Consider the following 72089-nt stretch of genomic DNA (forward strand, 5'->3'; position numbering starts at 1 on the left):
TTTTTTTGCAAAGTGTTGTTATTATTACTTTGGGGTGATTTCGAAATAGCAAGTAGTGATGGTGTTGCCTTGATTATGTAAATTTATTATATGTACTATTATCTTAAGGTAAGTGTGGATTTATTATCAGAGGTATATTTTACCTATATATGACTTTTTATATCTTACGTGGAGTAAAAAAAACTCGAACCCCGCTATGGAACCAGCTGTAATTGGCAAATTTGGGTATTGATGAATTCACTTTGAGGTGGTTTGAGAATATAAGGAGCTGATGTTACTAGTACTCGAAAAAAAAAATTGTATGTGTAGCAAATGACAACAACAATGTGAACATGGAAGAAAGGGCCGAGAATTAAAAGGATGTTAAACCTATTATTGTTGTTATGTCGTTTGAAGTGGTACATCTAATAAAACCCATGACCTTTACTAGACAGCGTACCCAAGCGAGTTTTCATAACTGGGTTAAGAAAAACATTGATATTTTTTTTTTGCTTTTCTTTTCTCGCAAGGTGTTTGAAAAGTTGAATAAAGAATAACGGTCTTCTACTTAACGAAAGAGGTTAGTATTAGTGTGAGATGGTTATGAAAAGAATTACTACTTAGGATTTTATATTTTCAGATTTAGATTTAGTAATGAGACTGGACGATAAGTTATTATCTTAAGTTGTATGGATGAATATATGGGATATTTTAGAGAAAGATGTCAACATGAGATGAAAAGAAGATAGTTATTTGAGGATTATATATGTGAGTAGTTACGGCTTGATCTTAGTGTATTAAGGTTATACTTGTCAACAACTTGTAGGTCGTTTTTTATTAGTAGAGGAAATTCTGTGTAAAAAAAAAGAGGAAAAAAATTTTACTCACTAGTTATACTACAATACTAAGGGATGGCAATTTGGTGTACGGTATTTTGAATGACTGGTTTCTCCAAGGCTATGGTAATTCTATTGATGGGAATGATGTATGATGTATGTGCTGACTCTAAGTGATTGATGGCCTCACCTTGGCTATTCTTGACTTCATTACTACTTGTGATTATTATTAATGGCATAAGTGTTAATTTCAAATGTTATGGTGCTTAGTTTGTAAGATGGATCAAGTTATAAGTAAATCAACGTTATTTGTGAAAATTTGAAGGCAAAGCATTAAACGGGGTTGAATGGATATACAGATATACATGGATTATTTGAGAATATATCTTGTGCTTGGGATGTATACAGTTAGCACGTTAATTGATGGTTGATTGATATAATATACTGAGTTGCAGAATGTGTAATGTGAAGAGAAGTGTTTTGTGTAAATTGTAATGAAAGGTATTGAAATGTTGTGGGGGTATATAGTTTAATCTCAACAAGTTTAAGTGTATAAAAACAACAATAAGGTGAACCATTAAAAACATTATTGACCTAATGGAATTATTTTTTTTTTTTTATGGGAAACAAGAGAAACTAAGATAGAGTGAACTATTGGAAGTGATCATAATATATAATTTGTGGTGCATTATAGTTATCTCGATAGAATGAGCTTGAAGTAAATATACATTATTTTAGGTCAGTTGCCACTAAAAATGGTTGGTGAAGAGCTTATATTGCTAGGTACGTCATGATATTGAGATAATGAGAAATTAATAAAAGGCACGGTAAGCTTATATTGATTAATAATAATTTTAGGTAAACTTTTTGAGGTTTTTTTTAGCCTAATAGAGTAAGAATATTAATTCCGAAGGTAAACGAAGGATTGACTTCGCTTGATGAGAATAAACTTCACGAGGGATATCGGACTAGCTAGTTTACTTGAGGTTAACAGGTATTTGAGCGTATATAGTGTTCAATTGATCATTTAGGTGGCGCTTAATTCTATATTTGTGGTGACATATGGAAGCATTACGGTGAAAACTAGTTTTTGAACCCGTGCACTGCACGGGTGGCGATGTATGGTGTTAATCGAAGTAGATCTTATGTATACATCTTTTGGAGTGAAGGCGTAAGATTAATTCATTAGTAGATTTAAGATGAAACTTTTGAAAAGTTATTTTGTTAATGCATACTCATATTAGTATAGTTAAATCTCACAATATATTTATAGTATTGCTCGAGTCCCACCACCAGATGCACCACCGCACCCAACCAACCAATTCGTATCTCATTAGTCACCTCCTCGAAAATCTCACAATATATTTATAGTATTGCTCGGAGGATGTAAAACCTTCCCCACTATCATGTTTCCCACCATTTACTTGATCTTTTCATTTTCATGCCAAACTAAGTCTAACTACAGAGTATACACAAGTATTCCCACCATTTTTGAAATACCTTTTGTATTCAATACTCGTACCATATCAGATTTTAAAAGCCTTATTCAATATTTTGATACTCGTATATTTGTAGATGTAAACAGCCTTAATGGTCTTGTCCTAGAAACATTTCAAATAACCTAATCTATAAAACCCTTAAAATAGCAACCCAAAATTTACATGAATAGAGCCACTCTAAAACAATTCATCAACAATGTAAAATACAATTAACACGAGTAGATATCATCCCACCCTCACTTGACCAAGTCTCGTAGGAGACAATCTCATAATAAGTTTATTATGAAACCATCAATTGTGGTAAAAATGGTACAGGAGTTAAAAAACCAAGTACGAATCGTGAACAAAGGTAAAATAGGTATGCTTTTTATGAAAATAGCAAGTAGGTATGTAAAAAAGTGTCATTTTTGCTTACGATCAACAATAAAAAGGTCACAAAAAGTAAACAAAATGGTAGGAAAAAGTTGTCTCTCATTAATAACTTAGTAAGAGATCGTTCTTTCTAAGTTTTTGTGCACTGGTATTTTGACCTTGAAAATATTCTCTTACTACTCGGTGTCACACTATTATTTATTTTTATAATTTGAAACTTAAGAATTTATGAAAGTACCGAACTATTATGAACTAAATATTTGGTACTATATATCACTACTACAGATACAGGCTATAACAACGGTTAAAAACCGTTGTTATATAAAAAAGCGGACGTTGTTAAAGCGTCCGTTGTAGTAGGTTTTAACAACGATTGGTTTTCTAAGAAACCCGTTGTGAAAACTATTAACAACGGTTTAAAGAAGAAAAAACCGTTGTGAAAAGGGTGACTAAATTTTGGTGGGAAAGTTATAACAATGGTTACAGTATAAAAAACGTTGTTATAACTATAGACAACGGGTTTTTTTTTTTAAATAACCGTTGTTGTTTATTTTAAAAAAAAAATAATTAAATTAAATATTACCATGCATTATTACGGCCGCATGCATTATTACTGCCAATCCCTGCATATGAATGGACAATATATGGAATGAGAAGGGTTATAAGATTTGAAGGAGAGATATGATGGCACAACTTCCTAAACATATACTCCCTCCTATTCACTATTTTCTTCCCTATTTCCTTCAACGGACTATTCAGGTTTTCTTCCCCTTTCCTTTTTTGGAAACTTTTACTCTTATTTTATTCATCCCTCTCTCCTATTACCAAACCCCACTCAACTTTTACTCTTATTTTATTCATCCCTCTCTCCTATCACCACACCCCACCTAACTCACAATTTCTTATTTAATTCCTAATTATTCATTCATCTCTCCAATTCACAAATCCCACCATCTTCTTTTATTCATTCTTTAATCATCTCCTAAAATCTTGTGCCCACATCAAAGGGGAAGAAAATAACGAATAGGAGAGAGTATTAATTAAAAAACAACTCAAACGACACATTACTTAGTATAAATACATGCATTATCTCAACCACCATTCCATTATCTCACTATCTCCAAACCCTAACTGCTAAAACAAACTCCAAACCCTAAATCTTTCAAACAAACTTCAAACTTCCTTCAACAATGAATGATACCATCCGTAATACATGCATTATGACCGAGTACAACAAAAGTTTCATCCGCCAGTTGATGGACATCGAGGGCAGGTACAGGAGCTACCTTGAGGACGCTCGGACCGCACTCAAGGACGCAAAAAAAAAGGCTTGACAGAGCAGCAGTTGTTGCAGGTATATGACGATATAGCAACTACTGAACGAAACCTCCAAATACCTAAGGAGGAGAGGATGGATATCATAGAAGAGAATAAGACTCTCTATGCATATCTAAGAATTGCATTTTTATCAATGTAATTCGTTTTTTAATTTATGTATTTATTTATATATATATATATATATATATATATATATATATTAATTAATTAATTAATTAAGTTTATCATGCATTCCTCTCTATCATCTTGCTTCTTCTTTGTTTTATTTTATTTAATTTATTTTACAAGCTAATAAACGCAGAAAAATAACAGTGACAAAACTAATTAAGCGAATAATACTTAGAGAAAGAACATAATGATTGATAAAAACACATGCAAATGAAATAATTAGAGAAAGAAAATAATGACTGAGATGACAAAATCTAAATTAAATCATGCATATTTACCTGATAATTAGAGAAAGTAAGAGACGATGAAACCAACAGTGACGGCGAGATGATAAAGCGACGATGAGAAAGAGAGAAAGAGACGATGAGAAATTGTGTGTTTGTATTTGTGTTTGTGTTTGTGTTTGTGTATGTTTGTGTTTGTGTTAGGTTTGTGTCTTGTGGATGTAGCTGATCTGTGTTTGTGTGGTTTATAGTATGGAAAGTATTGACAACGGTTGTTAAACAAAAACCCATTGTCATTACAGAATATATTAACAACGGGTCCATAGTAAACCGTTGTTAAAAAGTATTAACAACGGGTTTATAAATAACCATTGTAATTACTTTTCACTAACTTTGCGCCAATTTTACGCCAAATTATTAACAACGGTTGTGCATGTTTGACCCGTTGTTAAAACCTATAACAACGGTTATGGAACCATAACCATTGTAATTAATTTTAGTAAAATTCGCGCCATCCGTTCAGCAACGTCTTATGGTGATTTTCGTGAATAAGCGTTGTTAAAGGGGCGTTGTAGTTTCCTGGATTTGTAGTAGTGTATGGGGTTCATCTCATCATGATTTTATTATGAGATGATTTCATTCGATATATTGTGACCTTCGTGTTGCTGTTTATTAATCCGTAGTATGTATATATATATATATATATATATATATATATATATATATATATATATGCGGGATCTCGTGAGTTTGGTTCTTACGGTGAGTTGTGAGTTTGGAAAATCTCAGCCATTAAATGAGGACAAAATGGATAGTTGAGATTCTATTTAGCATATTTGACACCGAGCTTTTTTATTATTTTTACGTCACTTCACTCTCTACGCTCAAAAATTTCGCCAAAAATTTCCCATAAACCCAAAAATTTCCCCCAAAAATTTCCCAATTTTTTCAATCGATTTCCCTAATTTCACTCTGTTTCCCAAATTAATCACTCACATTTCACTTTCCTCTTCATCTATGCCTCCTCCCACCAGAACATCGATTCTTTCTCCGCCATTATTATGGAGCTCTGAGTTCTACCTGGAAAAAAATCAAAACATCGATTATTTCTCTCGAATTCTTTATGAATGAATTTTGTGCTTTACGGTAAGGAAGTTGGATGACGGTGCGCGACAGGGATGAACTGGCGAACAGGTGCACGACCCTTGACGACTCAACTCGCCTGCAAAGGATTGCTTGTTGTTGGTCTGAACCACTAAGTACGGTGGTGTGTGCATGGTTGACGCTGATGATGGCGTGGTGAACTTCGTCGATGGTGAGGTGAAATGGTGAATTGTCATGCTGGTGGCGGGGTATATGGTGGTTTTAATGATGGTGTTTATGGTAGACATGGCCCGGTTTCGGTACTGCAGGTGAATGAAAGATGGAGCCGTGGTGCTGTGGCAGCTGACGTGGTCTGCTCCGGTGCTGATCAGGTTTCGCACTGGGTTTCGGTGCCGAATCTGGGTTTGAATTGAGCTGCTTGTATGTGGAGGTAACTGAGGGATGTTGGTGCCACGGTTGCTGGTGGATGCAGTCTGTTTCGCACTCGGTTTTGGATACGAGCTAAGTGCTCTAGCGAAAAATGCTGGGATGGGTATGCTCATCTTTGCACCGGTGGCAATCTTGTCATGGTTCCCATTTGTGTCAACGTTCCAATCACGGCTACTCTTTAACCAAGCATTCAGTCGTGGACTTGAAATTTCAAAGATCTTGGCTGGGAACAAAGCAAATGTGCAAGTATGAGGATCGACAGTAGAATGTGGTTCGGCTGTCGGATCATTATCAAGTAATTGTGTGTTTGCTACTCTTCCGAGGAGGTGAATCTGATGTCAGATTCTGTAAATGCATGAGTGATGTGTCGATTTTGAAGCCCTGGCTTTTAACTTAGAATCTTAGATTAGTCACTTGTAAAATGTCTGAAATATTCTTTAGATGTATAAAAATCGCGGACATTTTTGGTGTTCTGACCTCTCTGTCTTGCATGAAAATAAGAGGTTCTTTATGATGATAGACAAGTTCAATTAGTTGAATTTTAACTCGTTTCTGATGAAATTGTTCCTAGTTTTGTGAAAAATTACCTTGCGTTGAGTATGTTAAATTTTGGTCCTTATCACATTTGTGATTAGTTTATTCATATCATATATGTTCATTGTTTGCTTGCATTAAGATTCAGTTAATTTGCTGTTTAATTTGGTGTGCTCGAATGCACAAATTGACGACTTTTACCTTTGCATCCGAAGAGTACACTAGTCAGATAAATTGAAGGCTATTAGTTCAGTGGTAGAACAATGTGTAATTTTGCACATTAGACGTGGGTTCGACTCCCACATAGCCTCATCTTTTATAACACCAAAATAACACCACAATAACATCGGAGTAAAAATCAAAGTAGTAAAAAATATCAAAGTGACACGGTAATAACATCACAATAATACCAGAATAACAGTACAATAACACGTGGTAAAAGAGAGTAAAAAAAATCAAAGTGGCACCGGAATAACATCATAATAACACCAGAATAACAGCACAATAACATGCGGTAAAAAAAGAGTAAAAAAATCAAAGTAGTAAAAAAATCAAAGTGACACCGGAATAACAACAGAATAACCGTAGAATAACAACACAATAACACGTGGTAAAAAAAAAAGAAAAAAAATCAAAGTCGTAAAAAAAATCAAAGTGACACCGGAATAACATCACAATAACAACAGAATAACAGTAGAATAACAGCACAATAACACGTGGTAAAAAAAAAAGAAAAAAAATCAAAGTCATAAAAAAAATCAAAGTGTCACCGGAATAACATCACAATAACAGCACAATAACACGTGGTAAAAAAAAACACGATCGTAGGAAAAATCAAAGTGGCACCGGAATAACATCACAATAACACTAGAATAACAGCACAATAATATGTGGTAAAAAAAGAGTAAAAAAATCAAAGTAGTAAAAAAAATCAAAGTAGTAACAAAATCAAAGTGACACCGGAATAACCTCACAATAACAACAGAATAACAGTAGAATAACAGCACAATAACACGTGGTAAAAAATAAGAAAAAAAAAATCAAAGTCGTAAAAAAAATCAAAGTAACAGGAGAATAACATCACAATAACAGCGGAATAACAATAACAGCAAAATAACAGCACAATAACATGTGGTAAAAAAGAGAAAAAAAATCAAAGTCTAAAAAAAATCAAAGTAAAAAAAAGCACAATAACAACATAATAACACAAGGTAAAAAAAATAAGAGTAAAAAAAATTCAAGTAAAAAAAACCTGGTACAAAATGAAAAAGAAAAAAAGGTAACATAATGAGAAAATTAGACAAAAACATAAGAGGAAAAAAAATCAAAGTTGTAAAAAAAAGCGTATTACACGAGGTAAAAAAGGAGATAAAAAAAATTAAAGTAAAAAAAAAAAAGAGTAGCACAATAACACGAGTTAAAAAAAAAAGAGATTAAAAAAAATTAAAGTAAAAAAAAAAAGAGTAACACTAGGAAAAGAGAAAATAAATAAATGACAGTGGTTATATATGACAGGTAAGATTAGATCTTGGCCATTTATCTCTAATATAATCTAGTTGCTGAGATTTCAAAGCCCAAACTCACAACTCACCATAAGAAACCAAACTCACAAGATCATATATATATATATATATATATATATATATATATATATATATATATATATATATATATATAAATGTAGAGAGAGAGAGAGAGAGAGAGAGAGAGAGAGAGAGAGAAGGGTTCTTATAAGTCCATTATATCATATAAGGCCCTAAGTCTTTATAAGAACCCTTGGATGAAGGGATTCAATGGATGAGATAAGAAGAGAGGGCGCCTTTTTTAGAGCAAAAAAAAAAAGGAAATGCTGGTTGTATGAGAGAGGGTACACATTTCACTGTTTGTGTACTTCTTGCAGTACAATCCCGCGGACAAAAGGAATAAACAAACACTAATAATTCATTTTGCATGCTTTCCCTCTTCATTCACCATTAAAAATCTCTCAACAAGCAAAACCCATAAAAATCACCATTCAAACCATCCTAAATCCTGTAAAATGCATTATAAATCATCAAAAAAATAAGAGGAATTTCATTCCAATTGTATAACTACTTCATGTTGCCGTTAAATTTCATTCGCTTTGTTGAAGATAAATAAATTGTCATTGATCATCAGAGAAAGACGCTCAAAATGACAGTCAGTGTTTGTGAAATGGATCATATGCAGATTGAAGTTGGCGTCGATGGTGAGTTATTTGCTTTCTTATTTGTGTCTTGCTTATTGTTGTAGCTTGATGTTCAAGAATAAAGTGCTATATGTAATTTTAGCTTGATGTTCATTATTCTAGCTTGTTGTAGCTTGTTGTTATTTCATTTGTGTTCATTATTCTTAATGGTGTTGTTCTTTCATGGTGTTCATTAAAGTTGGGATAATTGTTCTTTCATGGTGTTCATCAGATTTGTTCTTTCATTTTGGTAGGTTGTTGTTCATGGCAAAAAATGATGGAAATTTAAAAGCTTGATAAAGAACGAGTTATAACTTCAGTGGGTTTAAGTAAAACTCTTACCCGTATATGTATAACTTCAATAATACAGTTTGTGTACTCATGCAGTTCTTATATTCATCGTGTTATAACTCCAGTGGTTTTTTGTATAACCCTTTGACAATTTCCTGCAGCTTCAGGTAACGGAGTACATAACTCCTGTAATTCTAACCCTAAATTTTGCATTAAAAATATTACTAAACAACCAATTTTGATATAGTATTCATGTTATAGCTTAAGTTATACATTCATTAAGTGAAGTTATAGGATGTGGAGGGTTATACATTCTCTGCTTAGAGTTGTACATTATATGATTAGAGTTATACAGTCTGTGTCTAGAGTTGTACATTATATGTTGTAGAGTTCTTCATTATATGCTAAGAGTTATACATTGTATGACTAGAGTTATACATTGTGAAAACTAAAGTGATATACAATGTATAACTCTAGGCATAAAATGTATAACTCTTAGCATATAATGAAAATATATAAACATATAATGTATAACTCTAGACACAGAGTTATACATTATATGCCTAGAGTAATACAGTCTGGTCTAGAGTTATAGAGTCTGTGTCTAGAGTTATACATTATATGCCTAGAGTTATACAGTCTGTGTCTAGAGTTATACATTATATTTCTAGAGTTATACAGTATATGCCTAGAGTTATACAGTCTGTGTCTAGAGTTATACAGTATATGCCTAAAGTTATACAGTCTGTGTCTAGAGTTATACAGTATATGCCTAGAGTTACACATTATATGTTTAGAGTTGTATATTATATGTCTAGAGTTATACAGTCTGTGTCTAGAGTTATACATTATATGTATAGAGTTATACTGTATATGCCTAGAGTTATACAGTTTGTGTCTAGAGTTATACAGTATATGCCTAGAGTTATACAGTCTGTGCCTAGAGTTATACATTCTATGCTTGGAGTTACAGAATAAATGCTAAGGGGTTATACATTCTATGCTTGGAGTTATATATTTCTTAATCATTTCATGGATGTTTGATTCTACTCAGATGGTCATAAGGAAGCGGAAACTGAGTATTGTAAGCATTTGGCAGCGGAGTTTACACCTTGTGTAGGATAACAATTTTTTGAAATCGACGAGGCAGTGACATTCTATAAAATTTATGCATTGGCGTCCGGGTTTGATGTTCGGAAGTATACGACGAAAAAATGGCGCGACGGTGAAATCAAGTCAAAGTTGCTGGTTTGCAACAGAGAGGGATTCACATATGTCCCAAAAGGCGAGGCAGTAATTAAAAAAAATGAGACCGGGATTAGGGAAGAAGAAATGCAATGGGGATTAACAAGCTGAAACAGAGGAAATATACAAAGTCAAGAGGGTAGGGTGTAAAGGACATGTCAGGCTATTTATGAAGAATGGAGTATTAGTAATTGACCGATTCCACATGGGGCATAATCACGAGCTTGTATCTAGTGAGGATCGTCAGTTTCAAAAGATGTCACGGAACATAGAAGATTTTCACAAGTACTTGATAATGTACAACTCAAGGGTTAGTTTACTATTAATCAAACCTCCACTAATTGAATGACAAACTTCTAAAGTTATACACCGAGATCTTAGAGTTATGTAAACCTCGAGTAATTGATTGTGAAACTTCTAAATATTTTTTAAAATTCTAGAATAATTTATAACAGCCTTAGAGTTATATAGAAAGTTGTTAGAGTTATACATAATCGCAGTGAAGGTTATACTTTCAGATGTAAGAGTTATAAATAATAAGAAGTTGCACAATCAATAAATGGAGTTATGCATATGTTTCATGAAGTTATATGAAAAGGTGTAAGAGTTATAGTTGAGGAATTCTTGATTATTACTCAGCACTGATCAGGATTTGTTGTCCACTGCAGTTGAGGATAGGAGCAACTAGGACGTACAACATGTGTAAGGAACTCGTAAACGGGTTCGAGAACATTGGTGCATCCTTAACTGATTTAAAGAACTTCCACCGAGATGTGAAATGCTTCATCCATAAACGGGACGATCAATTGTTCATAGACCGGTTCAAGAATATGGCACAAAATAGGCAGGGGTTTTATTTTGATTATGAAGTTGACAAGGATAATAGCCTTCGAAGGGCAACGGGCTGTGTAACCGCTAGAAGGAACTACTCCGTTTTTGGAGATGCAGTGTCGTACGACCCAACATACTCAACAAACAAGTACGATATGATTTTCACGCCATTCACTGGCATAGATCACCATAAGTGATCAGCAACATTCTGTGGGGCATTGATTGCCCATGAAGACCATGAATCCTTCCAGTGGGTTTTCAACAGGTTTTGGAATGCTATGGGTGGAAAGGAGCCCAAGTACATTATCACAGATCAGGATGCGGGCATTATTAAGGTCGTACCCCTTGCCTTCAAGACTGCACGCCACCGATTTTGCATGTGGCATATAATGAACAAGGTGACATCGAAGTTTGGGGTGACAAGGGAGGATTATAAGGAGTTGCTTCAGAAATTGAACAACATTATATGGGACGACAACCTAGAAGCAGACGACTTTGACCTTAGGTGGGCAGAAATAATGGAAGCGCATGGTCTTGTGAACGAAGAGTGGTTTACAGAAGCGTACGATAAAGAGAGCCAATGGGTGATGGCGCATTGCAGGGACTTGAACATGGGTGGTTTAATGAGGACAACCCAGAGATAAGAGAGCATTAATAGTTTTTTTAAGAAGTTTGAGCAGAAGTCAGGTACGTTAGTGGAGTTTTGGATGCGTTTTGAAAGCGCTATGGACCATCAACGGCATACGCAGAAGAGACTTGACCATGAAAACCGACACTCAACACCAGCAAGGGGGACGCATTTACCCATAGAGGAATATGCGTCAAATGTTTATACCCGTGAGGTTTTCAAGGAATTCCAACTAGAGGTCATTTGCTCAATCGATACATGTAAGACCGGGGGCTATGCTGAAGTCGATGGAGTTGAAGTGACTGTCGTTAAGGATTCAATCAGAGAGAAAAGTTTCAACGTAGAGTACAACCCAGGTAACAACATTTTGGCATAATCTTTATCTATGTGGTAGTTCACTGAAGTTGCTAGATATCGTGCCAAAGTTACATTGTCTGAACATAGATGTTATACAATTGTTCACTGAACTGCAGTTATCTGTTGTATAAATCTGACTACATTTTGAATAACTTTAGTTTTCAGAATGTATAACTCTTGTTATTATATGTATAACTCTACTTGCAGAATGTATAACTCTTATTGTCATATGTATAACTCTACTTGCATAATGTATAACTCTTGTTGCCATATGTATAACTCTACTTTCAGAATAACTTTAGAAGTTATACAATTGTTCAACGAATGATTATTTGTAGTATAAATCTGATTACATTTTGAATAACTTTAGCTTTCAGAATGTATAACTCTTGTTATTATATGTACATCTCTACTTGCAGAATGTATAACTCTTGTTGCCATATGTATAACTCTACCTTGATATGGTTTAACTCTTATTATTATATGTATAAGACTACTATATGGATGGAGACGTTATTTAAATGACAGTAACTTCATAATTTAATTTGATTACAGGGACACTGGCTACACGGTGCAGCTGTATGATGTTTGAAAGGATGGGAATTTTGTGCCGACATATAGTATGGATTTTGTCGGCTAACGGCAAGAAGACAATTCCAGATGATTACGTTTCTACAAGATGGAGAAGAGATGCATTGCAATTCAGATTATCAGAATGTGATGGTGAACAAACGGATTCAAATAGTAGCGCTGATGGAAAAGAAGTTGAGATGGTGAAGTTGTGGTCAGAAGTTCATGCGACCATTGGTTTACTTCGTGGCATGAGTGTGACTGAAGTTGTGAACTTAAGCTCCTTAATTAGAGAGTTCAAGGAGAAACTTTTACCGTACAAGAAAGATTTAACTAAGCAGCAGGAATTCGAGCAAATTCTTGGTTGCCCTGCCAGTGACGAGGTAACAATACTTCCACCAAAACAATCCAAAAACAAAGGCAGCGGTAAAAGAATGGTGTCAGCTAAGGCTAAAGCCATTGCCTTGGCTTGTAAGCCAAAGCGCATGTGTAATAACTGCAAACAAATGGCACACCACGATAAACGGAACTGCCCTAACCCATTTTCTGAGCATCCACCGTCTTCACCAGCATCTGAAGGAGAAGAAGAAGAAGAAGAAGAAGAAGAAGAAGAAGAAGAAGAAGAAGAAGAAGAAGAATATAAACTTAACAGGCTGTAGTAGTAGGCAGTAGAAAAATACCTCCGTCTCAACAAATTATTTACAATCTTTTTTTCTTTAAAAGGTAAAAAATATGGTGATACGGAAGGGGTATTCAGTAGCTAACTTTTGTCTATTTTGAATGGAGTTTGCACATAAATGATGTAATTTGGTAACTTCACTTTTCAGATTGTATAACTTCAGTAATGTGAGTGTGAAATTTCAAGCTAATGTTGTATAACTCTTTTACACAATTTGGATGACTTTGTACGAAACCCATTTTGGTAGCTTGATGTTCATGGCAAAAACTTCAATATTTAAAAGTTTGATAAAGAACGAATTATAACTTCAGTGGGTTTAAGTAAAACTCTTACCCATATATGGATAACTGTACTTCACAGAGTGTATAACTCTTATAGTTATCTGTATAATACTTCTAATTATGTGTATCTTTTGCCCTTGTTTCTATAATTGTCGATATATTTGACTAAAGTCATGTGTTGTATAACTCTTGTACACAATTTGTATAACTCTTGTTATTTTTTGAATAACTCATAACTGTCTATTAAATTTTGCTTTTTTCATAACTGCAGTCATGTGTTGTATAACTCTTATAGACAATTTGTGTAACTTTACTTCACAGAGTGTATAACTCTTATACTTATCTGTATAACTTGGATTTTAATTATAACAGACCAAGATAATATAATAACAATCAATTCTAAAAAAGTTGTCGAAGTTGTTAAGGAGTTTCTTGACAACATACTAGAGTTGCAAAAACAGAGACTACAAAATGAATGGAAATACATTCTATTTTTTCCCAGGTTTTTTCTCTGCTTTCCGCGCCATTTTTCGTCTGGCTTCTAGTTGCTTCAGGATCTGGTCTTTCTCGCCAATGAAACCGTTGACCTTGGTCAGAACTCCTTGCCCGATGATGTTCATGTCAGCTAGGACAAGTGTCGCTGCCAGCTGGATTACCAAATATCGACGGTTCACCTTCCTCTCAAGATCAACATGACCAAAACTATCACCCTCGTACATTAACATGTGCATCATTGTGAACATGCCAGACTCGGTGTCGTTGATCGTTTGCTTATGCCAAGCAAACTGGACCTGTCGAAACTGGTACTTCGGTAAGAATTTCCCTCTGTCCTCGTCCCTAGACTCCAGATAGTCGCTCATGAGGCTCACCTGGCACAAATAAGAAACGTCAAAAAGTGAAATTGTAAAGCGGTAACAACACTTTTGAGTTGAACGTAATTACAATTTAATTCCACTTACAATTATGTGACACGCTTTGCATATCTCCGACTGGCCCGGATTTGAGTAGTACTTATTGTCAAGAAGATCAATCGTACGTGAATTAAAGTTGATACACGCACATGCATAATGGGCTTCAATCTTGATGGGTACGAAGATTAAATCAGCCTTCAAGCTGAAATCAGATCCACTGTCGGTTCTGAAGACATCCCACACATTGTACAACCTTTCGGTGTTTTCTGTTTGTTGGACAGGGTTTCGTACAAAGTTCAAGATTATTTCCTGCTCAAGTAGAAGTATATGTATGAGAATACCAGAGGAGTTATAGGGGTTTTGCAATGGAGTTGCACAGTAACTCTTATAGCATATTGAAGTATGACTAAGTTCATACTGGCTGTTAATAACTTCTCAAAACAAAATGTGTAACTCCATAGAGGGTATGTATAACTTTAGTCATATTTTCCACTGTGAAAGTTTTCAATATCATACCCTCAATGTATAACTCTAAAGAGGGTATGTGAAACTCTTATAGCATATTAAAGGATTGATTACAACCATACCATATGACGGATACTGAAGAAAGACGAACGAGAAAACGCGCACTCCTCTGTCTCCAAACGATTAAGCAACAAGGACCAACACTCAATCACTGAATCATCCATTGGCGTCTCAGGGAGCATGAACAACATTTGCAACCTATTAATTGTTGCGTGCCGGGAATAGTTCACAAGTAGTTCACTATGGTTCAGATAGCAGGTGTTAATCAGGCTATAACGTCTACTAAATGGGAAGGTAACTGCTATTAAAATGACTGCATAACTTCAGTGATGAAACATATAACTGCAGATTAGGAATGTGTAACTCCATTAACGATATATATAACTTTAGTTGGTAAAGTTATACATTTCATAGTTGAAGTTATACAAAGCATAAAATAGTACTCAAGTGGTTCTGTTGATTTTAGACAGCTTACCCATTTGGAAATTTGTAGTCATCAAGAAAAACGTAATCAGCTACTTGTTTGTGATACACCGGGATATCCTTAATTAATGCCTTGTTTAACTTGAGCATCTTGGCGACCACTGTAAGGTCGGCGTCTGGTTCCCCGCAATATGTGGTGCAACCAAGACCATCGCCCTTACCCCGGGAGCGGCTATTAACAGCTGAGAGGGCCCGACTAGATGGCGTCCGGCCCAGGGCTACTTGGGAAGGTGGAGTCTGATAGGTTGAATTGACTTTAGAGCAAGAGCGTTTAGCAGAACTGTTCTCTCCGGCGATTCCGACACCTCTCTTCCTTCCACTTGTGTTGCCGGCTAACCTCTGTGCCTCACGCAGCGACTCCATTTCACGGTCTTTAACCTCCTTAAAAGCTGATACCCTAGATAACATAGCTTCCCTATCCACGTTAATGTCACTTAGGACAAGGGTGGCAGCAACTTCCGCTCGCATGAGGTCATTGTTGTCCTTTGTCCCTATGGTACACTAGAATGGCTCTCCACGGTATAGCAACATATGAACCATGAAGTAAAGACCATAATCCTTGTCAGTATACCCTACTCCCTGCCAGTTGAATTTAATGTTTACAAAAGGAAACCCTTCAACTTTTTTCCCTTTGTCGAGCCCTTTGGAGACCATATACTTTCCCATCGCATCAGCCTGGCAGAAGTTAGGCAAGGCGTTTAAAAGGGGAAGACCAATTAACAAAACAATCGAGCTGAAAATTAATCTAGTCACCAGTTTTATAAGTCTTACAGTAATACGCGCAATCCCTCCATATGGTAATTTCAGAAGATCGTCCTCGTAAGAACGATTATCATGGTACTCGATCTACTCAGAGAGGAAATTTATGCAAATGCAAGAGTAGTGATCTTGATCGCCAGTGCTTACCGGGACGAAACCTACAAACATGCACCAAAAGTCTAAGAGTTATAAAACATAATTAGAAGCTTAGAGGTATACATATTGTGCATAATTGGAATTATACATTCTATGGTTAGAGTTATACATTATATGTCTAGAGTCGTACATTCTATTTCTAGAGTTATACATTATATGCCTAGAGTTGTACAGTATATGCTCAGGGTTTTGATGAGTGGCTAACTTCAATCCATAACTCTAGGCATATAATGTATAACTCTAACCATACAATGTATAACTCACTGCACATAATGTACAACTGTAAGCATATACTGTATAACTCTAGGCATATTGATTGCACATTATGTGCAGTGAGTTATACATTCTATGGTTAGAGTTATACATTCTATGCCTAGAGTTATGGAGTAAAGTTAGTCACTCATCAAAACTCTAAGCATATACTGTATAACTCTAGGCAAATAATGTATAACTCCAGTATGGAAATGTCTCTATATTGATATCTGAGCTCACCATATCAGAGTCCAGTTGGAATGGACTAGAACACGACTCTTGCCACATGTCCCACGAGGCACAAAAGCCTTCAGATTGATCAACAACCACGTTTTTTTTTCTGCCTTGCCAAATTGCAATTGCTAGGTCCTATAAAAATGATAGACGGGAGTTATCAGCCTATATCACAAGTTACGTACATTTTGTCAAAAAATAAATTGCGGAGTTCGAGCACACTTACAGCGTGACCTAGGCCAAAGAAACAACGCGAACTTTCAACAGCTGCGGTGTTCGCGTGCGTAAGCTGATTGAGTAGTACAGACCAGCAGTCGATGACATTGGCCATAATCTGAAACCCGGGCATCAACGTCTGGAGATCAATACGCGTTATGCAATTTGGGGTGTTATATGTGACCAATTTTTCCCTACAAAGGATTAGCAAAATGAGACACGCAGAAAGTGTTGTTCATGACCTGTTTCACTGTCGTATTGAAATATAGGTAAAACTTATCTTTTACTTACTTTTTATTATGGTCGTGGAATTGATCAAAGACGTAATCCATTACATCCTTCCTCACCCTAAAAACCGTCCTGAAACGTTTCTTATTAAATCGCAGCAACTGTGAGCATACGTGCTGGTCAGGTTCGGGTGCCCCACAATCCTCAGAAAAACCTAGGTTCTCAGGTACAATGTCCATACACGGAAGGGAGGCAGTTGAATGAAGTAAGAAAGGATGGTGGATCATGTCACATCGCGGCACATAAATAGAAGGGGGGGGGGGGGGTGGTGCAACCGGCTCCACCCTAGCACCAGCGATTTCAACTACCACACCTTCTTTGGCCGCACTAATCGTTCGCTCATCAACCCCGGCAAATGCCTCATTCACATCTGTCGTGCTCATGAAAGTCAGAGGGATGTGATTTCCACTCCATTCCGTTGAAGGATTCCCCGGGGTGACCTCCGCACCATCGACAACAACTACATTTTCACCCCCGTTGTTAGAATGTTGTTCAACATTCTCAATTACATCCTTTAGTACAGTGGCCTGAATGAAAAAATAATAAAATTAAACACCATGCTTTTGTATAAAAAAAGTTACAGGTATAACTCTAAAAGTGATACAAAGAGGTCACAGAGTTATAGAAACAATGAATTACAGTTATACATAGAAGGGCAAGAGTTATACACATGTGTGAAGTATTACAAATATGCTATAAGAGTTATACATATTTGAGGTAGAGTTATACACATATGGTTAAGAGTTGTTCCAAACGACCGTTGCAGTTGTACAGATTGAAAAATAAAGTTATACAAAGAGGCACTATAATTACAAGGCCTCATCATAAGTTTCAACAAAGTTATACATAATACACTTAGAGTTATACACGTAGAGTTAAAAAAAAAGAATGTATAACATGTATTTAGCACAAATTAACAAACTTACCTCGCCACCAGGACCACTCCCGTCCGCTGGAGGTCCACATAAAGCTTCCTTGATTTCAGCAGTAGAAAACACACACTCCATCAATTCTTGTGTATCCATTGGCAATGATGGGACCGTAGATTTTTCCATCTCCTTATCTGACGGTTGATTGTCTGACAATCTTTCAACATTTTCTTTCAATCCCTCCCCATGAACTTGCTCATGCACCTCATCACCTACCCCGGGCCGAGTTTCAGCATCCTCTGACCGTCCGTAAGCTTGGTCAATTTCCTCCACGGTGTACTTCGCCTCCAACAACAGCTCTTTGACAGTTTGGACGGGGGTGCCCACAACTTGGTCCTCTAACCCTGGGCTAGCATCTGACAACGGATTAGAAACTACTGTAACACCTCCCACTTCCTCCATAATCTTTGACCATGAAACTGCAACCGATTTCGTTGGCGCGTCAACTTTGTCCGACTCTCCACGCGGCTCAACACAAGGTTTACCACCCCTGCCACCCCCATCATTGGCGAGACTAGACAGAACTTCACTTATTTGACGCGTAGATGCATCGATTCCGTCATTTTTTTTGGGGACTCACTAACTACCTCTCCAAATGCAGGAGCGTTACCAACAGAAACCTTGCCTTTTCGCAACTGCTCTGCCTTGGCCGACGACGTTTTGAATCTTTTCACCCTCAACAGAATTTTTGAGAGGCCTGACTAGGATTTAGGCCCGTCGGATCACTAGTTACAGCTTTGATTCTTGCGGTTACATCTGCGTACCATGAATAGAACACAATAGCGTTCCTTTGCATCTGTAGATAAAGCTCGTGAGTACGCTACATTGAAGAAATACAATAAGTTAGTTATATTATAATAGATGGGTTCGTTAATTTTGAAAAGAATCAATGCAAAATATATAATAGTTTGAACTTACATCGACAAACCCTAGCTTTCAATTCTTGGTCATCCTTGACACTTTGGTAGTTCGATCTGAATGAACTTCTTCTCGAAGTTGAGCAGAGAGAGGGGGGGGGGGCTGATAGCAACAGTAGTTTCGGTTCACGAGGGTCGCTGAGGCTGATACTGTCCAAACTCTTAATATAAGAGGGATCTTGAAGGCACCTCGGATACCTGGTCTTAGACAAAGTTAAAGTACCCAATCCCCATTGAGACACCTCAAATTTTACCCTATCTACAAGCGAAGTTTCATCCCAATGCTTAATCAAAGGTAGATCGTGGAGGCACGGCCTACCCTTGTAATCATATCGCTGAAAGTAGCTTATCATGAGGAAGGGGATACAGCCACCCAACATCGTTAACCCCTTTTACTGATCTGTCCTCGCTTTCACCATAATTTCCAAAATATAAGAGCACCAGTCAAAATGCGGAATGGCTTTAGGGTCTTCTACAGCCCTTAAAAGCTTCAAATCTATCCCGTTGTTTGGGGTGGGTGCGAGGAATGAAGACATAGAGAACAAAACAAATAGCCGGAAAAAATGATCGTCCGCCTCCTCGTACTCCATAAGTTCCTTGAGAACTTTCCCTAAACTTATTGAACTATTTGCTTTCTCCACCCTGTAAGCTTGCCGCCATTTGTCCTTCAGCTCCTTATTTTCGGGATCGTTGGACCTCTTCTGCGAATCAGTAGGTACCAACGGGAGACGGTTGAGTCCAAAAGGTATCAAAAAACAGTCATGCACGTCATGCTTACTGATCATAAACTCCTTCTTCCGAGAAGCCCTGAACATCTATAACCATCAGAGAAGGACTCCAAGAATAGGCGAACGTGTGTAAGTGGGAAGCTGCTAATCTTAAGCTCCAAAAGGCCACCAAACCCAATTTTCTTAACAGCGGACACCTGATCCTCATTAAGCTTTTCAATGAGAGAGACAAGCCTTTGAGGTCGACACGAAACCATGATTTCATGCACCCTCTTTACCCTTGGCTTGGCCTCAGCCATCTGGGGAAAAACAAGGACAACACACAAAATTAGACATACTGTAGTTGCAATTAGAGATATTTGAAACAAAGAAATAGACATACAGTGAATTAAAGTTATACAATAAATAGTCAGAGTTATACAAAATATATGTAAAGTTATACATTCTGATAGTAGAGTTAGTCACAGAATATCAAGAGTTATACATTCTGACAGCAGAAGTTATTCAAAATGTGATCAGAGTTATACAACAAATGACTGCAATTATAAAAAGTCAAACTTTGAACCTTGGAATCAGGTCCCTTGTCAGTACTTGGTACATCATCCATCTGTAGGTGACAAACAATAGGGATTCAGATTATGTATAACCAAAATTCTGTAAAATCAAATTTCTGTAAAATCCAAAATTCTTTTCACCATTCAAAAGAAGAGATAATCAGGAGAGTTATACGAGAATAAAGTAGAGTTATACATATAATAACAAAAGTTAGACAATCTGAAACTAAAGTTATATAATGTGTAACTCTAGCCATAGAATGTATAACTCTATTAATAAAATGTATAACTGTAAGCATATAATGTATAACTCCAAGTATATACTGTATAACTCTAGGCATATACTGTATAACTCTAGGCATATATTGTATAACTCCAGGTATAAAATGTACAACTCTAGGCATATATTGTATAACTCTAGGCATAGAAACTAAATAGAAGTAAAGTTATACATATAACAACAAGAGTTATACATTATGAAAGTAGAAGTTATTCAAGATGTAATCAGAGTTATACAACAAATGACTGCAGTTATAACAAAAGTCAAACTTTTAACCTTGGAATCAGGTCCCTTGTCAGTACTTGGTACATCATCCATCTGTAGGTGACAAACAATAGGGATTCAGATTATGCATATATTTAGTTGAAGTTATACATAATTCTATAAGAGTTATATAAAAAAGAATTTTGAATGGTTTGTCATCTCTTCTTTTCAACCAAAATTCTGTAAAATCCAAAATTCTTTTCACCATTCAAAAGAAGAAATAATCAGGAAAGTTACTTATACAGAATAACAGTAGAGTTATACATATAATAACAAAAGTTAGACATTCTGAAAACTAAAGTTATATAATGTATAACTCTAGCCATAGAATGTATAATTCTAACAATAAAATGTATAATTGTAAGCATATACAGTATAATGTATAACTCCAGGAATAACTCCAGGTATAACTCTAGGTATAACTCCAGGCATCTAATGTATAACTCTAAAGTATATATTGTATAACTCTAGGCATATACTGTATAACTCTAGGCATATATTGTATAACTCCAGGTATAAAATGTATAACTCTAGGCATATACTGTATAACTCTAGGCATAGAAACTAAATAGAAGTAGAGTTATACATATAACAATTAGAGTTTTACATTATGAAAGAAGAGTTGGTCACAGAATCAGAAGAGTTATATATCTAGTAACCAGAATTATACATCTAGTAACTAGAGTTATACATATTGAGTACTAAAGTTATTCAAAACGTAGTAAGAGTTATACAACGACTGACTGCAGATAAATAAAAGTCAAAACTTTTAACCTGGGTATCAAGTCCCTTGTCAATACTTTCTACAACATCCATCTGTAGATGACAAACAATTGGGATTAAAATTATGCATATATTTAATTGAAGTTATACATCATTCTATAAGAGTTATACCAAAAAGACGAGATTTCTTACCTTTGATTCAGATATCTTGGAAGTTTTCTTGGCAAAAACCATTGTTAATTATCAAATGAACTCGTATTTGATCTGCAAAACCATAATTAACAATTGAACAAATCAACAGCAGCAAACCCATAATTGAAAATTGAAAAATCAAATGAACTCGTTTTATGCTAGTTTAACAAAGGCAATAATTAACAAAAAACAAAGTACAAATCACTAAATAAGGAATTGAAAAAATACCTTATAAAAAATGGAGACAGGCGAGTTTGCAGGCGAGTTGGAATTAATTGGTAATGATGAAAATGGTGTCTGTTGAGTTGGAATTAATTGGTAGTGATGAAAATGGAGTTATCAGCAATGTGAAGAAAGAAAAAGGAAGACGAAATGACAGGAAATAGAGGGAAAAAAAACCGTAAGTTGTTTTGAATTATGTGGAAAATGAGGAGGGAAATGATGACAGACTGATGGACATAACAGTAGCATGCATGAGTTAGTGGGTAAGAGGAGAGAGGTAAATCTGAAATATAAGTTGAGTGGGGTTTTACTGCGGTTTTTCTGTGCAATCGTGGCCATTGGTTTGCTTGATCCAACAGCCCATATTAAGACTTATGGACTTAATATGATATAAGGGACTTAGTTGATCCCTTCTCTCTCTCTCTCTCTATCTATCTATCTATCTATATATATATATATATATATATATATATATATATATATATATATATATATATATATATATATATATATATATATATATATATATATATATATATATATATATTTAGAAATTGAATCATGTGAGGCACCCTTCTTAGAGTGAGGTAGCTGTACCCATTCTAAACCATCGGATCTAATAACTATAGACTCACCAGATGATGCCACGTGTCCCCCTATATTATCCACCACTGCACCGCTAACATCTCATTCAATCGACTCATTTTACTTGTTTCCTTCTCTCTCTTCAACTCAGTTCCACCTTCTCTCTTTTCAACTCAGCTCCAGTGATTCGAACTTTGAAGCAAATGAGAAATCAGGAGGCATTGTCGTTTAGGTTTTGACGCGCATCATCTCCATGGACGACTCAAGCTCAATTCTTATCCAAATTTCGACTCTCAAGGATATGTTTGACAAGGTTTACTCTAACTTTCATCTCATTTGATTCCTATATTGTTAAATGTCACAAATAATCAAAGATTTAATTCGATTTAAGTTAACGATGAAATCGAAACGAAAAATCGAAGTTTCTATTTCATTATTGCTAAATGATGAAATCAAAGCAATTATTCAAAATTTTAACCTTATTTGATTGATACGGACCTACGGTGTTAATGCCGAAGTTAATCATTTCGAAAACATGATCGAAATTCCTCTTTTTTTTTAGGTTAATGATGAAATTGAAGCGAAGTTTCAGATTACAAGGCAAATTGAGTCCGAAATTGTTAAGTGTGAAGAAATTGAGGCCGCGCTTGCTGTTCGAGAGTCGGAGGTAATGAAGCTGATGTATTTCTCAAAGTTTGAACTGCGCGGTTTGATTCCCGTCACTGGTAATTTCTTTTGAATTTATGATATTTGATTTTATTTGTTTTTTCGTTCTATGATTATATGATACGAGTTGATTATTTGATCTCTGACTGTTTGCATTCATGTGAAATTATGTTGTTTGTTACACACATTTTCACTTCTGTCTAGCCTTAGTAATTGATGTCAATTTGTGAAGTAAACGATTATCATGAGGATAGAAAGGTCTAAATTGGCGTCTATTTGCTCTGTTTAAATCATATTGCATCCGCTCAAGCCAATTCCATACGTTTGTTCTATGTGACTGTGGGATGTGTATTTTATCAAACGTATCAAATTTGCTTGAACGGAGAAAGTACTATATTCTCTTGGCTATTTGCTCGTAATATAGCCTACTCTCTTTGTCCTGAACAAGTCATATCAGTTTGCTTTCATAAGAGTAACTCTTTTACTCTCTCTGTCCCGGTGATAGTGCATATTTTTCAACTTCTTTTGACGAAAAACCTGATATTCTGACAGGATTACTAATAATACTTAGCTAAGCAATGTCATAGTGATAGGTCATATGTGGTTAAAATGCTGAAAAACTGTGGTCTTTGACTTAAATTTTCAGTGCAATTCATTGCATTGAAAGATGTTGTTTCTGATTTGTGAAAGTTGTTTCGTGTACAGGTTCAGTGACTTTGGTGTGCTTAGTACTACACTAGAACATAGAATTATTTAGCTTGCTTGGACAGCCTCAATCCTGGGCTTCAGATTCTTGTTGCTTTATTGCTCCTAAACTGGAGCTACAAATTGTACTAAACCGCACTATTAAGGTTAGTATAGTTCGATTTGGGGCATATCCTATTGGGAATCGAGGTTACGTGTTGTCTTCCAGTTGCTATTCACTTTAATAAAGGTGGGTTCACAAGATTAGGTCCACGGTTCACAAAATTAGGCTCAGGATTCACAAGATTAGGTCCAACATTCACAAAATCAGGCCCGAGATTCACAAGATTAGGTCCAAGGTTCACAAAATAAGGTTTAAACATAGACCTGATTTTTGTGAAACCTGGACTTGATTTTGTGAAGCTTGGAGTATATTATGTGAACCCTAGACCTGATTCTGTGAAACCTGATTTTGGCGTCTTAAGAAGAGTGTTACCTAGTTGAGCTAAAAATTATGACTATATAGCTGAGAGGAGATGTTTGATGTTGCACAATTGGCATCTGTCATACTCATCATTGTAGTCTTGTAGTTTTCTTGATGATGAGAGATGAGGGATTATGTTGCGTTGGTAGTGTGTTGAAATGTGGAATGGATGAGCACTTTGGAATGAAGGACGGATATTCCCGTACATTGTCTAGTCATTAGTTTGTTGGTATATTCGGTAGCAATTGGTTATTGGTGATGTTGTCTACCACACGATTGCATAAATTTGTACTTTGTGTATGTTGTGACGCCGACTTACATTGCAACATCGATTCACAGGTGATCATTAGACTTCGTCCTCTAAACAGCTCTGAGATATCACTACAAGGCTATAGTAGATGTGTTAGGCAAGAAAGTTCCCAAACAATTACTTGGACCGGACACCTTGAATCACGCTTCACCTTCGATGTTGTTGCTGATGAAACAAGTTCACAGGTTTGTTAACTTCTTTTTCGTGCAATGTTAATAATTACTTTCCGACCTTATAGGATTTAGCAAGCCAGGCTTTATACTCGTGTTAAACTTCACTCATATACGATGAGCAGGAGAAGCTTTTTAGAGTGGCAGGAGTGCCTATGGTGGAAACCACCGTGGCTGGGTACAATAGCTGCATGTTTGCTTATGGACAAGTAAGTCGTTATGGCTTCAGTTTAATTGTTTTATTTTTACATTTTTTGCCTAACAGACTTATAGTAGTCTGCTTGTAGTCCAGGTCTAACTAAGAATCGTTTTACATGGCCAATAAAAGCCGAGGAAATTGAATTGTAAATGGAGTATTCGAGCAATAATTAACCTATTTCTTTAGATGGAGTATGATACACTGGCATTAAGACTGATATGCACCTATGTATCATGGAAGTTCTTGTTTCGTTGATTACTTAATTTGTGCTTTATGGTTGATGTTATTCTTATTTCATTTTTCTTTTGCAGACTGGAAGTGGAAAAACTCATAGAATTTTTGGAGATATAGAAGGCGGCACTAGACGACACAGTGTCAACATTGGGATGACGCCTAGAGTTTTTGAATATTTGTTTACCAGGATTCAAAAGGTAGGTTTTTTTCTTAAGACACTACATGTAACTGATAGAATCTATCCGCGGCTTGAAGAATATGTGGAGTAAGAATCAAAATATTATCAATACATGCCATTCGACAGTCCTTATATGGTATTTGAGTATAAAATGTTTCTAAGCCCCTTTATCTGACATAGCCCACAACGCCGCGCAGGTTTACTGCTAGTAGAATCAGATAGAATATGTTTACATATCATAGTCAATCTTGCTGGTGCACTCATTTTGTATTTCTCTAGTTTTGTTTGCAAAATCATAAGGGCAATTTTCACGTTCCATTGCAGGAAAAAGAGGCTCGCAGAGAACAAAAGTTTCGGTTTACTTGGAAATGCTCATTTTTGGAAATTTACAACGAGCACATTCTTGATCTTTTGAACCCTTCTTCATCGAACTTACATGTAAGCGGCATGAGCAAACTGGCTAATCGTAAGACTATTATTATAGAAGCTTAGGCCTTTTAGACCTTGCTCTCGATAACAGCAACAAGCTTGCTGTTTTTCTACTGCATACGTTTCAAACCCTTTGAATTTTTTCTCTTATTCTAACTTGTAGACCTTATTAATCTTATTCTGCAGATTAGAGAAGATTTAAAGAAAGGCATTTATGTGGAAAACCTCACAGAGCTAGAGATTTCAAGTGCTCGAGATGTAATGCAACAATTGCTTGAGGTAGTAATCCACTAAATTGAATTAGTTCTTGCAGCACAAGTTATGTTCCATATTTCCTGTTTCTTCTTTCTACAAGTGATTGATGCAGAATTATTGCGCTATGTGAGGGTTCCATGAATAGGAAAGTGGCATCCACAAATATGGATCGTGCAAGCAGTCGTTCCCATAGTGGTTTTACATGTGTGATTGAGAGTACGGTAAGCAGAGTTTCCCTCCATAGGCGTGATGTTTTTGAGGAAGTATAGTATATAAACTTCAATAATGAATGCTATTTTTATTGATAACTTGAAATTGATAGTGGGAATCTCAAGGTGTTACCCATCATCGTTTTGCTCGACTATATCTTGTAGATCTGGCAGTCTCTGAAAGGTGATTTTAGAAGGAAGTTACTCGTATATGTTATATATTGTTCCATGTTGCTAGATTAGTTTTCAGTGTTCATTCTGACGAAAAGATGATCACCACAGACAAAAGAGTTCTGGGGCAGAAGGTGAGCGACTTAAGGAAGCTACGAATATTAACAAGTCACTTTCAACTCTTGGGTATGTCCTTACTTTCAGTTGAGTTCTTCACATTGGTCACAGTAACTATTGCACAACTACACGTCTAATTCAAGTTGTTTCTCTTTTAACTTGTCTTTGGTTCATGCAGATTGGTGATTATGAACCTTGTGAGCATGTCCAACGGAAAATCTCTTCATGTGCCTTATCGATATTCAAAATTAACCTTCTTGTTTCAGGTATAAGTCAACATCATTTTACTTGAATGCATTTTTCTAAGGACGCTATTAAAGCCATAACATAGTTACCCTAACTTTCAAATTTCGTCAGGATTCACTGGGAGGAAATTCGAAAACAACTATCATTGCTAGTATTAGTCCTTCTAATGGGTTAGTCATTTCTTCATCACTCACCTTTTCTTCACATTCTTCAAATTCCAAGTCTTTTAATGGCACATTTATTTTTTACTTGTAATAATCCATACTATTTCCCGTCTTCTTGCAGCTGCTCACTGGAGACATTAAGCACTCTGAAGTTTGCTCAGCGTGCTAAATTTATAAAGAACAATGTATGTTATATTGACATTTGTTTTGTGTAGCACCATGAACCAACTACGTTTTCGTCCTAAAAATACTGGTCCACATATTCTTGTTAGCAATTATGGTTTGGTTGTTATTCCTTTTCAGGAAATCATAAACGAAGATGCCTCTGGTGATGTGCTTGCCATGAGAAAGCAAATTCAGTAGCTGAAGGTATTGAATTGTCTTCTATACCAACCCTGGGACTCAAAATGTACATTTTCAGTGTAGGGCAGGCCAAATGTTGTTTCTTAGAAGTTAGTGTAAATCTCGATAATTTAGCTGTTTGGGTTCCCTATCTTTGATGCTCTAGGCTCAGTTGGGGCCATATAAGTGGGGCCATAGTATCTTAGTTAAGTTGTCAATTCAACTTCTTTATGAAGCACAAAAGTCATACCGTGCTCTTTGTACAATGTTATTGAGAATTTAGAACGTTTTGGTCTCCGTGCATCAATATCGGGGAATATGTCAAATGGAAGCGATAGGAAAGTTTATTGAGGGTTAATGATATTGTCTCGAAAGCTCATTGCAATTTTGAGATATTTTGTACAAAAAAAGCTAATTTCCTAGTTCACCATTTTGCAGAAAGAAGTTTCTCATCTGCGTAGTTTAGCTAATGGAGGACAAGGAAACCAGATGTGAAGCCCAGTCCCACCGAGTTTGCTAGGTTCACCAGGAGCTTTTAAGTGGGAAGGGCTTAATGGTTCGTTTAGTCCATTGGGATCTGACAAAAAGCAATCTCAGGTTCGTGCTTCTGTTATTTTGGCAAGGTGATTCAGTTTGTTACAGGTTAGTTAAATACTCCGTATGTTCTATGGTTTTCTTCAGAAGAATGAATATGAAGTTGCTCTTGTTGGAGCACTTAGACGAGAAAAGGACAAAGACTCGGCTTTGCAATCACTAACAGCTGAAAATAAGACAGCTATGCAACTGACGTGTTTCCATAAACTGCTGTCGTATTAGAATTTGAAGTTTATTTAACTCTAATTCGTTAGTTTTATTTCTTTCAAAGTTCCTTTCAAAGGGAGAAATTAATGTCTGTGGTGTTTAGCAGCTGCATCTAGAAGAAGCAATGTTTGACTTAGTCTAACAATTTTAAGCTAGTGAACTCCCCATTTAATGGCTTATTGACAACTTGGCGTCTTGTTGCTAATGCAGGCGGAACAAAGGGAAGACGAAATTCAAGGTTTGAAAATGAGGCTCAGTTTTAGGGAAGCAGGAATTAAGAGGTTAGAAGCTGTTGCTTCTGGAAAAATATCTGCTGAGGCACACTTACTGAAGGAGAAAGAGGAGCACTTGAAAGAAATAGAAGTTTTGCGTTCTCAGGTCGATAGGAATCAGGAAGTGACGAGATTTGCCATAAAAAACCTGCGTTTGACAGAAGAACTTAGACGGTATGTTGGCAGTCTATGTTTCTCGTATGATCTTAAATGCTTGATTGCATGGAGCTATTTTTCTTGTGAAGTTGTGATATCAATGCTGAGGGCTATTTTGTTATTCACAAGTCATAACTCAAGGTCAAAGATACTAACAAAAATATAATGTGTGTGTGTTCCTGTTATAACACCTTGATGAGAGAGTGTAGTCAAGACACTAGGTGTACCTTGCCCTATAAGACCTATTACAGAGTACTACTCCCGCTGATTCATAGAAATTTGTGAAAGGTATCCTGAAAATATGGAGCAATTTCAAAGAATTGGAAGGAATAACTACATTTTTTAGAAAATATTTCAAAAGCTCTACAGTTGATGTTTATTTGTATATTTCTCTACATTTGCAGATTAAAATCTTTCTATGAAGACGGTGAAAGAGAAAAAAATGAACGAACAGATTTCAGCATTGCAGAACAAGGTGTTATTGATTGACTATGAACTTTCTAAGCTATATAACTTAAATGATTATTAGGATTGACCTTCCATTATTAATTGATCTATACAGTTACTTGAAGCACTTGACTGGAAGCTTATGCATAAAACAGATTCATCAGATGTTCAGGTCCTTCACTAATCTTCATTTATATTAAAATGTCATCTATGTTTTACGGTGTATTTGTCAGCTAACACAAAATCTGATTAAGGATTAATGCTTTATTGCTATCTAATGATTGAAGTAAGACAGAAAAATTCAGATTCACAATAAAAAGTGCAGTAGTTCAATCCTTCTCAGAAGATTAGGTCTAGGGTTCATAAAATTAGGCTCAGAATTCACAAGATTAGGCCCAACATTCACAAAATCAGGCCCGAGATTCACAAGATTAGGTCCAAGGTTCACAAAATAAGGTTTAAACATAGACTTGTTTTTTGTGAAACTTGGACTTGATTTTGTGAAGCTTGGAGTATATTATGTGAACCCTAGACCTGATTCTGTGAAACCTGATTTTGGCAAACATAGACCTGATTTTGTGAAACCTGGACTTGATTTTGTGAAACTTGGACTAGATTATGTGAACCCTAGACCTGATTTTGTGAAACTTAGGCTTGATTTTGTGAAATCTAGACTTGATTTCGTGAAGTTTCGACCCGGTTATGTGAACTTAGAAATTAAATTGGTTAATTTTATAGTAAGAAATAACTATATGAGGTTGATGTATCATGTTTCATGTGTTTGTTATTTGTTGATGCACAATTTACTGTTTGTACTTATCATCTATTAGCTCAAAAGGTAGAGCATTGTGCTATTGCGCAAGGTTTGGGTTCGAGTCCCACATAGATGAACAAATATAAATATAAATATACGATTGTAATATATTTATCAATGCTAATATATGTCTAATGTCGTTTGTTTATCTGTTAGATTCACAAAATCGGGTCGAGGATTCACGAAGTTAAGTCCAGGGTTCACAAAACCAAGAAGTAATTTGGTGAGGCCGGCCGCCTCGCCATAATTAACGGCCTCACCGGATTCGGCCTATATATATATATATATATATATATATATAGAGGTGGGATCTCGTGAGTTTGGTTCTTATAGTGAGTTTGTGCTTTAAAATCTCATCCTTTAGATGAGGACAAATGGACAGTTGAGATTCTATTTAGCATATTTGACGCCGAGCTTTTTTTTATTATTACTACGGTCACTTCACTTTCTACGCTCTATGGCTCTATCTAATCAAATCCCATAAACCCTAAAATTTCCCCCAAAAATTCCCAAATTTTTTTAATCGATTTCCTTAATTTCACTCTGTTTCCCAAATCAATCACTCACATTTTACTTTCCTCTTCATCCATGCCTCCTCCCACCAGAACATCGATTCTTTCTTCGCCATTATTATGGAGCTCCGAGTTCTACCTGGAAAAAATCAAAACATCGATTCTTTCTCTCGAATTCTTTATGAATGAATTTTGTGCTTTACGGTAAGGAAGTTCGATGAAGGTGCGTGACGGGGATGAACTGGCGAACAAGTGCACGACCCTTGATGACTCAACTCGCCTACAAAGGATTGCTTGTTGTTGGTGTGAACCACCAAGTACGGTGGTGTGTGCATGGTTGACACTGATGATGGCGTGGTGAACTTCGTCGGTGGTGAGGTGAAATGGTGAATTGTCATGCTGGTGGAGGGGTATATGGTGGTGTTAATGATGGTGTTTATGGTAGCCATGGCCCGGTTTTGGTACTACAGGTGAATGAAAGATGGAGCCGTGGTGCTGTGGCAGCTGACGTGGTCTGCTCCGGTGCTGATCAGGTTTCGCACTAGGTTTCGGTGCCGAATCTGGGTTTGAATTGAGCTGCTTGTATGTGGAGGTAACTGAGGGATGTTGGTGCCACCGTTGCTGGTGGATGCGGTCTATTTCGCACTCGGTTTCGGATACGAGCTAAGTGCTCTGGTGAAAAATGCTGGGATGGGTATGCTCATCTTTGCACCGGTGGCAATCTTGTCATGGTTCCCATTTGTGTCAACGTTCCAATCACGGCTACTCTTTAACCAAGCATTCAGTCGTGGACTTGAAATTTCAAAAATCTTGGCTAGGAACAAAGCAAATGTGCAAGTATGAGGATCGACAGTAGAATGTGGTTGGGCTGTCGGATCATTATCAAGTAATTGTGTGTTTGCTACTCTTCCGAGGAGGTGAATCTGATGTCAGATTCTGTAAATGCATGAGTGATGTGTCGATTTTGAAGCTCTGGTTTTTAACATAGAATCTTAGATTAGTCTCTTGTAAAATGTCTGAAGTATTCTTTAGATGTATAAAAATCGCAGACATTTTTGGTGTTCCGACCTCTCTGTCTTGCATGAAAATAAGAGGTTCTTTATGATGATAAACAAGTTCAATTAGTTGAATTTTAACTGGTTTCTGATGAAATTGTTCCTAGTTTTGTGAAAAATTACCTTGCGTTGAGTATGTTAAATTTGGGTCCTTATCACATTTGTGATTAGTTTATTCATATCATATATGTTCACTGTTAGATTGCATTAAGATTCAGTTAATTTGCTGTTTAATTTGGTGTGCTCGAATGCACAAATTGACGACTTTTACCTTTGCATCTGAAGAGTACACTAGTCAGATAAATTGAAGGCTATTAGTTCAGTGGTAGAACAATGTGTAATTTTGCACATAGACGTGGGTTCGACTCCCACATAGCCCGATCTTTTATAACACCAAACTAACACCACAATAACACCAGAATAACATCGGAGTAAAAATGAAAGTAGTAAAAAATATCAAAGTGACACGGTAATAACATCACAATAATACGAGAATAACAGTACAATAACACGTGGTAAAAGAAAGTAAAAAAAATCAAAGTGACATCGGAATAACATCATAATAACACCAGAATAACAGCACAATAACATGCGGTAAAAAAAAGAGTAAAAAAATCAAAGTAGTAAAAAAATCAAAGTGACACCGGAATAACATCACAATAACAGCAGAATAACCGTAGAATAACAACACAATAACACGTGGTAAAAAAAAAAGAAAAAAAAATCAAAATCGTAAAAAAAATCAAAGTGACACCGGAATAACATCACAATAACAGCAGAATAACAGTAGAATAACAGCATAATAACACGTGGTAAAAAAAAAAAATCAAAGTCGTAAAAAAATCAAAGTGTCACCGGAATAACATCACAATAACAGCACAATAACACGTGGTAAAAAAAAATCACGGTCGTAAAAAAAATCAAAGTGGCACTGGAATAACATCACAATAACACTAGAATAATAGCACAATAACATGTGGTAAAATAAAGAGTAAAAAATCAAAGTAGTAAAAAAAATCAAAGTAGTAAAAAAATCAAAGTGACACCGGAATAACCTCACAATAACAATAGAATAACAGTAGAATAACAACACAATAACACGTGGTAAAAAATAAGAAAAAAAAAATCAAATTCGTAAAAAAAAATCAAAGTAACAGGAAAAAAACATTACAATAACAACGGAATAACAATAACAGCAAAATAACAGCACAATAACATGTGGTAAAAAAAAGAGAAAAAAAAATCAAAGTCTAAAAAAATCAAAGTAAAAAAAAGCACAATAACAACATAATAACACAAGGTAAAAAAAATAAGAGTAAAAAAAAATTGAAGTAAAAAAAAAACTGGTACAAAAGAAAAAAGAAAAAAAGGTAACATAATGAGAAAATTAGAGAAACCCATAAGAGGAAAAAAAATCAAAGTTGTAAAAAAAGCGTAATAACACGAGGTAAAATAAAGGAGATAAAAAAATTAAAGTAAAAAAAAAAAGAGTAGCACAATAACACGAGTTAAAAAAAAGAGATTAAAAAAAATTAAAGTAAAAAAAAAAGAGTAACACCAGGAAAAAGAGAAAATAAATAAATGACAGTGGTTATATATGGCAGGTAAGATTAGATCTTAGCCATTCATCTCTAATATAATCTAGTGGCTGAGATTTCACAGCCCAAACTCACAACTCACCATAAGAACCAAACTCACAAGATCCTATATATATATATATATATATATATATATATATATATATATATATATATATATATATATATATATATATATATATATATATATATATATATATAGAGAGAGAGAGAGAGAGAGAGAGAGAGAGAGAGAGATTGAATCATGTGAGGCACCCTTCTTAGGGTGAGGCTAATTTGGACTCATTTTAAACCATCGATCTAAGAATTATAGAGTCACCGATTATGACACGTGTCCCTCTATATACTCCCCAACTAACTCATCATCGTCATTACTCGTTCATTTTTTTTTTGCATGTTCCTCTCTCTCTCTTTAATCTGGATTTCAGCTCATTCTTTTTTCCGCCATTAATACCGAGCTTTCATCGAGCTTCCAACCGCCATTACTACTGCGTTTCATCTAGCTTCCGACCTCCGTTATCGTCCTCAGCTTAGGTACTTTTGATTAATAGTATTCATTTCAATTAATCACTAATATACTTAGCTAATAATTCAATTCCCCCTTCACAAATCAATCGAACAAATCCTCAAAATCTAGGGTTTCATCCAATTCTTCTCAATCTCCGACAAAATCAATCGAACAAATCCCTAAATTCCACTTCAATTAACCTAGCTAATAATTCAATTCCCCCTTCACACACTTCAATTTCGATCACCAAACAATGGAGGGATCCAAAGAATGGAGGAATGTTATACCACGAAGTACAAGAAGCAAAACTTTGCGCAGTACATTGTGTGAATACAGTATTACAAGGTCCTTTTTTCAGCGAATTCGATTTGGCCGCTCTCGCCGCGGATCTTGATCGTAAAGAAAGGCAAATGATGATTCAAGGTACTACTGTTGGTGATTTTAATGCTGAGGTTTCTCATAATGTTTCGCTTGGCGGCGATTTTAGTATTCAGGTAGTTATACTCAAATACTTGTAGCTTTCATTTGGTACCTGTGGGGCACCCCAACTCATTCGTAGTTAGGAGCTATCATGCCTGCAAGTCTGGTCTGATTTTGAAGCTACTGTAAAGTTTCAGTCGATGGTAAAATGGTTAGACATAAAAAAGGGTCACTTTCATTTCTGAGTTTGTTGGATAAAGTATTTAAAATCTATGCGTTTTAGATTAGATGAACACCTTATTGTAACTTTATCGCAACAATCGATGAACTTCGCATCCTGGTTTGCTCGAACAGATCCTTCCTGTAAGTATAAAGAGTCTTGCTGGGAGTGTAGCAACATTAGCCAATTTCATGACTTCTCGGGGATCACAATGATCGCTCCTTTGATGCTCACCGAACAAGTGGAGGTCATCTCTCTTGCCTTTTTCCAATACTAAAGTTCTTCTACCGAATTCTCTCTTGCCTTTTTACCAATACTAATGTTTAGTCTGCAAAGGTTAGCTTAATTACCCGGTAAATCAATGAGTGCTAATAGGCCTAGTACTCATGAGTCATGATCGGGCTTTGAAACTCATCAGCATCAAAGATGCTTTTGCGGCTCACTTTACACTCAAAAAGATATTGTTTTAGTCTATAAAAAACTTTGCCTCACAATTTAGGTAACGGATTATGGAAGTATTGAATTTAATCTTAATCTGCGCGCTCATCCTGGTTCTTATGTTGTTTACGGGGACCTTCGCTCTATACACATTGTTTTGTGCTTTTACCAGATGCGAAGTTCATGTTTTAAATGGCATGTTCATGGATACATAGCATATTGTCAATACTTTTCAGCTTAATGTGGAATCTTAATAAATGGAGATAGGGGTGTCTTGGGATGTTAACATGGAATTTTAAGGCATTTACATATGTAATTTAACATTGGACTAACCCGAATGCAGTAGAGGTTTTCTACTATACCTGAAAAGGGCTACACATGCATCGACTCACCGAGCCTTGTTAGTGCTAGTTTGGGTTGAAAAATTCTTATCTACGAGTATAAGTTGTTATTTGTCTACTTTCATATCGGATTTGGCCATTGTCGTCTATTAGCTCAAAAGGTAGAGCAATGTGTTATTGCACATGGTGTGGGTTCGAGCCCCACATAGACGAACATATATAAAGCACTAGTTACACTTTGTAGTAACATTAGTTGTTCTATGTGGTAACAATAATTATCGAACAAAGTGATGCTAGCTAAGAATAACACTAGTTATTTGATAATGTAACATTGTTTCGTATATATAATAACACTGTTTATTTGATAAAGTAACACTTATGATACATATATTGATAATAGAAGCTCATGTAGGAATTGAACCTACATCCTTTATGCAATTGCACAAATGCTCTACCAATTGAGCTAATGAGCTAGTTTAGTAGAAACTGAATATTCCACCAACACACTACAGTTGATGTAATGGCCACAATATAAGTTTATAAGTCACCACTTCACCCGAGTATTCGAGTCATATGTTTCTCATGTTATTCCAAAGAGCATGTAGTGTTATTCCAAAGAACTTGTCATGTTATCACATAGAGTAACCGTGTTATTCTATTAACTTGTTACGTTATTCCATAGAGCCAAATAATATTCCGTGACACAAAAGCCAGGTATTATAACACAATATCCTATTATGATAACATAGTTATAGTTACGGATTATAAAGCGCGAAAAACCAATTCTAATGATCTGAAGACAAACTAGTTCCGTCGATGACCGTATAAGGCACATTATATGCATTTAAAATCTGAATAAGGTATGAGATTCACAAAATAAGGTCTGAGATTCACCAAATAAGGAAAAGAGCAAAAACGGTGATTTTAAGACCAAGTTTCACAAAACAAGCTCTAAGATTCATCGAACAAGATCCGAGATTCACAAAACAAAGTCCGAGATTCACCGAATAAAGAAAAGAGCAAAAAAGGTGATTTTAACCACTTATGATGACCAAGTTTCACAAAACAAGCCCTAAGATTCACTAAATAAAGTATGAGATTCACAAAAATAAGGTCTGAGATTCACCAAATAAGGAAAAGAGCAAAAAAACGTGATTTTAACCACTTATGATGACCAAGTTTCACATAACAACCTCTAAGATTCATCGAACAAGGTCCGAGATTCACAAAACAAAGTCCGAGATTCACCTAATAAAGAAAAGAGCAAAATAGGTTATTTTAACCAATTATGATGATCAAGTTTCACAAAACAAGCCTTAAGATTCACTGTATAAGATATGAGATTCACAAAATAAGGTCTGAGATTCACCAAATAAGGAAAAGAGCAAAAAACGTGATTTTAACCACTTATGATGACCAAGTTTCACAAAACAAGCTCTAAGATTCACTTAACAAGGTCTGAGATTCACAAAACAAAGTCTGAGATTCACCTAATAAAGAAAAGAGCAAAATAGGTGATTTTAACCACTTATGATGATCAAGTTTCACAAAACAAGCCTTAAGATTCACTAAATAAGGAATGAGATTCACAAAATAAGGATTGAGATTCACAAAATAAGGCAAAGAACAAAATAGGTGATTTTAACCACTTATGATGACCAAGTTTCACAAAACAAGCTCTCGATTCACCGTACAAGGTCCGAGATTCACAAAATAAGGTCTCGGATTCATCAAATAAGGAAAAAAGCTAAAAAGTAACAGCAAAAAATTCTACTATAAAGTTCCTGAAATAGAAACTAAGCTGTAAAACATCAAAAGTGCAAGATAGGAGATTAACAAATAAAGTTCCACAATATTAGCATATAAGGTTCATAATCTCAGCCACAAACCAAGTTTCAGGATCTTATAGTCTATATTTCAATAAATAACCTACTAGATTCAAATAATTAGCTCTTATATTTACAAAATAAGCACTCTGATTCACAAAATAGACAATGTTAAACAATCTTTGCCACAAACCAAGCTTCATAATCTTATAGTCTATATTCACTAAATAACCTATCAAATTCACATAATTAGCTCTTATATTTACAAAATAAGCTATCTGATTCACAAAATAAGGAGAATAGCAAAACAATCTCAAAAAAATAACATCTCAAATTCATAAAAGATTGATGTTTCTTCGGTTCAATTAGTAAGTTTTGCCAAAATAATAAGAATTGCAGATAATAAATAATGAAGATAAGGACACAAATCAAAAAGAAAACGTCAACTTGTTCAACAAAAAATTAAATAAGCAGTTGAGATACCTTCGAACAAGATAATCATGAAGGATTAATTCCGCAATAGTCGGCGTTAATTGAGAGTAGTGACGCCATTCAATTGAAGATGAAAATTTGGGGATTTTTGAACAAGTCATTGCAGAGTTTCTCAGTGGAAGTGGTGGAACATAGGAAGGCGAAGAAATTCACTTGGAAGTCAAATTCACACGACGGTTTATTTCTAGTTGACGTTAATAAGGTAGTAATTTGGTGAGACCGGCCGCCTCGCCATAATGAGGTGCCTCACCGGATCCGGCCTCTCTCTCTCTCTCTCTCTCTCTCTCTCTCTCTCTCTCTATATATATATATATATATATATATATATATATATATATATATATATATATATATATATATATATATATATATATATAGAATTAGGATCACATGAGTCCACCCTATCTTTTTGAGTCCGTGAGTCCATGATACAATATCACACGTTATATTAAACAATATCACAACTTATATTCAAAAAAAAAAATTGAAAAAAAAAATTGAAAAAAAAGTCGTGATATTGTTTTGTAATACAATATCACACGTTATACTAAACAATATCAAATTTTACATAAAAAAAAAAAAAAAAAAAACTTTTCGAAAAAAAAAAAAATCGTGATATTGTTTTGTAATACAATATCACACGTTATACTAAACAATATCACAGTTTAAAAAAAAAAAAAAAAAAAAAAAAAAAAAAAAAAAAAAAAAATTTTTCGAAAAAAAAAATGAAAATAAAAATTCGAAAAAAAAAAAATCGTGATATTGTTTTGTAATACAATATCACACGTTATACTAAACAATATCACAGCAAAAAAAAAAAAAAAAAAAAAAAAAAAAAAAAAATTGAAAAAAAAAATTCGAAAAAAAAAAATTTGAAAAAAAAAAATTTCCGAAAAAAAAAATTTAAAAAAAAAAATTCGAAAAAAAATTTGAAAAAAAAAATCCGTGATATTGTTTTGTATAGTGCGTGATATTGTTTTATGGACTCATGGACTCAAATATATAGGTGGACTCACCGGATCTTGCCTATATATATATATATATATATATATATATATATATATATATATATAGGATCTTGTGAGTTTGGTTCTTATGGTGAGTTGTGAGTTTGTGTGCTTATAAATCTAAACCATTGGATGAATAAAAATACACGGCTGAAAATCAACCTGAAAACAAAAAAAATACACGTGTTTCCGTCTTTTACTCCTCTTATGTTTACTCCTTCTCTCCTTCCCTACACCTAACTCTCTGTCAAAAAAATCCCCAAAAAACCTCCAGATTACAACAATGGCGATCCAGAATTAATAAACCTAACTCCCTATCGACATCGGTAATTAAACTAAATAAACTAAATCTTGATCCTTCCCTTTCCTCTTCATCTTCCGAACAACAACCAATTCACCATACAATCCAGATCATTATCACCACTACAATCATCTTCTTCAATCTGACCAATCATAAACTGATTAAATCAAACAGCGGGTTATACGTCGGCGATTATATGACGCCAGTGTTTGAGGGGATCGAAATGGAAATCGATTAGGATGGAAATCGACTAGGTTTTCGAGGATTTGGATGTAGAAGGTGTAACACGGGATGGCTATCAACATTGTTTGCTGTTTTGCTCGCATAGTCGCATGATTCGAACTTTTCTAATTCTGTCTGTAGTTATTCCTCTGGGATTTTGATATGTTAAAGAGGCCTGATTAGAGCATTTAGCCTTGAATTTTACGCAAACAAGCAATGATACTCGTATTATTTTAGATATATTTGTTGCCTTTGGTGAGTGATGGCGACTTTGTGAAACCATTTTGATGCATAGCTAATGACTAATGTTTGCTGGAAGTCTGGAACAATTGATTGTAGTTCTGGTTGTGCTCTGAATCACGCCTTTTCTTTCCGGCTTTTCCTGTTTGATTCTCTGAAAAACGAATTGACCAGAAGCATTACCAAAAATGTTGAGAATAGCTAATATTTTTGGGAGATGGACAAGGAGAGATTTATTTTGGACTAAAAACATAAAGGACAATTAAATACGGAGTACTACTTTGAGGTTGCAAAATCGGGCAAAATAATGGATTAAAGTGGGGTATTTCTTGTTGTTGATACAGTGGTATTTCTTTGCTTGTTAAGTTGTGGTAAATGGTAATTAATAAACTGTAGTTTGAGATGTGACCAAATTGTCTATCCTGGTTATAAGAAATGAACCCGTTTACCTGTTTTTTTTGTCCCCTTCTCTCCAATTCAGATCCAAGAGCATATGATGTAACACCCCCATACTCCAAGTGCCTTACCAGGACCACTCAGGTATAAAGATGCTACCATCTCGGTCACCCGAGGCAATGAATATCATAAGACAATAAAGAAACGTACTTTAAAAGTAATTATAGTTTAAGTGATTACATAACAAAACCAACTGTAAGCAAAATACAACTATTCTCAAACTATAAACCAACTGAATGAAACTGTCTTGACAAACACAGCGGAAGACTAAAGACTCTGATATGTGATGACTCCATCCCCAGCTAGATCCCACGCGTACCCAAGATATACCTGTCAAACAACTGCTCACCACCCCCGAATGGATCACCACAGTTTTTAAAACATTTAAACGGGGTCAGTACTAATCACACAACTCAATATATCAACAATAAGATAAACAGACAGCTTAACCGTCACACACACACAATCACGCCAATCCCAACAATCTCAATCACCGACTGTCCACTGGACCAGCCCTGCCAGTGGGGGACCGCAGCCGTACCCACCAAATCCCCGCTCCTCATAATGAGCGATAACCCTGTCCATTAATGTGCACATCCCTTCTGTGGCGGGTTCCACAGAAGGCGAAACTAGGGCGTGAAGCCACTCCCGCAAGTGACCCCACTCAGCCGAGGACACGCCTCGAGGACCATAGACAAACAATCACAATCACAATCACAACCGTCACAATACAATTACTATATCAAACAATCAATCTCAACACATCAACAATCATCCCATTATGGGACTAATAGTGAGTAGGAAATCCTACCTGGAATGCAACACAAACATCAGACGATCTAGCAGCTGTCTCAAAACCTTTCCACTACGAACCCTTCTCCTATACACATAATCATATCATCACTACCACATCAACAAAAACATAGAAAACCCCCAATCCCAAAATTAGGGTTTAACCAATTCTAACGAAACAGTATAAAAATTATATGTAAAGCTTACCCTCGACACAAGGATCACAACGGTGTGAAGAACGATGAAATCCGACACCTCTAGCTCCGGGATTTGTCAACAACACGAATGAATGCGAAGAACGTAACTTGAATCTCCCTTTTAATATTATTAGGTTTGTAAAAGTGTATTATGAAAGTGACGGAAAGATTTATATATTAATCCGTGTTATTAACAAAACCCGTCGAATTATCACCCGCTAACCGAGCTACTCGATCGAGTAGCTAAGGTACTCGATCGAGTGCCCCCTTACTCGATCGAGTATCCTAGTTACTCGATCGAGTACCCAACAGGTCAGAAACTATTTTAAAACGCAACTCACCCTTACTCGACAGAGTAAGGCCTACTCGATAGAGTACCCAGAGACTCATAAATCCGTAGTATTACAGTCTTCCCTCCTTAAAAAGAACTTCGTCCCCGAAGTTCAACCCATACATGAAACAACCATGCTAACTCGACCAAGACACAACAACATAGCTAAGAACTCAAGAACTCGACCAAACATAAAACATGAACCCTTAACACCCACTCCACCAACTATGTTTACTTCCTTAACATGACTCACGATATCGTATCCACCACATATATATCTCTCACGACACCAACTCCATTCATAACCAACTACCATCCTCTAACGCTGCTAGCCCCATAGTATCATCCACTATCAAATACAAAATCAAGACACTCATAGACATCAAACGGAATGTTACATTCTACCACCCTTAAAAGGAACTTCGTCCTCGAAGTTTACTTACACTCATAAACATCATCATGCCCCTATCAAAACTTTCGAACTCCTAAACATCACACTACTACAAGCACGGCCATGGCCTTTTAACAACATCAACCACAAAACAAATCCCTCCTTTACGCTATGCTAACACTCTACTTCCAATTATTTTTCAACATGCACAACCATGAAACTCACTTTTATCGCATCCTACTCCTCTTAAGACAAATGTTACGTCCTCGTAACTCACTAATACTAAATCCTTAGTTAAATCATCTCATCATCCTCATCACCACCACATGTCAAAGATAACCGCCTAGAACCTCATTTCTATAACCGTTCCTATTTCCATGGCTTTCTTACTTAAACAGTTCTCATACTTCAATTCACTCTGCACTCTATCTAACTAATACTGCAAAACCCTTAGCATAACCAATACTCCAACTCTTCCACATTACCGCAACAAGACATACCTCTCTATATAGACTATATAAAACTTCTATCGCCAAAAGCATAACTCACGATCCACACGTGTTACGTACACTCACACAAGATCCTCAAGTTCTTTTCTTTCATCACTGCAAAACTCATACATGACTTAACAAGACACTAAATCCAAACACCCTTCCCTCACTGGCCCAACTAAAGATTAAAACCACCTGCAGCTTTCAGATCATTACCACACATGTTCTACGAATCACTTGCCATGACTATGTGCACCGATGTTTCATCTACAATAAGGTCAAAAGTTCTGTACAAAACATACACAACGTTCTCCCATATCATACTCTACCCTCACACCCAAGTTGAAACTGGTAAGAAACATCAACAAACAAAACAACAGTCTACATGTTCACCCAAAACTCACAAAGAACGACAACAAACAAAACAACAATCTATGTATAACTGGTATGCACTTTCGAAAACTCGTATCGTAATCATCCCGCCTACTCCACCACAACCGGTGACGGCATCACAACACCGTCACCAACAACCGCACCGCAGTGCGAAAATACCAGCATCACAACACGAAGTACCGTGCCCGGATCACCACCCGAGGCACCACAACCACATCGATAGTCATCACAACTTACACAATCCCATAAGTACTGGCTCAACATAACTTCTCGAACAAGAAAAACTTACTCAAATCCACTTTACTAAATCACAATCAACATATTATATGAATTAAACAGATAATAACCTCGTGAATATCATCCTCTTACCATATCACAGTTTGACATGTATCATGAATACATACAAGTATAGCCAGTCATGCCAGATCACTCAAATTATTACCTTTTTGAATATCATTCAATTAGATTAGCGTACTCAACATGCATTACATTCAAATAACAACTTTATGATAATCACACCATACCACGTCTTGTGAGGTCAAAACCTCACACAAACATTTATATATCACGCACCGTAATCACATCCAACCAGTCAATCCCGATCACGTAAGTTACCACTCAACAAAGGTTACCTGTTGTCCGAGCTTAACTCGCATGCCCCTCATCACATTCTTCCATTCGCATCACCAAAGACCTTTCGTCATACATAACCATACGACTAACACTCATTATGAGAAACCACCTCCTAAGACTATGTCTTATACTTCCTGACAACCATACTTTTATCAATTCAGTCTTTACAAAATCAGCCTCTTTAGAATTGCCACTTTTCTAATATACCCTCACCCTTAACCACTAGTCAAAGACCATAACACTACCACTGTCCGGACATCAAACCTCTTCACTCATCTCTAAACATCATGATTTCTTTTCTATCTTTGGTTAACATCCCAAACAACGAACATCGAATCCATGAACAAAATTACCTCAACATTCTTCCCAATATTTTCCTTAATTGAATCATCATCCATTTCTCCACCAAAATCTCATATCATGCAGATATTCTACTAACTTCTTACTTTCCTTAATTTCTCGAAACTCATTATTAATCATGTTGTCCTGAAGCTCCCATATAACCATTAACTAACATCCTTATGATAATATCACACATTTCGATGATTCCTTACCTTTATATCACATAACTCCGGTGAAAATTTTCCTTAGCTTACTTTTTACTCTCCTCATGCTTTTCTTTTTACACTCGCCTAAAGCAATTGACCATTCAACTCCTTATTACTTCTTCCTAACTTTTTAGTGCTCCGATCACCTTCTCATTGCTCCAAAATTCCAATCCCATTATTTCTTATCGATATTATCTCACTCTTCCTTACCATGTGTCCCCTCTCATCACTCCACTCACTCACACTTGTCGTTAATTTGTCCATAAAAATCAACATTTAAAGTTCAAACAATTACATCTCTAGAAATCATTTTTTTTTTTTTTTTACCTTTAATTGCCCAAGGAAATCACACATTAGTTTCGTCTCTCGATAACACAAATTTCCAAACTCAGTCACTATCTGCAAATCCACGTCGCGACATGTCTCCATTAAGTTCACTATAAACCACTCTTCTCAATTCCTCTAAAACGACCTTTCATTACATATATTCTTACTCAACACTATTTCTAACCATCTCCCTCCATAATTCGTTATACATCTCAGGTTGCTACTATCCACATACTTTCTTTCACTCTTTTCATTCTCACGTTCCTTAAACTTACATCACTCTTTGCCCACATTCACTTACTCTTATATTACTCAATTTCGCGAATAAATCAGTCACCACGTCTCACCAAAACTTGCACCATGCCTCAATCAGCTCATCAATATTCTTTTTCTTTTTCCACTTCTCAGCACAACCACATATAGCTCATCTCCTCCCACCAAACTCATACTCACCATAAGGTGCCACTCACCACCCCATAAGATTGGGTAACTTACGAATCAAGACCAACTTACATGTAAAACAATGCAATAAGAAGTAAAATAACAACATTGAATTAAACATAATATGCAACGAAGTCAAAAGATAAGCATATGACCCAAAACAGGGGTCACTAGATCGAGTAGGTGAAGATCAGAAGCACGTAAAACAAATCACCAGGGCTACTCGATCGAGTAACTAACGTACTCGATCGAGTGCCCCCTTACTCGATTGAGTACCAAGGATACTCGATCGAGTACCCCAATTCTCAAGACTGCCAGTTTTCGAAAAGCAGTCATAACTCACTCATTTCTTGGTCGTTTTGGGCGTGTGACCTATCGTTAGAATCGTAAAAGAACAAGCTATCACCTCCAATTGGAATCACATTAAAATCATTTATGCATCTCAAGCTATAACAGTTTAAAGACAACTTTGCTGTAATCAGACGACATAACTATTTGATTTTTTACTTCCAAACAACTTAAACAACAACCAAGCAAACAAAACCAATCCAAAACTCATAACACCAGTATTCCTAATCATATGTTACTATTTTCAAAAGCCAAGCAACAACATTCATCATACACATAGATTATTTAACTCGTCAATCACGATTTACCCACATGCTTTTATTTTATAACTTTACGTACACAATAACATAATATACGACATAAAATCCCCTATTCACATGTTACTAACATTGCAACATTATACAATCCATTACCCACATAAACATGCTCCACACATGAATTTCATATTCTTATGCAATTACTTACTTAATCTCTTCCAACCAATTCATCCATTACAGCTACACATTTCTTACAACATATACACATGAACAATCGTGGACAAGTACATAAACTTATCATACAACTCTATGCAAACAAAATATACGTATACAACACAACATTTCTATTCACATGTTATTATTATGTCACATTATGAATCATCCATCCTGCAACATCATTACCCATCACATATCATCACATATGAACTACTTCCTTTTTCTACCACATCATTCGTCATTCTCATATACCTTTCCAACTATTCCAATCAACATGGTAAACCAACTATCATCCAACATGCTTTCAACCAACAACATACAAAATCACACTTATTCATGCCACACATCACTATATTGGTACACAATTCGCAAAATAAACACATAGCGATCCCGACTCATATCCCATGGTGACCGGTTCAAAATTGTAGGGCAAGTTCGCGACTTTAGGACGTCTCCCAAGCCTTTGCATTAGCTCCTACAACCTTTACCCCGGGTTCATTTTAATTGACTCCCTAGATTCATTAGATTCATTGGTTACAGGTTTCAGGATCGTCGCTCTGATACCATTTGTAACACCCCCATACTCCAAGTGCCTTACCAGGACCACTCAGGTATAAAGATGCTACCATCTCGGTCACCCGAGGCAATGAATATCATAAGACAATAAAGAAACGTACTTTAAAAGTAATTATAGTTTTAAGTGATTACATAACAAAACCAACTGTAAGCAAAATACAACTATTCTCAAACTATAAACCAACTGAATGAAACTGTCTTGACAAACACAGCGGAAGACTAAAGACTCTGATATGTGATGACTCCATCCCCAGCTAGATCCCACGCGTACCCAAGATATACCTGTCAAACAACTGCTCACCACCCCCGAATGGATCACCACAGTTTTTAAAACATTTAAACGGGGTCAGTACTAATCACACAACTCAATATATCAACAATAAGATAAACAGACAGCTTAACCGTCACACACACACAATCACGCCAATCCCAACAATCTCAATCACCGATCGTCCACTTTGGACCACCCCTTAGTGGGGGACAAGCCGTGCACCACCAAATCCTCGCTCCTCATAATGAGCGATAACCCCGTCCATTAATGTGCACATCCCTTCTGTGGCGGGTTCCACAGAAGGCGAAACTAGGGCGTGAAGCCACTCCCGCAAGTGACCCCACTCAGCCGAGGACACGCCTCGAGGACCATAGACAAACAATCACAATCACAATCACAACCGTCACAATACAATTACTATATCAAACAATCAATCTCAACACATCAACAATCATCCCATTATGGGACTAATACTGAGTAGGAAATCCTACCTGGAATGCAACACAAACGTCGACGATCTAAAATTGTCTCAAAACCTTTCCACTACGAACCCTTCTCCTATACACATAATCATATCATCACTACCACATCAACAAAAACATAGAAAACCCCCAATCCCAAAATTAGGGTTTAACCAATTCTAACGAAACAGTATAAAAATTATATGTAAAGCTTACCCTTGACACAAGGATCACAACGGTGTGAAGAACGATGAAATCCGACACCTCTAGCTCCGGGATTTGTCAACAACACGGATGAATGCGAAGAACGTAACTTGAATCTCCCTTTTAATGTTATTAGGTTTGTAAAAGTGTATTATGAAAGTGACGGAAAGATTTATATATTAATCCGTGTTATTAACAAAACCCGTCGAATTATCACCCGCTAACCGAGCTACTCGATTGAGTAGCTAAGGTACTCGATCGAGTGCCCCCTTACTCGATCGAGTATCCTAGTTACTCGATCGAGTACCCAACAGGTCAGAAACTATTTTAAAACGCAACTCACCCTTACTCGACAGAGTAAGTCCTACTCGATAGAGTACCCAGAGACTCATAAATCCGTAGTATTACATATGCAACCAAAAATTTGTCTGAAATGTCATGTCTTAAACGTACTATTCGATCCTGAAATTGTCGGAAATGTCATGTCTTAAACTGTAACACGGGTTTTTTTTGCTTTCATACTAGGTTGTAGTTAGAGCGTATATCAGATTGGTATCGGATTTCGATCCCGGGCGGTGGTGTATTTATTAAAAGAATTTCCTGAGCGGTGGCGTATTTATTAAAGGATAGACATTTCCGAACCCGAACAGTTAGCAAAGTAGTATGTAGTTAATAAATGTAGTGAAGTCATTGTGACGGAACACAAGTAACTAAGCAAGGATGGGAACCTCACACCTGTTGTCTCTGCATGTATATAATGTGTAGTCTTCTGTACTTCCATGTCATATCATGCACCTTTCTGTTCCTTGTATATAAATATGTTACAGTTACTAGAATGTATTGCATTATTACAAAAAATAAAAAATAAAAAATAAAGAAGATGAAGCTTTGTAAAGCAACAACTATGTTGGTTTTAGTTACCATTGTCTTGTTTGCCTCTTTTCTTCATCCTGCTATGGCTGCAGCTAATACAACTACGGCTGTTCCGAGTAAGTACTAAGTAGTTTCCTGATCAATCGTATGCTTATTGACTCATGCCCTTGTAAACTTGTGCATAAGCTAATGCACAAGTTATAACTGCCTTAGAAGTTGATGAATTATGTGGTACTCCATAATAAGTGAGATGTTTTGATTGTGGCTGCAGATTCAGGGTGTTGGCCGAAATGCAAGGGAAGATGCAGCAGAACAGAGTTGGAAGGAAGGTGTATGAACAGAGTTGGAAGGAAGGTGTATTTATTAAAAGAATTTCCTGAGCTTCTTTCTTGTGCCGACTATTCCAATGAAGTGAACCGTGTGAAAATAGTCGTCAGTAATATGAGATCAGGTTACTATAAGGAACTGGAAGACTATGACACATATATAGATCTGAAGAGCATTCATGAGCTCTCAATAGTTAAGAAGGATTCTACCGGTGTCATATTCGGGTTAGTGGTTTCAATCTCGAAAGCCATTATAGAACTGAAGGAAGGTAGCCAAAAATCAAAGTGACACCGGAATAATATCACAATAACAGTAGAATAACAGTACAATAACACGTGCTAAAAAAAAGAAAAAAAAAATCAAAATCGTAAAAAAAATCAAAGTGGCGCTGGAATAACATCACAATAACACCAGAATAACAGCACATAATAACATGTGGTAACAAAAATTAAAGTAGTAAAAAAAAATCAAAGTGACACCGGAATAACAGTAGAATAACAGCACAATAACACGTGGTAAAAAAAAAGAAAAAAAAAATCAAAGTCGTAAAAAAAATCAAAGTGACACCGAAATAACATCACAATAACACCAGAATAACAGCACAATAACATGCGGTAAAAAAAGAGTAAAAAAAAATCAAAGTAGTAAAAAATCAAAGTGACATCGGAATAACATCACAATAACAAAGATAATAACAAAGAGAATAACAAAGACAATAACACTTGGTAAAAAAAAAAAAAATCAAAAAAAAAAAAAATCAAAGTAAATGTTAGAATAACATCACAATAACAGCGGAATAACAATAACAAAGACAATAACACGTGGTAAAAAAAAAAAAAAAAATCAAAGTCGTAAAAAAATCAAAGTAACAATAGAATAACATCACAATAACAATGAATAACAATAACAAGACAATAACACGTGGTAAAAAAAGGAAAAAAATCAAAGTCGTAAAAAAATCAAAGTAATGTGAGAATAACATCACAATAACAAACAGTAATAACAATAATAAAGACAATAAAATGTGGTAAAAAAAAAAAGAGAAAAACAAAAATCAAAGTTGTTAAAAAATCAAGTTAAAAAAAAGCACAATAACAGCATAATAACACGAGGTAAAAAAAAATAAGAGTGAAAAAAAATTCAAGCAAAAAAAAATTTGGTACAAAAAGAAAAAGAAAAAAAGGTAACATAATGAGAAAATTAGAGAAAAACATAAGAGAAAAAAAAAAAGTTGTAAAAAAAAAAAGCATAATAACACGAGGTAAAAAAAAAGAGATAAAAAAAATTAAAGTAAAAAAAAAAAGAGTACCACTAGAAAAAAGAGAAAATAAATTAAATAACAATGTTTTTATATGACAACTAAGATTAATCTTGGCCACTCATCTCTAATTTAATCTAATGGTTGAGATTCCCCCAACTCACAACTCACCATAAGAACCAAAATCACCAAATCCAATCTCTCTCTCTCTCTCTCTCTCTCTCTATATATATATATATATATATATATATATATATATATATATATATATATATATATATATATATATATATATATATATATATATATATATATATATATATATATATAGAGGTGGGATCTCGTGAGTTTGGTTCTTATAGTGAGTTTGTGCTTTAAAATCTCATCCATTAGATGAGGACAAATGGACAGTTGAGATTCTATTTAGCATATTTGACGCCGAGCTTTTTTTATTATTACTACGGTCACTTCACTTTCTACGCTCTATGGCTCTATCTAATCAAATCCCATAAACCCTAAAATTTTCCCCAAAAATTCCCCAATTTTTTTAATCGATTTCCTTAATTTCACTCTGTTTCCCAAATCAATCACTCACATTTCACTTTCCTCTTCATCCATGCCTCCTCCCACCAGAAATCCCTTTCCCAACCCTCCTCCTCGTGTACTCACTCTCTCTCACTCCGTTTCCAATTTTCTATTTCCGATTTTGATTGTATTGAATGTTTAATTAGCTTTCTGTAATGGCTCGATGTTGGAACAACTTGGACGATGAGTTTGTTACAAAGGTAGAGAAAAATGTTTCCAAGACCATGATCGAATTTATGCTGATTGAGGAAGGTAATATTGATGAGAACCAATTGCTTGCTCGATTGCTCATCAGAAACGCCATTATTATGGAGCTCCGAGTTCTACCTGGAAAAACAATGAACTGCGAAAAAAACCATTAGATCTGGGCTGGGGTTAGGGTCGAGTTAGATTGAACGACAATCCCTAAAATTGAAGCGGAAAGGGAATAGGCGGCCGGAGATATGTTGCTTGTGATTAGTGAAAGAGAATAGACTACTGAACAAAGTTGTCTTTGTTAGTGTTAACCCGTTCTTGTGATTTTCAGCTCTTGGGAGATATGTTGCTTGACCGTAGCAACTCTGCTACCATGACTAAATACGTAAGCTCTCGGGAAAACTTAAGGATACTCATGAATCTTTTAAGGGTAAGCTAACTAAATATTTGCTACCAGAAATTTCTTTAAGCAGTATGGAAACTCAAAGCCGGCAATGAACTCAATCTTTATACACGTCTCCGACATTTTCATATTTTTTTATTTGATGTAGGATACAAGCAAGACCATTCAGATAGAAGCCTTCCATGTTTTTAAGGTGAAAATTTTGCATTAGTGTGGATAAAATTATGTATTGAACCTATTATCTTGTATGATATTGATGTGTGTGAATTCTGAAAACAGTTATTTGTCGCAAATCAGAACAAGGCAGCTGACATCGCAAATATTCTAGTTGCAAATAAGAGCAAGCTCCTTCGTTTGCTAGGGGATCTCAAGATTGATAAAGGCACCCCATCCATAGACACCCCTTAGTTTTTTATTTTACTTTATTGTGCCATTAAATAAGTCATTCCTGAAACGCGTTTTTCAACATTTGACCCCAACATTGCTCGCTGAATTTGCAGAGGATGAACATTGACGGAGGTTCAGTGAACCAACCAGAACGTTGAGAGTGAGACAAAGAAATGCCATCGGTTTTCGAACTGGGGAGTAATGGAAACTCAAATAAGCTTTAGACTAAAGCCTAAAGATTAACTGCTAACCGTCCTGTTAAGCAAGAAAATTTGCTTAGAACAGCTTTCCATCCGGAATTAACTGCTGACAGTCGATGGTAAGCATTGAGATTAGTTTCCCTTTTCTCCTTTTCATTCCATGATAAGTTTATCTAATATTTGACGTTTTTAAGTGAATTGACCTCAAATAATCTTTAGACTAAAGCCTTTACCGTTTATAGGCATTCTTACTTCGTAAAGATGGTGAATGATCTCGAAGGAACCTCAGGAAGCATCGTCAAAGCTGATATGAATGCACTGCAATAACGTTGAGAGTGAGAAAAAGAAATGCGATTGATTCATGGAACAATATTCAAGTTACAAAGTACTTTAGTCTTTCATTATTTTTACTACTTTTTTTGGTCGGTTTAATGCATTTTTTTTTTCTTTGATTGGATTTGTGTGGGCTTCAGAAATATAGTGGCATGCTAGATATGAATTTCATTGAATTTTGTATGTAAGTAGCTCTTATCAGGTAAGCCTATCACTCTATCAGCGTCCCCTAATGTTGATGGAGCAAAGGCTAGGTCAGTTTGTCATGTCTCGGTTTCGGCGTTGCTGTACAGTTGTTCCGGTTAAGCTATCCCACCGACACATCCTAATGTCTGCATTTCCTTATTTTGGTAATTTAGCACTACAATAACAACACAATAACACCGGGTAAAAAAAGATAAAAAAATGAAAGTAGTAAAAATAAAATTAGTACAAAAAATCAAAGTGACACCGGAATAACATCACAATAGCACCAGAATAACAATAACACCAGAATAACAGCACAATAACATGTGGTAAAAAAAAAGATAAAAAAATCAAAGTAATAAAAAAAATCAAAGTGACACCGGAATAACATCACAATAACACCAGAATAACAATACCACCAGAATAACAGCACAATAACACGTGGTAAAAAAGAGTAAAAAAACCAAAGTAGTAAAAAAAATCAAAGTGACACCGGAATAACATCACAATAACACAAGAATAACAATAACACCAGAATAACAGTACAATAACACGTGGTAAAAAAAGAGTAAAATAAATCAAAGTAGTAAAAAAAACAAAGTGACACCGGAATAACATCACAATAACACCAGAATAACAGCACAATAACATGTAGTTAAAAAAAAAAGAGAAAAAATCAAAGTAGTAAAAAAAATTAAAGTGACACCGTAATAACATCGCAATAATACAAGAATAACAATATCACCAGAATAACAACACAATAACACGTGATAAAAAAAAGAGTAAAAAAATCAAAGTAGTAAAAAAAATCGAAGTGACACCGGAATAACATCACAATAACACCAGAATAACAGCACAATAACATGTGGTTAAAAAAGTTAAAAAATCAAAAGTAGTAAAAAAAATCAAAGTGACACCGGAATAACATCACAAGAACACCAGAATAACAATAACATCAGAATAACAGCACAATAACATGTGGTAGAAAAAATTAAAAAAATCAAAAGTAGTAAAAAAAATCAAAATGACACCGGAAGAACATCACAATAATACCAGAATAACAATAACAGCAGAATAACAGCACAATAACACGTGGTAAAAAAAAGAGAAAAAAAAAATCAAAGTCGTAAAAAAAATCAAAGAAAGAAAAAAAATAACAGCATAATAACACGAGGTAAAAAAAGAGAAAAAAAATTAAAGTAAACAAAAATCTGGTACAAAAAGAAAAAGAAAAAAAGGTAACATAATGAGAAAATTAGAGAAAAACATAAGAGAAAAAAAAAATCAAAGTCGTAAAAAAAAAGCACAATAACAGCATAATAAAACGAGGTAAAAAAGGAGATAAAAAAAATTAATGTAAAAAAAAAAAGAGTAACACTAGAAAAAAAGAGAAACTAAGTAAATGGCAGTGGTTTTATATGACAGGTAAGATTAGATCTTGGCCATTCATCTCTAATATAATCTAGTGGATGAGATTTCCATGCACAAACTCACCATAAGAAACAAAACTTACAAGAACCTAACTCTCTCTCTCTCTCTCTCTCTCACACTCTCTCTCTCTCTCTCTCTCTCTCTCTCTATATATATATATATATATATATATATATATATATATATATATATATATATATATATATATATATATATATATATATATATATATATATATATATATATATATATATATAGGATCCTGTGCGAACCTAAAGTTTGGTGTGAACTTACGAACTAAATAAAAATTGTTAAATTAAACTAAAATGAACCCCCAAAGTAGCTACCGAAGTACAGAGTACTCATAATCTATCATCATCAACCCCAAACTTAACCTCCTTTCATCCTCTCCCTCACTCCTATCTACCACCTCCTGACGCCGGCGACCGCAACCCTCGAACGCCGGCAGCGACCCCTGATCACTCCGTCCATCCGACATATTTTCCGGCGAGCCTCTGATTCCCTTTCTCATCTCCGTCACTCATTCTTCTCCATATTTACTCCGTCGTTGGTTCCCTTCTCCGACCACTCTCTACTTACCGTTCAAACTCCATTACCATCGACATTCACCTCTGACCCAATGTACGCCAACGAACTTACTTTTTGTTTATAATCCCTCGTAAATGTTTTAATTCCAGATCTGGTGAAGTTGAAATTGATTTGGAGCCATAAAAAATCATCGTCAGGGAGTATTCAAGTCTACTAATGACGGTGGTGGGACGACGACATATTTTCCGGCTGATTATGACATGTATAGACTCGGAATATCGATAATCAAGAGTATTATGGTATTAACTTTTCGAAATTTCTCGTTGGTTTTTGTAGATCTAATAATTAATAAATGAAATTGAATTAAAATAACAACATTAATGGGTGTGCATGGTCTGCGGTGGTGGTACTGGTGGTTCGGATGATTAGCGTGATGTTGAGTGTGTGGGTGTTGGTTGTTGTGAGAGTTAATGGTGGTGACGACATTTTGGGCGCCTGTGCGTGGTGGCGACAGTGGTGACGGTGGTGGTAGCTGGTGATGTCGCAGGTGTTGTGTGTGGGTTGGTGGTGGTAGTGGTAAGGTGTTAGTTGGCGGTGGTGAGTGGTGGTGATGAGTGCAGGTCGGCAGTGGTAGTAGTGGTGGTGGTGAGTCGTAGTGGTGTTGGTGGTGTGTTAGTTGGTAATGGCGGCGGTGGTGGCAGCGACGGTGGTGGGGGCAGTGGATACACAAAAGATCCCCTAGATACATTTCATATAACTACTAGATACACTTCGTATAACTACTAGATACACATGTATCCAGTAGTAGTACCATGTATATCGAGTAGTAATATCATGTGTATCTGGGGTAGTTCGTACGGTTCGCACCGCACTTACTTGATTCTGCACTCGACCCCCCTATATATATATATATATATATATATATATATATATATATATATATATATATATATATATATATATATATATATATATATATATATATATATATATATATATATATATATATATATATATATATATATATATATAAATATATATATATATATATATATAAATATATATATATATAATGATGTAAGTATTCACCTTATTATTGTAGTCTTGTGGAATATGTAGGCCATTTTTATTATGAACCATTTTAAATATTGATATAATTTTACACCTCAATATGTGCACAAGAAAGTCATTATTCTCACTTTGTGTCTTTAAACAAATGGGAATCGAAAGAAATTAGTAAAGTAAAGCTCGACTACCTTGGCTAAGTGATGTGGGTTGATGTCGTCGGGTCTCCCAATCAAACACATTTATAATACTCAACAAACAACTAGTTAGTACTGGTAGGTCGAGGTCGATCCATGGGACGGTGTGCTTTGGGTTCTAAATCTATCTATCTCAATTTATGCTAGTGTCACAATTGAATTGGGTTTGTAGTTGTGTTATAGGCTAATGCAAGCAATAAATTAAAACAAGCAATGAAAGGAAAGATGTAAACAAATGATTAAAAGTACTAGGATATCATGGGGTCATGGGGGATCCATGGTGTTGATCATACAAACATGTTTACAATTATAAGCAAGCAATTAGTGTTGTGGAGGAACCGAGTTGGTTTATGTCTTACGGTTCTTAGGAAGAGTTGGGTCCCGGAGCCGAATCGATTAGATTGTACAACACCTACAAGTCGACTTACTTTCCTCCTAATCAACTTCTATGCATGGTCTTGTTGGGAAATGTGTCCTCAACAATAGTGCGATCACATGATTTAAATATCATTATTAAATCTCATTTTAAGAATACATGTGGGATGTAATATTTTACAAGTCAACTGGTCCACACATATCGGTAATGATTGGCTGACTAGAGTTTGACATTACTGTCGTGCGACGGTGGTGATCAGTTGATCCCCTTAGGTCATACCTATAGGGAAATACTCTTAATTGATTATTTAATTAATCGTATACCGATACGAGTTAATTAAATTGCTTAAAATTGACGGATGATTTTGTGAGTATAATTTATGTATCTTATTGTAAATATGATTAAATAAGACACGGTCTAAGTAATCGAATTATTTTATTACTTGGATGAAATTATTGTTTAAAGAAACAATTGAAACGGAATGAATAAATTATTATAAATACAGAATGTTGTAGTTTATAATTTGGAAACATTTTTGGTACAAGTAATTACGAATTACTAGTCGATTTTGTAAATGACATATTTTATGAGTATGTTGATTTTTAATATGTTAAAAATACATTACATTGTGACATGTCATGTAATATGTTACATGTGACAAATTTGACAAATTACAAAATAAAATGGGTTCTCCATTTTATGCTTAAAAACCGAAAATGAGGAGGTAGTATAAGATATATATTGTGTTTTTATCTTGAGTGGAAAACACAATCATGATATCCAAGTACTAGCCTTACAAGCCTAAGCTTTTGAGAAGAGCAAAAACAAGAGGCATTGGGCATACTACCCAATGCTCTCTTTTTCGGCCTCCCACAAGAAAGAGAGGAGAGCTCTTCTCTTTATTCATTGATTCATTCTTCCCATCTTTTTCTAGTGTAAGAAAATCCTCCAAAAGAACTCTCTACAATTTATGATAATTCTAGAGAAATAAAATCTCACAAAACATCACCTCTTGACCGAAATTTTCAAGAGCCAAAATGCAATTTATTTTGTGTCTTTTTATGGTAAAACCAATATTATTACTAGATCTAAATAGTATTGGTTTATTAAGATGTATTCCTTGGGTATATGCTTTTGGGAGGGATTCTACCTTTGAGTCCTTGTTCTTCCATTTGGAGAGCTCAAGAACAAGTGAGTAGGTGAACTCACTTGTGCCCATAAATCCGAAAATCACATGGTGAGATATAGATTTTTCCATCTCTTTAATTAATGTTTGCATGCATAAAATCCATCTTTAATTTTATGACAAATTAATTTTAACATATATGAGTATGTTAGTATGTATATGAATCTTCATTTCCTTCAATCGGTATCAAGAGCCACGGTTGTTTGCATGCAAATCGGTTAAAAGTTTTTCCGAGTTATAAGAATAACAAATAAAACTTGTAAAACTTGTGTTATTATGAGATATCACGAAATCAATCCTTGCATGTTAATATTGAAGGAAATGTAGATTCATATACATACTAACATACTCATATATGTCTAATTAAATTGTCATAAAATTAAATACGGATTTTATGCATGCAAACATTGAAACAAATAGAGAAGAAATCATGTTCTTACATTGTTGTTTTCGGTTTTATGGGCACAAAAGAAATCTCCTTTTCTTTTGTTCTTGAGCTTTCCAAATGGAAGAACAAGGATTCAAGAGTAGAATCCCTCCCAAAAGCATATACCCAAGAAATACATCTTAATAAACCAATACTATTTAGATCTAGTAATAATAATGGTTTTACAATAAAATTGATACAAATAAATTGTATTTGGGCTCTTGATTATTTCGGTCAAGAGGGGTGTTTTTGTGTGATTTTATTTCTCTAGATTTCACAATATTTAGAGAGTATATATTAATTTTCTCACACTAGAAAATTATCATGTTGAATGAATGAATTAATTAGGAAAAAGAAAACCATCTCTTTTCTTTCATCTTGGCCGAAAAAATGGCATTGGGTAGGTTGCCCAATAGCTTTTATTTTTGCTCTTCACAAGAGACCAAGCATGCAAAGCCTACTACCTAGTTTCATGATTGTGTTTTCATTTAAAATAAATAACACAATATAAACTATAAACCCACCCATATTTTCGGTTTTAAGTATAAAATGGAGAAACCATTTTATTTTGTCATTTGTCAAATTTGTCACATGTAACATGTTACATGACATGTTACAATGCAATGTATTTTTATCATATTAAAAATCAACATACTCATAAAATATGTCATTTACAAAATTGACTAGTAATTCGTAATTACTCGTACCAAAAAGGTTTCCAAATTATAAACTACAACATTCTGTATTTATAATAATTTATTCATTCCGTTTCAATTGTTTCTGTAAACAATAATTTCATCCAAGTAATAAAATAATTCGATTACTTAGACCGTGTCTTATTTAATCATATTTACAATAAGATACGTAAATTATACTCACAAAATCATCCGTCAATTTTAAGCAATTTAATTAACTCGTATCAGTATACGATTAATTAAATAATCAATTAAGAGTATTTCCCTATAGGTATGACCTAAGGGGATCAACTGATCACCACCGTCGCGCCAGACGTAATGTCAAACTCTAGTCAGCCAATCATTACCGATATGTGTGGTGGTTGATTGTAAAATATTACATCCCACATGTATTCTTAAAATGAGATTTAATAATGATATTTAAATCATGTGATCGCACTATTGTTGAGGACACATTTCCCAACAATCTCCCACTTGTCCTCGACAAGTGTGTGCCACCAATTCTCTTGTCCTATTACTATCTCCCACTCAATGCAAGGTGTCTTTCGGGTCGTACTTGCAAGTGATCATATCGAGAGTGGTTTCCTCGATCTGGAGAATAACTGATTGACCGGATTTATCCACTCTGGATACCTTCCGAGCGTGGCCACGCATTTCCAGTTCATTACTCCTCGAGTGGCCCTGAGATATTGTTTTAACCCTGACAAGGGGATGGACAATTCTTATCGCACTCATTCCCTTCGACTAGCCACAGCCATCATAACCCAAAATATGCCCATTTGACCCCATTTACGAAGGTCGTAGTAACACAAATCAAAGTTAATCTGAAACTGTGCCATCTTAGGTGAATAGTCTTTAGTCAAAAGAATCGACTCATTTGAATACTATAGTAGCTCTCGCCACGACCAGGCTATATAAATTTGCCAGAACTCTATAAGCGGTCATAAGGCCCGACAAAATGTTCCTAATAAAGTATGCCTATGTGATCGACTAGTCATCTCACATGACTCTATGGCACTTGAACTTGTCATCAATCGCATCACACTCTAGCCACTTCGAGACGTCACCTCATACAAGTGACTATGGGCGAATACCATGCTAATCCGTGTTCACTTTAACGGGGTTCAATTGTCTCTACAACCCGTTTGGATGTAACAAGGTATAATAAAAGAGTTTTAAAGTAAAACTCAAACTCGAACGACAAATGCGATTATCACATATGAATAGTCAATGCTTGATTACTATTTCATGTTCTATAATCTAATTTGATCTTGTATGTAGTTGTTCATTTCAATTCAATTGAAATGACATGACTCATCATGTTTAGCCTTTGAGAATGCTTTGGTTAGTAGGTTTTATCAACTTCTTGTACCTTACTCAACCTTACTACATATTCGTTTTCCTTTGCAATGTATACATTTGCATCACAAAACTTTCTGAGTACGTGTCGAGATCCAATCAAGACATAGGCCCTCTTAGCCTAAGAATAGCTCCCACTTTGGTTTCACGGTGTGCGGGACTCATCCTCTTGCACATCCCATGATTGCAAGTGTACTCGATTTCCGTTATAAATATCTCTCATTGTTCTTTATTGCCTAGAACGATTCTAGAAAATCTGCTTCTTAATTATCATAGCAACAATGGTATCTTAACCATCCTAATGTGTTTTGATTATGGTTTTGTCGGAAACCATGCGCAACCTCAATTGTCAATTGTCACTTGTGTAACACCCTTACACAAAATTGCATCATAAACACTTTGCTTTACTTCCCTAATGCTTCTGCATGCACTTAAGGGTAATCTTTATGGCTTACTTGGCAAAGATTACTTAAATTCGATTTTGAAAACAATTCATCATACTCAAAGTATATGAAGTGTTATACATCATTACTCATTTAATTGATCCGGCAGCGGAAGCAAATGGAATCAATCAAATATGTTCAATTTAATTGAACTAGTCATGAATCTTATCAACATAAGACTTCTTACTGACGCTAATATCATGTGGATTTATCTTCATAAATCCGGATATTCAAGATGTATTATAATACTCCAAAAGTCTTAAATCATTCTCAATGATCAATATGTCATCCACATATCGGACTAATTAAAATTTCCGTAACTCCCACTAAACTCCATGTATAAACACAACTTCTCGACTTATCGAGAAATGTTTTATCACATGATCAAAAATGTTGATTCTAACTCATTGATGTCCTACTTAAGACCCTCTCTTAAGTTTCACACTATCTTAGGATTGCAAGAATCTACTAAACTCAAGACATGTATTGAATACATTCCTTCTATTGAAGAAGTGGGTTTTAGATTCACTCGCTATGTATTTCATAATAATGAAACACAATCCCTAAGAAGATCCAATTAGACTTAATCATTTCAATTGGTGTAAAAACCCTTTGCAACTAATCAAGCCTTGAAATCTCTCTTTATTAGTGCAAAACCCTTTGCAACTAATCAAGCCTTGAAATCTCTCTTTATTAGTGCAAAACCCTTTGCAACTAATCAAGCCTTTTTATTTCGGATTTTCATGGCTCTAAGCCTTATAATGAGTTGTGACTTAAACACTCTTATGTAAGTCATATGTTCATTACTTTCTAGGAGTAATCAATTTGAATCAAACGATTTCTTTGTAAGTTATAAGCTCTTTACTTTCTTAAAAGTAGCATGAATTCATCATTTTTAACAAGTGACGAATTTAACCTCCTAGGTTTGCAAGAAACAATGTCTTACACAAAACGTCTCATGTAGCCAAGAAAGACCAGTTTCTTGCGACATAACATTCTCTGTGGCATTCTTTGTGGCTCTTGAATAATTTCTCCTACTCTGTCTTCTAAAAATAAACTTGTATTTTAGAAAGACAGTTTCACAAGCCGCAAACCCGTCGTACTCGTGATAATTGAAGAGGGAAAAATGAGCATTCATTTCTTGTGAAAACTTACAAATATGGTACCCTTACCATTTCATATCTCATATGATTCGATTTAGTGGAAAAATAATTTAGACAAAAATGATAAAATCTCCAAAAGGATCAAGTAACTCAAAGTAACTTGATCGAAGTCCAAACCTTATCGAATAGCGTTTGATTTCTTATCCATCCACACATTATTTCATAATGCGTGCTAAGAGAGATTAACTTGTGATACTATATCACATTTCCTTTCTCTTATATCAAAGTCTTCACTTTGATAGTCCCATCACGACTAAATCGTGATTCCTTGAACTCTTGAACTTCTTCAAAGATTTCTCTATTTACCTTATTAAGTGAACACACTAGTGTCAACTTAAATCGTTGGTAAAAGATGATGATCAACCTATTTTGGATTGATGATTTATAACCTCGATCTCCTTTTCAACCAAAAGGCACGAGACATCTTGCTTTGAATACAAGATACGCATATTCCATTAACAATCTAATGGTTTCAAGAGTACTCGATAACTCTTTGCGTTCATCATTCCAGAAATTAAGGTTTAATCTTGGGTTACCAATTTGAGTCTTGCATCATCTTCATGATATATCATTCTAGTTTGGTTTAGAATATAATCACCTTGATGATGGGCTAGCCATACATCAAATCATGGTGTATAGGGTCACAAAAGTGAAACCTCTTTTGTATCTTTAACAAATTGTATTCTTATTTAGAGTTTATGTACTTAATAGTCACAATTAAGTGCAACTCCAAACCCGAAAACTAGATTTAGTACACAATGACTCTATCTCTTGACTTCATTGTTGCTAGTTGTCATATTCTAATCATCCTATGTGTCGAATACAATGATGAAAACCTCCATTGGTTTCTAATATTGATTGAAGTGGCACTAGCAAAATTTATGTTTAATCAAATAAACACTTTTAAAGAAGAAGGTCCCATTAGATGTCCCACAACTAACTTGTTGATTCTTCAATAATTTGGGGTAGTTTCCTTTCTCGTGTCTAACATTTAAGACAATGGAAACTTTATCGGTTGGGATTGATAGGTTTAGTATCGTCATTCTCAACAACTTTACTTTTAACATTACCTTGTATCAATTCCATTATAATCTTTACTTCTTGAACCTCGTCCTCATCTTAACGGTTTAAGAGAATGCTCCCACTCATTTCAATGAGTCTTTGCTTTGAGAAGCAAAATTGAATTCATGAAGATTACTCTTCATTTGTTCGTTTTAGTCTTAAAACTTTCATCGAAGTGGTTGCGTTATTTTGGTCAATTACGAATTCTGAAAATCTAATCACCAAAACAATATTATCTTTTCAAGGTACTTAATTCATTTAAGTATATGAAAAACAATCCATTGTAAGTAGATGTGTTAGTCAAGAATCAAAAACCTGTTTGATAATGAATAACTTTTATCTATACTCTTTACAAGAGATCCTTAGCAATGGTTCATTTGAGGTTTTTGAAGCAAATTCATATTTGTCTTTAGTTACGATATTTTAATGGAGATTTGAATCAAAAAAGAAATGATATCGTATATGAATAGTGGTAAAGAAATAGAACAATATTATAACGGAATAATGGAAAATTCAACATTCATCGTTTTATTAATACTTGTAAATAACAAGTAAAGCATTTACATAGTGACCTCTACCCAACTATGATAAATGATTCCAAGACCCAAATTCATATTAACTTGGGCACGGTGTGGCCGATGAAACCCTTATCAATATAACTCGGTGGATTAACGCTTTAATCGATTCTACTTTTAGAACTCTTGGTCGATAATATTACATTAACATATATCTTTAGCCCAAAACACATTCAACAAGGGGACGGTGTGGCCGATAAAACCCTTATCGAAAAACTTTTGTTGAGTTCAATCCAAATTTCGAATAAATGTGTCCATGATCCAAACCCACATTAACTTGGGCACGGTGTGGCCGATGAAACCCTTATCAACATGAATTCGGTGGATAGACATTTATCACCCACTTCCCCTACGTAACAAGGTTTGTACCCCGGTGTGGCCGAGTGCACTCCCTCACGAAATAGGTTTTCATGGTTTCTACTATTTGGTAAGGCTATGTCTCAATTAATTGTTTTAGCGAGAGGTCATGTCAATTTATTATCTATCACGTTTTAAGTGAACCAAAGCGGTGAACTACGATAATTCTAATTGACACGGTCGAAGAACTCGATAAAATAACAATGCATGTTTAGTTATGGCGATTTAGCGATGCATGTGACATAAAATAAAATGCAAGCATAAAAATAAATAAATCCTAGTATGGCCTTTCCTAAAATAGAAAAACTCTTTAACTATTACATATTCGGAAACCAACTCCATTGGTCCCTTGAACTTCGGTTGTGACACGCATCTCGAGGTAACACCGTCTTTATGTATCGCCATTCTTGAAGAAATCCGTCTTTAGGAACTCCGGAATAAACAAAATTACATAATAAATTACATAATTTCCTATTATACATTTGTAACTAAAATAAAATAAATCTATTAAATTACAAAACGGTGATACGAGATCACAATAAATTACAACCGAATCGATATTCCCATACATTTCGGGTAATATCAATTAAAAACTAAGGCCATACTAAGTAAAAATACATAATTCAAAAATTACATAAGATAAAATTATGACAATCATAAATAAAATGCAGCATTATGATATGTAAGAACATGCCCAATTTTATGCTAAATTGCCTTTAAGGAGCCAATATCGTATATTTATCAGTTTTTACGGATTTGCGTGATTCAACCTTTTAAAATCACAATAAATTACATAAAATCATATTTATGCACAAGTTAATTACCCAAACCATCTTAGGACTCAAAATTAGTCTCCACTAACAATTTGACTATAATTAACTTATATTTCTTAAAATTGTTCATTAGTGGACTCAAAATTACAATAAAAATGCTATAAACTTCAAATAAATCACAAAAATTTCAAATAAATTCAAATTTTGAAATTTAAACTCATGAAAATTCTGTAAAAAATACCATGACACTCATAATGTTCAAAAACTTAGGGTAAAAATTTCGAAAGTTATCGGGAAAAACAATGTTGCGGTTTATAGGATTTATCAATAAAAATCATAAAAACATGAGAAAAATTATATTCATCAACTTTTCAATTTTAGATCTGAAAAATATAATAAAATGCAACATGTGACGTTTTTCCTTAGTCATGAAGTATGTTTTAGCAATTTTTCACTAATTAAGTCACTTTTTGCATGATTTATGGATTTTTGAAGAAAAATAGCATAAATAGTGACATTATTAGTGGAAAATTAATAAAACATAATCTATGACTTAGGAAAAACGTCTAATGTTGCATTTTATTATATTTTTCAGATCTAAAATTGAAAAGTTAATGAAAATAATTTTTCCATGTTTTTATGATTATTTTATTAAAATCGAGAAACCGCAACATTGTTTTTCCGGAAAAATTTCGAAATTTTTTAACCTAAAATTTTGAACATTATGAGTGTCATGGAATTTTTCCAGAATGTTCATGAATTTAAATTTCAAATTTTGAATTTATTTGTAATTTTGTGATTTATTTGAAGTTTATGGCTTATTTTTGTAATTTTTTAGTCCATTTATGAACAATTTTATAAAATATGGGTTAATTATGGTCAAAATTATTAGTGAAGACTATATTTTGAGTCCTAAGAGGTTAGGGTGATTAACTTATGCATAAATACGAGTTTATGTATTTTTGTGATTATAAAATGTTGAAATCACGCAAATCCGTAAAAACCGAGTAATATACGATATTGGCTAATTAAAAGGCGATTTAGCATAAAATTGAGCATGTTCATACATATTATAATGCTGCATTTTCTTTATGATTGTCATAATTTTAATTTATGTAATTTTGAATTATGTAATTTTACTTAGTATGGCCTTAGATTTAATTGGTATTTCCCGAAATGTATGGGAATATCGATTCGGTTGTAATTTTATTGTGATCTCGTATCACCGTTTTGTAATTTAATAGATTTATTTTATTTTAGTTACAAATGTATAATAGGAAATTATGTAATTTATTATGTAATTTTATTCATTCCGGAGTTCCCAAAGACGGATTTCTTCAAGAATGGCGATACATAAAGACGGTGTTACCTCGAGATGCGTGCCACAACCGAAGTTCTAGGGACCAATGGAGTTGGTTTCCGAATATGTATTAGTTAAATAGTTTTTCTATTTTAGGAAAGGCCATACTAGGATTTATTTATCTTTATGCTTGCATTTTATTTTATGTCACATGCATCGCTAAATCGCCATAACTAAACATGCATTGTTATTTTATCGAGTTTATCGACCGTGTCAATTAGAATTATCGTAGTTCACCGCTTTAGTTCACTTAAAACGTGATAGATAATAAATTGACATGACCTCTCGCTAAAACAATTAATTGAGACATAGCCTTACCAAATAGTAGAAACCATGAAAACCTATTTCGCGAGGGAGTGAGCTCGGCCCCACCGGGGTACAAACCTTGTTACGTAGGGGAAGTGGGTGATGAATGTTAATCCACCGAATTCATGTTGATAAGGTATGTATCGGCCACACCGTGCCCAAGTTAATGTGGGTTTGGATCATGGACACATTTATTCGAAATTTGGATTGAACTCAACAAAAGTATTTGATAAGGGATGTATCGCCCCACCGTGCCCTTGTCGATGTGTTTTGGGCTATAGATAATTGTTAATGTAATATTATCGACCAAGAGTTCTAAAAGTAGAATCGATTAAACGTTAATCCACCGAGTTATATTGATAAAGGATGTATCGGCCCCACCGTGCCTAAGTCGATATGAATTTGGGTCTTGGAATCATTTATCATAGTTGGGTAGAGGTCACTATGTAAATGCTATACTTGTTTTTCCAAGTATTAATAAAACGATAAATGTTAAGTTTTCCACTATTCCGTTTTTATATTGTTCTATTTCTTTACCACAATTCATATACGATATCATTTCGATTTTGATAACGAATCTCCATTAAAACATCATAACTAAAGACAAATATGAATTTGCTTCTAAAACCTCAAATGAACCATTGATAAGGATCTCTTGTAAAGAGTATAGATTAAAGTTATTCATTATCAAACAGGTTTTTGATTCTTGACTAACACTTCTACTTACAATGGACTATGTTTCATATGCTTAATTGAATTAAGTACCTTGAAGCGATAAATTATTTTGGTGATTAGATTTTCAGAATTCGTAATTGACCAAAATAACGCAACCACTTCAATGAAAGTTTTAAGACTAAAACGAACAAATGAAGAGTAATCTTCATGAATTCAATTTTGCTTCTCAAAGCAAAGACTCATTGAAATAAGTGGGAGCATTCTCTTAAACCGTTAAGATGAGGACGAGGTTCAAGAAGTAAAGATAATAATGGAATTGATACAAGGTAATGTTAAAAGTAAAGTCATTGAGGAATGACGATACTAAACCTATCAATCCCGACCAATAAAGTTTCCATTGTCTTAAATGTTGGACACAAGAAAGGAAATCGCCCCAAATTATGAAGAATCAACAAGTTAGTTGTGGGACATCTAATGGGACCTTCTTCTTTAAATGTTTATTTGATTAAACATAAATTTTGCTAGTACCACTTCGTCAATATTAGAAACCAAAGGAGGTTTTCATCATTGTACTTGATACATAGGATGATTAGAATATGACGACTAGCAACAATAATGTCGAGAGATAGAGTAATTGTGTACTCAATCTAGTTTTTGGATTTAAAGTTGTACTTAATTATGACTATTAAGTGCATAAACTCTAAATAAGAATATAAACTTGTTAAGATACAAAAGAGGTTTTCACCTTTGTGACCCTATACACCACGATTTGATGTATGGCTAGCCCATTATCAAGGTGATTATATTCTAAACCAAACTAGAATAATATATCATGAAGATGATGCAAGACTCAAAATTGGTAACCCAAGATTAAACCTTAAGATTTTGGAATGATGAACGCAAAGAGTTATCGAGTACTCTTGAAACCATTAGATTATTAATGGTATATGCGTATCTTGTATTCAAAGCAAGATATCTCGTACCTTTTGGTTGAAAAGGAGATCGAGGTTATAAATCATTGATCCATAATAGGTTGATCATTCTCTTTACCAACGATTTAAGTTGACGCTAATGTGTTAACTTAATAAGGTAAATAGAAAATCTTTAAAGAAGTTTAAAGAGCTAAAGAAATCACGATTTAGTCGTGATGGGATTATCAAAGTGAAGACTTTGATATAAGCCAAAGCAAATGTGATACAGTATCACAAGTTAATCTCTCTTAACACACATTATGGGACAATGTGTGGTTGGATAAGAAATCAAACGCTATTCGATATGGTTTGGACTTCGATCAAGTTACTTTGAGTTACTTGATCCCTTGGGGATTTTATCATTTTGTCTAAATTATGTTCCACTAAATCATATGAGATATGAAATGCTAAGGGTACCATATTTGTAAGTTTTCACAAGAAACAAATACTCATTTTTCCCTTTCTTTTCTCACGAGTAGTACGGGGGTTTGCGGCTCGTGAAGTTTGTCTTTCTAAAATACAAGTTTATTTTAGAAGACAGAGTGGGAGAAATTATTCAAGAGCCACAAAGAATGCCACAAGAGAATGTTATGTCGCAAGAAACTGGTCTTTCTTGGCTACATGAGACGTTTTGTGTAAAATATTGTTTCTTTAAAACCTAGGAGGTTAAATTCGTCACTTGTTAAAAATGATGAATTCATGCTACTTTTAAGAAAGTAAAGAGCTTATAACTTACAAAAGAAATTGGTTGATTCAAGTTGATTACTTCTAGAAAGTAATGAACATATGACTTACATAAGAGTGTTTAAGTCACAACTCAATACAAGGCTTAGAGCCATGAAAATCCGAAACAAAAGGGCTTGATTAGTGACAAAGGGTTTTGCACTAATAAAGAGATATTTCAAAGAAAGATTGGTTGCAAAGGGTTTTGCACTAATTGAAATGATTAAGTCTATTTGGATCTTCTTAGGGATTGTGTTTCATCATGAGGTTATGAAATACATAGCGAGTGAATCTAAAACCCACTTCTTCAATAGAAGGAATGTATTCAATACATGTCTTGAGTTTAGTAGATTCTTGCAATCCTAAGATAATGTGAAACTTAAGAGAGGGTCTTAAGTAGGACATCAATGAGTTAGAATCAACATTTTGATCATGTGGTAAAACATTTCTCAATAAGTCGAGAAGTTGTGTTTATACATGGAGTTTAGTGGGAGTTACGGAAGTTTTAGTTAGTCTTATATGTGGATGACATATTGATCATTGCGAATGATTTAAGACTTTTGGAGTATTATAATACATCTTTAATATACGGATTTATAAAGATAAATCCACGTGATATTAGCGTCAATAAGAAGTCTTATGTTGATAAGATCCATGACCAGTTCAATTAAATTGAACATATTTGATTGATTCCATTTGCTTCCGCTGCCGGATCAATTAAATGAGTAATGATGTATAACACTTCATATGCTTTGAGTATGATGAATTGTTTTCAAAATCGAATTTAAGTAATCTTTACCAAATAAGCTATAAAGATTACCCTTAAGTGCTTGCAGAAGCATTAAGGAAGTAAAGCAAAGTGTTTATGATGCAATATTGTGTAAGGGTGTTACACAAGTGACAATTGACAATTGAGATTGCGCATGGTTTCCGACAAAACCATAATCAAAACACATTAGGATGGTTAAGATACCATTTTGGCAATGTTAATTAAGAAATAGATTTTCTAGAATCGTTCTAGGCAATAAAGAACAATGAGAGATATTTATAACGGAAATTGAGTACACTTGCGATCATGAGATGTGCAAGAAAGATGAGTCCTGCACACTGTGAAAACAGTGGGAGCTATTCTTAGGCTAGAGGGCCTATGTCTTGATTGGATCTCGACACGTACTCAGAAAGTTTTGTAATGCAAATGTATACATTACAAAGGAAAACGAGTATGTAGTAAGGTTGAGTAAGGTACAAGAAGTTGATAAAACCTACTAACCAAAGCCTTCTCAAAGGCTAAACATGATGAGTCATGTCATTTCAATTGAATTGAAATGAACAACTACGTACAAGATCAAATTAGATTATAGAATATGAAATAGTAATCAGGCATTGACTATTCATATGTGATAATCACATTTGTCGTTCGAGTTTTATTTTAAAACTCTTTTATTATACTTTGTTACATCCAAACGGGTTGTGGAGACAATTGAACCCCGTTAAAGTGAACACGGATTAACATTGTATTTGCCCATAGTTACTTGTATGAGGTGACGTCTCGAAGTGACTAGAGTGTGATGCGATTGATGGCAAGTTCAAGTGCCATAGAGTCATGTGAGATGACTAGTCGATCACATAGGCAGACTGTTAGGAACGTTTTGTCGGGCCTTATGACCGCTTATAGAGTTCTGGCAAATTTATATAGCCTGGTCGTGGCGAGAGCTGCTATAGTATTCAAATGAGTCGATTCTTTTGACTAAAGACTATTCACCTAAGATGGCACAGTTTCAGATTAACTTTGATTTGTGTTACTACGACCTTCGTAAATGGGGTCAAATGGGCATATTTTTGGGTTATGATGGTTGTGGCTAGTCGAAGGGAATAAGTGCAATAGAAATTGTCCACCCCCTTGTCGTGGTTATAACAATATCTCGGGCCACTCGAGGAGTAATGAATCGGAAATGTGTGGCCACGCTCGAAATGTATCTATGATAGATAAATCCGGTCAATCGCTTATTCTCCGGATCGAGGAAACCACTCTTGATATGATCACTTGCAAGTACGACCGAAAGACACCTTGCATTGAGTGGGAGATAGTAATAGGACAAGAGAATTGATGACGCACACTTGTCGAGGACAAGTGGGAGATTGTTGGGAAATGTGTCCTCAACAATAGTGCGATCACATGATTTAAATATCATTATTAAATCTCATTTTAAGAATACATGTGGGATGTAATATTTTACAAGTCAACTGGTCCACACATATCGGTAATGATTGGCGGACTAGAGTTTGACATTACTGTCGTGCGACGGTGGTGATCAGTTGATCCCCTTAGGTCATACCTATAGGGAAATACTCTTAATTGATTATTTAATTAATCGTATACCGATACGAGTTAATTAAATTGCTTAAAATTGACGGATGATTTTGTGAGTATAATTTACGTATCTTATTGTAAATATGATTAAATAAGACACGGTCTAAGTAATCGAACTATTTTATTACTTGGATGAAATTATTGTTTAAAGAAACAATTGAAACGGAATGAATAAATTATTATAAATACAGAATGTTGTAGTTTATAATTTGGAAACATTTTTGGTACAAGTAATTACGAATTACTAGTCGATTTTGTAAATGACATATTTTATGAGTATGTTGATTTTTAATATGTTAAAAATACATTACATTGTGACATGTCATGTAATATGTTACATGTGACAAATTTGACAAATTACAAAATAAAATGGGTTCTCCATTCTATGCTTAAAAACCGAAAATGAGGAGGTAGTATAAGATATATATTGTGTTTTTATCTTGAGTGGAAAACACAATCATGATATCCAAGTACTAGCCTTACAAGCCTAAGCTTTTGAGAAGAGCAAAAACAAGAGGCATTGGGCATACTACCCAATGCTCTCTTTTTCGGCCTCCCACAAGAAAGAGAGGAGAGCTCTTCTCTTTATTCATTGATTCATTCTTCCCATCTTTTTCTAGTGTAAGAAAATCCTCCAAAAGAACTCTCTACAATTTATGATAATTCTAGAGAAATAAAATCTCACAAAACATCACCTCTTGACCGAAATTTTCAAGAGCCAAAATGCAATTTATTTTGTGTCTTTTTATGGTAAAACCAATATTATTACTAGATCTAAATAGTATTGGTTTATTAAGATGTATTCCTTGGGTATATGCTTTTGGGAGGGATTCTACCTTTGAGTCCTTGTTCTTCCATTTGGAGAGCTCAAGAACAAGTGAGTAGGTGAACTCACTTGTGCCCATAAATCCGAAAATCACATGGTGAGATATAGATTTTTCCATCTCTTTAATTAATGTTTGCATGCATAAAATCCATCTTTAATTTTATGACAAATTAATTTTAACATATATGAGTATGTTAGTATGTATATGAATCTTCATTTCCTTCAGGTCTAACAAGACTCGAGTTGGTTTATATCTTACAAGTCAACTTGAATAGATGAGAGATGGTTGTAAATGCAAGGATTCATAGGCTTATCATTTCATCAAACATAACATGTGCATAAAATTGACATCACAACAAGCAAGCAAATTAATCATGTGAACATATTAGATTAAGCATGAATCAATCCCGTGTTTGGTTTCCCTTAATTGCCCACTAATCCTAGCTAAGAGACTACTCGCTCATTTTCATGTTTAACGTGCTAACAAGGTTGTCAATCATATTAACAAGGTAAAACATGATGAACAAGTAAGAAAGATTAACAATAATTAAAACAAGGATTAAGAGAATTATACCTATGGAGATTCCAAAATAACAATGCAAAGAATAATAGAAAAAACTTGATGATTGATGGAAGGTTGTCAATCCCCCAATAATAACCCAATAATCTTCAATTACCCAAAAGTAACAAACTTGAACAATAATTTAGGAGAGATTAATGTGAGATTTGTGGAAAGATTAAAGAGTAATCTATTCTAATCTATTCCTAATCTAAGAGGAATTTCTAATGTGAAGGCTCTCTAATCTAAAACTCCATACCTTGATTATTTACAAGTGGGGTATATATAGTGGAGCTTCATTAGGTTAACTAAGGCTAATTTAGTAATTACATTTTTGAGTTTTAAGCAGGGAAATGCTAGTCTTTTCGGAGAGATGAGCATCTCGGATGAAGACGCCGCAATCCGTCCGTCCAGGAGGGGAAGACGCTCGGATTCTTGCAGGGGTGGATGGGCGTCTTTCTGCAAATCCGCTCAGATTGTGGCGGAGGAATCCGAGCGGCTTCAAGGCTTGGACGCTCGGATTGTCATTGTAACACCCGCGAATTTTCCATTTTGACATTTATAATTTAATTAACCATTCTATGGTCTTATTTATATTTTAAATTATTTAATTTAATTAATTTTATTATTAAACATGATTTTTATAAATATTATATTTTTAAAGCTTAAGTTATACAAAATAAATATTTTGGTCGGATAATAATGATAATAATAATAATATTCTCCGTCTTGAGTTGTAGTGGGCTTGAGACGTAAATTCATGTGTATATCGACTCAATTTTGCTTATTGGGCCTAGTATGACCAATGGACTCACCTACTACTCCTTCCTCCTCATCAAAATAATGAGGGAAACCCTAACCCCTCCTCCTTCCTCACAATTTCAGCAACACCACCACAAACACAAACACCATTTTCATACTCTCCTCTTACAAATCTTCAAAACACCATAACTTGCTCAATTCTTATCCGAATCAAGTGATTTTCGCGTCTATCTCTTCCTCTCATCGCCCTCCATCTTTCTAGGTAAGAAAGACACCAACTTTCCTCCTTATATAGGGCTGTCGAGCCGTTTTATACATGGTACCCTTTTTCTAATTTTGATTCTTAGTCTTATTTTGTGTTTTCTTATGTTTAGGAGAAGTTTTAGTTGACCCGGAAGTGGATTCTTGAAAGGTAGACGAGTCTTTTGTGGATTTAAGTGCAAAAAGGTAACGATGATGGGTTACTCGACATTATGTCAAT

The 72089-nt window shown here is 34.9% G+C and overlaps 1 protein-coding gene and 2 long non-coding RNA genes across 3 annotated transcripts; all 3 read left to right on the forward strand.

Moving 5' to 3' along the window:
* Positions 1–28156: 28156 nt before the first annotated feature.
* Positions 28157–28436, forward strand: LOC141621841 (uncharacterized). Its single transcript, XR_012532724.1, has 2 exons — positions 28157–28244; positions 28329–28436. It is a non-coding gene; the product is annotated as an uncharacterized LOC141621841 (long non-coding RNA).
* A 279-nt stretch (positions 28437–28715) lies between these two features.
* On the forward strand, positions 28716–29496 carry LOC141621842 (uncharacterized). Its single transcript, XR_012532725.1, has 3 exons — positions 28716–28894; positions 29281–29351; positions 29439–29496. It is a non-coding gene; the product is annotated as an uncharacterized LOC141621842 (long non-coding RNA).
* Positions 29497–49561: 20065 nt separating this feature from the next.
* Positions 49562–51532, forward strand: LOC141616802 (putative MO25-like protein At5g47540). The gene is made up of 4 exons (XM_074433949.1): positions 49562–50318; positions 50440–50484; positions 50571–50997; positions 51121–51532. The coding sequence occupies exons 1-3, from the start codon at positions 50232–50234 to the stop codon at positions 50697–50699; spliced, it is 261 nt and encodes an 86-aa protein (XP_074290050.1). The 5' UTR covers positions 49562–50231; the 3' UTR covers positions 50700–50997; positions 51121–51532.
* The last annotated feature ends 20557 nt before the right edge of the window (positions 51533–72089 follow it).

This window comes from Silene latifolia, chromosome X (genome assembly GCF_048544455.1).
Source record: "Silene latifolia isolate original U9 population chromosome X, ASM4854445v1, whole genome shotgun sequence".
Classification (NCBI taxonomy): Eukaryota; Viridiplantae; Streptophyta; class Magnoliopsida; order Caryophyllales; family Caryophyllaceae; genus Silene; species Silene latifolia.

Excerpts from the sequence above, each read along its gene's own strand:
- LOC141616802 (XM_074433949.1), top strand. The coding sequence starts at position 50,232 with ATGTTGCTTGACCGTAGCAACTCTGCTACCATGACTAAATACGTAAGC. Across the intron at positions 50,319-50,439 it reads TACTCATGAATCTTTTAAGG|GATACAAGCAAGACCATTCA; the intron begins GTAAGCTAACTA and ends TATTTGATGTAG. Across the intron at positions 50,485-50,570 it reads AAGCCTTCCATGTTTTTAAG|TTATTTGTCGCAAATCAGAA; the intron begins GTGAAAATTTTG and ends TTCTGAAAACAG.